The sequence below is a fragment of the Macrotis lagotis genome, chromosome 6 (assembly GCF_037893015.1).
Source record: "Macrotis lagotis isolate mMagLag1 chromosome 6, bilby.v1.9.chrom.fasta, whole genome shotgun sequence".
Lineage (NCBI taxonomy): Eukaryota > Metazoa > Chordata > Mammalia > Peramelemorphia > Peramelidae > Macrotis > Macrotis lagotis.
Genome location: NC_133663.1, coordinates 59,318,049 through 59,390,137, shown reverse-complemented (window position 1 = coordinate 59,390,137; position 72,089 = coordinate 59,318,049). Strand labels below are relative to the sequence as shown.

Here is a 72,089-nt window from a genome sequence, read left to right as displayed (position 1 = left end):
ATTCAGAATCCTTAGGATTTGGTTTTCAAATTCTCACTTCACCTTCACCTTTAGGTTAAAAATAAAGACATGATTTTTTTAAGTCTTAGAAATGCAATTAAGTACATTAGAAAAATTACTCTGGTCTGGAGAAATCCTGGTTTTAACCCAACATTAAAAAAAATCTTTATTTTCTTAAATGTAATGAAGGAATTGGGCAAGTCAGATCTCATAAATGAAATTTTCCTTAATGAGTTGATAGAAGTATAGTTGTTGGGGGATAAAATGAGACCTGGTTCTAATATAACTGGGTTTTGCATCCAAACTCTAATATTTACCAGCTCTTTTATCTACATCACATGACTTCTCTGGGTCTCAGTTTCACCATCTCAAAAATTATGGGATAGAAAAGATGAATTCCAAGTGTCTTTGAACTTAAAGTCCCTCTATCTTTTTTTGTCTTTTCTTTATTTTTATTTTTACTTATATTTATCAAAGACATGTAATTGGATTGCTACAGTAATTTAATTTGCATATCTAACTTGAGGAAACTCAGAACCTTGACAGATTTCCATTTTCACCTAAAAACCTCTGTGTTTTATTGGGGACTTGTCAACAATAGTAATTCTTTCATTGTGGCCTATTTCAGCACTTCAAATGGCCCACAATTCATTCAACTGAGTCCTAATATTCTAAATGTTAGGGAAGTAGCAGTTAAGATTTTTGTCATCTTGCTGAAAGCAATAAGGAGTTATAAAAACTTTTTGAATGAAAGAAATCAGTATTGGGTCCATTCTCAAGGCACATTAAATTGTCAGTTATATACACTGTTGAGAAGACATGTTGGAGTCCAAAAAGACTTTTGAAAATTGTGTAAGAATTGAGAAAGACTGAAACTTAAGTGATGGCCATGGAAATGGAGAAAAGGGGATGGGCATGAGAGCTTCTGGGAAGGTATGGGAGAATGGAAAAAGACTAGAGAAATGAATATGTAATACAGATGGCTAGTTGAGGAGTTCAAGTAAACAGCCTATTATAAATTCAAATTAGCAAACCTGGGAGACTCAACAGAAACAGGGAAGTTTGAAGAGAGGTAGTTTTAGGGGGGAAATTGTACTTAATAAGTTTGATATGTCTATGGAACATTCAGGTAAGGATACTGATGATATAGGACTAAAGATTAGGAGATTTTAAGAGCATGAGGGAGATTTGTGAATCATTTGAACAGAGATAATAAAATTGAATGCATAGGATCTGTTAGAAGGAAATCACCTAGATCAATCACCAAAAAGGTAAATGTAGAGAAGAGGGACTGAAGACAATGCCATGAGATACAATAACACAGCACTGGACTATGTTTCACTATCCTACTAAAGAAACTAAGCAAGAATAGTCATCTATGTAGGAGAACCAAAAGGAAGACAAAAACATAGGGAGGAGAGAGGGCCCAGTAAGAAGAAATGGTCAATGATATCAATGTTCCAGCGCACTCAAAAGGATGAGGATTGAAAAATATTGAATCTAGAGACAAAGAGTTCCTTTTCAACCTTGGAAAGAGAAGTTTGAATTTTATTGGCCAGAAAACTAGATTACAAGGAAGAGAGAAATAAGTACAGTAATTGAAAATGGTAAAAATAAGGGTAGACAGTCTATTATGGAATTTTGTTTTTAGATCAGAGGAGAGATATAGAATGAAAGGTCAAGGGGTGAGATCAGGTAAAAGATTATGGCAGAGTCAAATGGGAAGTCAAAGAATGGGAAAACGTCAGTCAGCCCAATAGAAATTAAATGAAATTGAATTAAATAGGTCATTTTTCCTATAATGTTGAGTAGGGTAGGAGAAATGGATGAAGGTAGCAAACCACTGCTATTAAGTGCTTACCATGGACCAGGCAGCTAGTGCTTTGGACTTGGAATCAGGAACACCTGGTTTAAAATCCTACCATTGAGATCACTAGATATGTGACTATGGGCAAACCATCTTGATAAATTCTAGGCAACTCTCTAACATTTCAGACTCTATAAGGTTTAGACAAGTCTTTATACAGTGATATAGCAGATCCTTTACTGGACATGGAAAAATAATGGAGGAATGGTGCATATAGTAAGATTTGCCTCAGGCCATTCTTGTTCCTTGGTCAGTACAAATGTGGGACATGAAAAATTTCCACATGTTTATTATTAATCATAAGGGATGGGCAGAGGGACAAGTGTCTCTTACCACACAATTTTAATTAATGTGTGGCAATTTAGAATTTTCATTTTGCATCTCTAAGCATATTCCATAAATTGGTAACATTTTCTCCATCTTTTATTATAACTCTCTTGCAGATGAGAATTGTCTAAGAAAAACATTAATGCTCCTTTCATAAAAGCTTCATTTATCTTTGAAATAAAGATTTTCCTGTACATTAATCAATCACTCAATAGGCAATTATTAAATGTCTACAGTGTAGACTCAAGCAATTGAAAGACAAAAGTGAATTTGACCTTGCCCTGAAGGAACTTATGTGTCAACTGATGGTAATGCTTTACAGTGAGATAATATTTGGAAAGCCCTTACTATATCACCTGCACATAGTAAATACTTAATAAATGGTTATTCTCTTCTCCTTCACTCCGTCTAATGCCATGTTCTAATCTTAAACTTCATCTTACTTGGAAAATTGTCTTATTTTCTAGAATCATTAAATACAAAGTACAAATCTGTCTGGTATCTGAAATCTAAGTTAAATTTCTTACTTTGGAAGAAAGCATAGCTTAACATTTCCATGATCATTTCTAAATCAACAACACCTCAATGATTTGGCATTTCAGTTGATTGGGCTATTCTTCATAATGTGATTTTACACATAACTGAATTTTTCAAATTTAAATAAATTTTCAATAAATAAACTTTTCAAATTACATCTCTCTACCTCCTCCTTCCAAAAAGGTAGAGAGTTTTAACCTAAAAGGTATTGACAGCAACAAATGGTTAGATATCATTAGGAAAACCTCTCCAAACCCCCAGACCTCCTGAAAACTCACCCCCTGTTCCTCAGATCATCTCCTAGCTTCGCAAGTTGTCTCTCTCCACAGAGAAGAGTCTAGGCTTTGTGGCAATGATTGCTTAAGACAGCCCCATCCCATTTTCATTTTGGGAGGGTCAAAGAATATGAAGGTTTGAATGGGTTGCAATATGTATCAGAGAACAATTTTTTTCATCTCCCCCCATCCCACAAAAACATTTCTCTTTTCAGGTTCCCAGTTACTGTCACAATTCAGGACTCCACTCGAAAGTTTAGGAATAGATGGAGTTTTCCTTAAAATAATAAATAGTATCTATTTAAAACCATCAACAAATATATGTAATGGGGATAAACTTGGAGTATTTCCAATAAGATTAGGGGTGAAACAAGGATGCCTATTAGTACCATTGCTATTCAACATAGTATTAGAAATGCTAGATTTAGCAATAAGCTAAGGAAAAGAAATTGAAGGAATCAGAATTGGCAATGAGAATGCAAAGTTTTCACTCTTTGCAGATGATATGATGGTGTACTTAGGGAACCGAAGAAAAGCATCTAAAAACTCCTTGAAACAATGAACAAATTCAGTAGAGTAACAGGATATAAAATAAACCCACATAAATCATCAGCATTTCCTTTTATGAACAAAATTCGAGAGCAAGAGATAGAAAGAGAAATTCTATTTAAAGTAACTGGAAGGAGCAGCTAGGTGGAGCAGTGAATAGAGCACCCAGTCCTGGAATCAGGAGTACCTGAGTTCAAATCCGACCTCAGACACTTAATAATTACCTAACTGTGTGACATTGGGCAAATCACTTAACCCCATTGCCTTGCAAAAACATAAAAAAAAATAAAGTAACTAGAGACAACATTAAATTCTTGGGAACCTACCTCCCAAGACAAACCCCAAAACTGTATGTACACAATTTTAAAGCACTTCTCACCCAAATAATGTCAGATCTAAACAAATGGAAAAATGTCAGTTGGACAAGGTTAGGTCAAGGCAATATAACAAAAATGACAATTCTACCCAAATTAAATTACATATTCAGTGCCTTACCAATCAAACTACCAAATAATCATTTTACCAAGCTAGGAAAAATACTAACAAAATTCATCTGGAGCAACAAAAAGTCAAGAATAGCAAGGGAACTGATGAAAAAAATGTAAAGGAAGGTGATCTAGCTCTTCCAGATCTAAAACTATACTATTAAGCAGCAGTCACCAAAAATACCTGATACTGGTTAAGAAACAGAGTAATGGATCAGTCGATTAGAATAGTTTCAAAAGAAAGAGTAGTAAATGATTACAATAATATATTGTTTGACAAACCCAAAGACATCAGCTTCTGAGATAAAAACTCACTATTTGTCAAAAATTGTTGGAAAAATTGAAAAATAGTAAGGCAAAAACAAGGTATAGATCTACATCTCACACCCCATACCAAAATAAGTATAGGTATAAGATTTAAACATAAAGGGAAACACCATGGATAAATTAATAGACCTATCTATCAGATCTGTGGAAAAGGGACAGATTTATGACCAAACAAGAAATAGATGACATCATAAACTGAAAAATGAATGATTTCAGTTATATTAAATTAAAAAGATTTTGTACTAATGCTGCCAAAATTATAAGGAAATCAGAAAGCTGGGTAATAATCTCTACAACTAGGAGTTCTGTTAAAATCTCATTTACAAAATATATAGAGAATTATATCAAATTTATAAGGTTACAAGTCATTCTCAGTTGATACTCAAAAGATATATATATATATAAACAGTTTTCAAATGAAGAAATTAAAGTTTTATATATATATATATATATATATATATATATAAAATCATAATAAAAATGCCCCAAATTATTTTTCACTAGAAAATGCAAATTGAAACAACTCTAAGATGCTACCTCACACCTATCAGATTGACTAAGATGACAAAAAAGGGAAAATGATCAATGTTGGAGAGGTTGTGGGAGTGTGGGAGAATTGGAATATTAATGCATTGCTGGTGGAGTTGTGAACTGTTCTAACCATTCTGGAGAGTAATATAGAACTAAGTCCAGAGAGCAATAAAACTGTTCATACCAGTTTGACCCAGCAATTCCAATTCTAGGCCTATATCCAGAAGAAATAATAAAAATGGGAAAAGTCCCATATGTTCCAAAATATTCATAGCAGCTCTTTTTGTAGTGGCAAAGAATTGGAAACTGAGGGGATGCCCATCAACTGGGGAATGGTTAAACAAGTTATGCTACATGAATACTATGGAATGCTATTGCTTTATAAGAAACCAGAAATGGTTGGATTCTAGAGATGCATGGAATGAATTACAGGAGCTGATGCTGAGCGAAGGGAGCAGAACCAAGCATAATATATATATTAACAGCAACATTGTGAGATAATCAGCCTTGAAGGCTGAAGCTCCTCTCAGCAGTTCGGAGAGCTGGGATAACCCTATTAGACTGGGAAAAACAAACAAAAAGAAAACCCCTTCAGAATCTGATGAACACTACACTCACTTTTTTTAAATTTTTAATTTTTTTTTACTACACTCACTTTAAAAAATATATATATCTTATGTATTTCTATCCTGAAAATGACTAATCTGTCCATGTGTTTAACACAAATGAGTATATACAATATTAACCTGACTGAGGGGAGGGAAGTGAAAATGAGAATGGAAGGAAATTTTGTAACTTAAAAATATACATATACATATAGATGAATATTGAAAAACTTTTATAACATGGATTTGGAAAAATAAAATATCAATTAAAAAGAGCTCTGTGAATTAATTTGTACCTTTTTACAATTAAATTTATTAATTAAAATTTGTCTTTTCTTTTTTAAAAAAGGGAGTTTTTTAATTGTGTTTTGCAAGGTAATGGGATTAAGTGACTTGCCCAAGGTCACCAGCTAAGTAAGTATTGTATCTGAGACTGGATTTGAACTCAGATCCTCCTGACTCCAGGGCTTGTGCCCTATGCACTGCACCATCTAGCTGCCCCATTTGTGCAAATTTTAAAAAATATAAAATTATTAACACTGGTACATGCATAATTAACAAATAACTAAATATAATCATAGTAAGGTATATGCACAAAATCATTTCTACTGAAAGACATGTGGGATCAAAAAGTAATGGCAATTGCTCAAGAGGAATCAGTGTTCAAATGCTATTTCCATGACCTTGAGCATATTATGTCCCTTCAGAGACTCAATTTCCTCATTTGTAAAACAAATTTTCTGCTTTGAAAGGGAATACAATTTACTTAATATTTCCATGATAATCTCTAAACATAAATCTCAACAGCACCTCATATAAACTTACTAATGCCCAAAGGTCTTTTTCAGATGTAAATTCTATTCTCATATTGATCCTTAATTACTGCTGTTATAAGGAAATGGAAAAGAAAGGGTCTTTCCTCCTTTACCCGAATCGTTGACTTTCAGTATACACTTCTATCTAATTCACTTGCAAATCAAGACAAATCCCTTGTGATGTTATTGGTCCTCTTCCAAGATGAAGGATGAACTACAAATGTCCTATTAAAAGTCTTACTGCATCTAATCATCTGTTCTGTAAGAATATATACAAATCCAAATATCCAGATGTCCAAATGATATCAAACAGTGATTAGAACAATGTCTAAACTATGATCAATAAATCTGTAATGCATACCTGAAGACTTCCCATAAAGTATATTAATATTTAATACTATGTTGTCTTTTGCTTCCCTTGAAGATTGTATTCCCTGAAGTTTGAGATTGTTAGACATCTGATTTCTGGATAAGCTAAGGTGTTACTGTGGTCGATTGGCAGCTTCAGCTGACATTTAAAATTCAGCAATATATGTTTTCTAAAACTAGAAGGTAGAATTTCTTTTTCCTGCATTAGCCTGCTTATACACTGTACAAGTTCGCAGATTTATTTTTCTACAGGTGGAAAAAAAAAGCATCATTGACTTATCTGTAATTCTATGAGATGCACCAAGATAAATGTAATAGTTTGACAAACCAGCTCTGTTATTCCTAATGTGAGTTTTTCTGGCTGTCTTAGGCATCCAGAAGAAATTGTTTATTTTCCTGGCTCTTGAAATACTGTATGTTGTTTATTTTCTTTCCTGAAAGTACTTTAAAGTATTTAAAATTGCAATTATACTTTAAAGAGTTCTGTTAATTACATGCTAATTGAATTTTCTGATTAGACTCTCCCTCCTTTACTTTCTCCCCCTCCCCCCAAAAAGGTACCTTGTGAATTTGGCAGATTTTGTTTTTATGCACTGTGTTCATTTTTCTATGGTAAAACACTTAGCTCTGGATGGCAGCAGCTGGATGGGGAGCCTGTGGAATCTGAAGTCCAGATGACTTTTAGTTAGGTGATGGAGGAAAAACAAAAATCATTTTTTTACTGATTGAGCACCATATTTTTCTGATAAATTCCAAATGGCAGATTTGGGATTTTCTGAAATGGTAAGGGTGGCTTAGGACAAATCACTCAAAGCCTCATCAAATCCCTACTGGGCATCATAATTCATTTCTTGGCATTGCCACTAAACTAACAGGAAGGAAAGAAAAGTCCTTACAACCAAAACTGAACAAATCCGTTAAATCAAGTTAGGGAAAATACAACACAAGATTAGAGATATGGCATGTCGCTCAAAATCAGAATTAGAAATTTATAAAGTTTCTTCTCCCCCCCTACCTTTTTCTTTGAATAAGCCATTTTATCTTGGAAATTTGGCAAAATAATTATTTTTCCCAACATAGACAAGTTTCAAATCTGTGGATTTCTTTTGAATTTCTTTTTTATTTTATTTTATTTATATGAGGTGGTTTCCCTGTGAGAACACAATCTCCAAAGGGATAAAAATTAGGGATAAGACATGTACCTTCATATTATAGTGATCCAGTTGCCAACAAAATTTTGAAATCTGTATATGTGTGTATGTATGTATGGTTGCATGCATATTTGTATTTGTGTATATATGTATTAGACTCCTTCATTTAGCTAAGTACTTAGCTCAACTCTAAGAGAGATAGAAAAAGAAACAAAGTCTGATCTTTGTTTTCATGAAATGTACAATTTGTAGTAGAGCTGAACCTATGCACAAGAAACTCTGAAAAAATTAGATCCTACAAAAAAAAATCATAATTGGTCTTACTTTAGAGGTCACCTGGTCCAATTCATTTGTTTTACGGATAAGGGCACTGGCCAGAGCCCATAGGAGGGAAAATTATTCATCCATGTCCACAAAGATAAGGCATTAAAGTCCATGGGAGGGAAAATGACTAATTCAATTCCACAAAGATAGGGCATTGAAGTCCATAGAAGGGAAAATGATTTATCTAAGTTTACCAAGATTGGGCCCCTGGGAGGGGAAATGACTTATCCAAATCTAAAAAGTTAGTTTCAAGTTAGATCCAGTATTTTTCTCAAAATATAATTTTAAAGCACTCAAATGCAGCCTCTGAAAGTGATTATTAAATATTTATTCCCTCCCTTATCCTTCTTATCAGACCTTTACTACAAATTTGGTACTCTCTCCCAGAGTAATTTCTAAGATGGAGTGATCAGCCCTCAACTCAAGTACTAAAATTTAGAGAGCCTTGATAACATTTATAATCTTCATGAATTGTAGAACTGTTTAATTTTATCACTTAATAAGAACAATTATTTAAAATGGTAAGCTTAGAGGTAGCTGCCCCACCCCAACTAAAGATGTCCCTGAAGGGGACCCCCATCAAAAGAAGACCAGGTCTTCAGGGTATGCCTACCCTAGGCATCTTTTTCTTTTCTTTTGCAGTGCAAAAAATTGCTAACTATGGCTCTATTCTTTCCCCAACATCATGACATGTTGAGTCATTTTTCAGTCAGGTAGATTCTTCATGACCCTATTTGCAGTTTTCTTGGCAAAGATCTTGGAATGGTTTGCCATTTCCTTCTTCAAATCATTTTATAAGTAAGGAAACTGAGATAAAAAGTGTTAAGTGATTTGCCCCACCAGGGTCACAGACCAAGTAGTTATCTGGGGCTGAACTCGAACTCAAAAAAGGTGTTTCTTAGACCCTAAACCCTGTACTCTATCTAGTGTGCCACCTGATAGGGGCCTTAGAGATTACCTAATCCAACCCCTTTAATTTACACACGAAGTAACAGGTTCAAAAGGAAAAGTAACCCTCCCAAGGTTATTCAGGTTGTCAATTCAAACTCAGGTTCTCTTAATTTAAATTCTATATTCTTTCCAACCAGTCTTTTCAAGCTTATGTTTAACAGCACTAAACTATGAGAGCCTCCGGAGACTTGCTTCTCTGTAGCCCTAATAGCATCAAAGATGCTACCAAGTACATTATGAGTACTGGAAAGGACCATAGAATCATCTAGTCTACATCCCTTAATTTACAAAGAAAGAAGCAGTGACCCAAGGAGATCTAATTTCACAATGGTAGAAAGTATAAAAGTCTTATCTTCTCAAAGGCACTGGATTCTTAGAAGATAAGACTTCTATAAAATGGAGAAGGCAACAATGGTGCACTGGAAAGAAGACTACATTTGGAGTTGGAGATATTGGTTTCTAATCTTGACTCTGCTGCTCATTCTCTGTGTGACCCTGGACAAGTCATTTAAGTTAATGAATTTCAAATTTTGAAAAACAACACAAAAAAACTTCTTTTCGTACTGCAACCATATTTTAATTTTATCAGTGTGGGGTCCTCCCTCCATCAATGTAAATCATTCCTGATCCTTTTAGATAGTCAGAGGCAGATTTCATAAGTTTCAAGAGTCCAAAATATATCATTTCCCCTGGTGTCCAACCCTCTGGCACCAAGACTCTATGAACTTAATGGAAATGCTCCTCAAGCATCAGACACACAAGGAGTCTGTGCTGAAAGTCTTTCCAGCTTGGTAAGACCCATAAGAGTTTGGCACAGCTCTCCAGAAGCAAGGATCAACCCCACCCCATGTGATGAGAAAAACTTTCATGGAGGAAAAGAAAAGAAATGACGTGGCAAGAAAATGTTACTCCTGGGACTTTAGAAGTTGTCCCTCTGCACTTATCCAAGAAAGTGCAGCATAACCTTCAAAGCACTAGATATAAATATGACTTATTGCTATTAAATTAATATCACACTGCCTCTAATATCCAAGGATTTTGAGTGAATGACCTTCCACTTCATTATCACAGATAAGATTCTGAACTTTGAAAAAAATCAATTAGGGGATGATTCACAAAATAATTTCTCTGGTCAAACTCCAAGCTGTCCTTTTCTTCAATGCTCCTGCCAAAAGCACTAGAAAAAGTCAAATTTCAAGAGGAAAGGTCACTATGATCTGAAATCTATACTCAGTGAGGAGTCACAAAACTAAGTATCTCACTAACATTTCCAGGGCTTCTACAATCCAGGGGGAGATATGGAACCAAGACTAAGGAAGACATCACTCAAAGAAAGTGAAAAAGAGAATGTGGCTAGATAGCCCAGGAGCAGCCTGTTTACAAATGGAATGATAATAATGAGGAAAGCTGGTCATCCAGTCCAATTCCTCTTATTATGTTGGGAATTTGAGATCCAAATAAGTTAAATGACTTGTTCAGGGTCACACAGAGAGTGAGCAGCAGAGTCAAGATTAGAAACCAATATCTCCAACTCCAGATATAGTGTTCTTTCCACTGTACCATTGCTGCCCTCCTCCATTTTATAGACAATATATCTTGATGAGAAATGCACTGGATTTTGAGAAGATAAGTCTTCTAAACTTTCTACCATTGTGGAATTAGATCACTTTGGGTCACTCTTTCTCTGTAAATTAAGGGAGGTAGACTAGATGACACTCTGATTCTTTCCAGTTCTAATATTTCATCATAATTAGTTGGAATTTTATATCCTTGGAAGAGCCTAAAGGAAGGGTCGTGCTTTATTAAAAACAAAATTTGGTGTGGGAGTCACTGGTAGTGTTGAAAGGCCTTCAAAGGAGTCTATAGGATAATTTCTCATGATATTAGTCATTAATATTGATAATATGGCAATGCTTAACTTTAATTTCAGACATGAATTAATAATATAATTATGACATTTAATAAAAACCAGATGCCAGCTCATTGGTGTTTCATCAAAAATAGTAATTGCTTATGCAAATAATGCTAATAACAAGTATTTAATTACTGTAATAGCTGCTTCAGGCAGTTATCTTAAGACTAAAAGTTGCAAAGCAATTACTAGATCTTCATGGGATGAAGAAACTCTTTCAATAGGAATTCTCTAAGCCAGAAAAAAATCACATGTCCAGTAAAAATAGCAATAATGATGTCTGATCAAAAATGAAATAATAATAATAATAAAATAACAATAAATTCTTATTGAATAAAGTCAAATGAACAGAGATACTAAATGCAACCCTTCTTAGGGGGTTTTTGTAAAATGTAAACATAAAAGATCATAGACTTATATCTAGAAAGTTCTTCAGAAGCTATCCAATTAAAATCCTCTCATTTTACAGATGAAGAAACTGAGGCCCAGGAAAACAATTTGGTCAATTTCTTGCAGGTATTGAATGCCACACTCCACCCTCATAAAGCTTAGTGGATGATTTGTCCTACCTATAAAGCTGAAAAACCCTTTATCCAAAGATCTCAACTAAGAACTTGCCCTGACCTCTAGATAGAATAGTAGGAACTGTTCTATCCTTGTGGTTCAAAAGAAAACTTGGGAATGGATTCAGTCTTAACAATGTGGATTCACTGTATTTGGCTTATCACCAGTATTCCTTTCTTTTGGAAAGCTGTGTCCCTGTCCCCTTTGAAAAATAACTTTCTAAGAATAGTTGCAACTTATGGTTGCTATCTACTAAGTCTGTCTTCATACGTAAAGATGGCATATAAACTTCAGTTTATCAGACACTGAATGACTCAGTTTGTAGTGTGGCAGGCACAAACTGGGCCTCGATGATTCTTCAAGCTAAGAACATTAACATACCAGCCAAAGGCATTTTTCCAAGAAGATTAGATACTGACTAAGAAGAGTGTTTGTTTATTTTACTGAGAAAATTTAGCTTTTTACTTCTCTGATGCTTATATAAACCATCAGGAACATTTATCATCAACAAGGACATCAAATTGCACTTTGTAACTGGTAGAAACTTGAACATTAACTTAGAGAGATTAGCAAATTGGAGGACAGCGGTTGCCATAAGGTCAAAGTTATTAAAGAATTATTTTTTTCTAAACTACCAAGTTTAACAAAATATTATTTACTTCTATAAGTAGTATTTTTTAAAGTAATAAATAAATATTGATCAACCTCCAACCATGCGTATTACTGGACTAGATCCTGGGAATATAAAGATGAAATAAGGCACAGTTCCTGCTCTCAACATGCTTCTAGTCTAGTATTTAGAGAGAGGGATATTATAAAAGGAATATATAAATAGCTATGGTGTAATAAGTATTATGCAACCATGTATTAGGATGTATACATTGGAAAAGTTCAACTAAATTGGTCAGAGAAATTTAAGAAAAGAAATCACTTGGAGTTGATGAGGGATGCAGAGACTGGTAGTTCAGTAGTTCTGTTTGACCAAAAACATGGAGTATTCATTAGGGTAGCATAGGATTAGTTTTATGATTCTCTCCCTCCCACCTCACTCCACTAAAAAGTAAACTCCTTTAGAAGTGGTTCAACATTTTGATTTGTCTTTACATTGTCAACATCTGGTACAGTGCCTTCCTTGCACATTGTTTTGCCATGTCTTAAAGACTCCATAGACCAGCTATCCATGGACTCCACGGATCAGTAGTTTGGCATTTCCAGTAGTTTGGCAGTTTAAGAAAATAGATAAGAATCAGCATGACTGGAGATGACATGCATCTGTAGTGGTTTGGCATTTCCAGTTTTCTGTAGGCAGGAGTTAAGTGACTTGCCTAGAGTCACACAACTAGTTAGTGTCAGGACAGGTTTGAATTTTGGTCTTTCTGACTACAGGTTCTGACTACAGCACTACCCTTTGCTTGCATCTAGTGGGTACAATTTAATAAATCCTTATTAGAATGGATTGGTTTAGACTGAAAGCATACTCCACTACTCCAGTGGGTTTCTTATTTTATCAAAGTAGACAAGTATTCTTTCCAACAACATAGGCTGTATTCCATCCATACCTACCCATCCTTTGTGACTCTTATCCATGATCTTCCATGAACTCAAACTGAGGTAGGGTTTCTGAAGACCCAGCATGCTAGAGGCCTTCTGTGAACTCTCTTGACATCACAGTGATACCTGTAATACTCTTTTATAATCACTTTCTTTGACAATATCCTCTATACTACTTCTATAAAATTTCTAGTTTCTAATGTGTTGAGCATCCTTTTATCCATATGTTCTATAACTTTCAACTATCCAACAGCTGTGATGAAATGTCAGTATTAAAATGGTGGATCTTTCAGGGAGAAGTTTGAAGTAATTAAAACAACTGAATAGTTTCTCCAAAATAATCTCTCATTGTCTTCTTCAACTCTGGGACCAATGCATTACTCAAATGTAATTTGTGTGTGTTTGTGTGTGTGTGTGTGTGTGTGTATGTATGCTAATGTGTGCATTATGTAAACACATAGGCTAATAGACAATCTTACTGATTTGTTACAACTAAATGTCATAGTTTTGACAATCAACTTTCTTTATCCACTTTGTTTTTTTCTGTGTATATAGTCTAAAGACATTGCTAAGAGATGCAGTACTAGAGATCTGAGCTACAAGTCAGCAAGATCTGAATTTAAATCTAGCCTCAGACACTTGCTAGTTGTGTGACCCTGGGCAAGTCCCTTGACCCTGGAAAGGGAAATGCCAAAGCTCCAGGAGCTTTGCCAAGAAAATGTGACCTAGATGAGGTCACAAAGAATCAGACATGATGAAACAAAAACAAAATTTAGTTCAAACGTATTTGAATAATTATTTATTTCATTTTGGACTTGGACATCCTACAGTGCTTAGTAATATTTTACACTACAAAGTTCATTCCAAGAACTAAATAGTTTTCCACAGGTTCCAGCCTCCTCTTAGTTCAATTTTAGAACCAATGCATTGTCCATTTTCAATATTCTTTATATATGTGTGTGTATATATATATAATATATATTCACATACACATATGTATGTAGGTATATAACTTAGTGCATTGTGTTCATAGGAAGATGATTTTTGTCCTTTATTCTGGAAGAAGACAATGAGATCAGGGAGGTGATGCATATGCAAATTGGGTGAGTGGGTGGGGGGTGTTGGGCTAAGTCACTAGTCTCACTTACTCTTCCAGAGTTATCTGGGTCCAGAAAACAGATAAGAATCAGGATGACTGAAGTTATCCCTGGATGCAAAGCAATCAGGATTAAGTGACTTGCCCAAGGTTACACATAATCTGGGACTGGATTTGAACTCAGGTCCTCCTGACTTTAGGGTTGACACTCTATCCACTGTGCCATCTAGCTGCCCTATACATATACACATATAATACTTGTATACAAATGCATATTCACACAGGTATAATGCAGACAGATATAGGCAATATAAATAGTTATTATATAGAAATGACCAAGCTCCATGGGTCAATTATCCAACTACATATCCACAGACTTAAAAATAAACTTTGTTCATCTACTTTGTTTGTCCGATGCACATAGGCAAAACTCTTCTAAGTGATTATAGGCCTCATTTTGGAAGTGCCACAAGATTTTGGGACTTGATGAAATCAATGATCTCAACATATGAAAAGAGGAGTAGCAGGAGAACCATACTATTTAAGGGAATTCCTCTTTATTTTGGACTTTTTAGAGGCACTCCTCAATAGCAAATATCTTTAAAAATCAAATGTCTCCCTGTTTAATTCTTCACATGATATCAGTAATTGAAGAACCATTAAACAAGATCATCTTTGTTATTATATCTTTCAAAGAATCTTAAATAATTTTTCATATATGTGCGAGACATCTGATTGGAAAAGAGTTTTTATATGGCATTTATTTTTCCTACTGAGTGAAATGTTGGTCCATTTTGTTTTTAATGGTATCTGAGCTCAGTGGACTTATATCCTCTATGTTCTTCCATCAAGTGTATATTGGTAAAGGTAAGGTCTACTATAAACTATCACTTATGAAATCCTGCTTATTCCCACCTAAAATCTGCATCAACAATATGGGTCTATATAGAGAGATTATTTTCATCAAAATTTCATTTGAAATAAAAAAGCAGGCATATTGGTAATTATCTCCTAAGAGATGGCAAGAAGTTTAAGGACATCTCCATTGCCCAACTCTATCAAGGTAAAAGGAATAGATTGTCCTGTGACAATCACAGGGGTAGTTCTCTCTTAGTCATTGCTGGTAAAATTCTTGCCAGAATTCTTCTTAATAGACTGATTCCTCACCTGGAAGATGGTCACCTCACTGAGAGCCAGTGTGGCTTCAGAAAGGGTTGAGGAACAGTCGATATGGTGTTTACTGCTCAACAACTCCAGGAAAAAATGCCAGAAACAGAACAGTGGTCTGTATACAATATTTATAGATCTGACCAAAGCCTTTGATACCATCAGTCATGAAGGTTTATGGAAAATTATGTCAAAATATGGTTGTCCAAAGAAGCTAATCAGTATTGTACATCACTCTCATGCCCAGGTTCTGAATAGTGGATGATGACCTGGAGATTTTCCAATCACCAATGGAGTAAACCAAGGCTGTGTCCTTGCTCCCAGGCTTTTTAGCATGATGTTTTCAGTCACATGAACTGTCACCTTCACTGAGAATGAACAGGATATCAAGGACAGCTATTGCACTATTGATACAATCTTCAACCTGAAAAGACTACCAGCCAACACCAAAGTGGAGGGAGTGTTGGTACATGATCTTCTGTTTGCAGATGACTGTGCCCTCAATGCAGCCTCTGAAGCTGAGATGCAGCAAAGTATGGATCAATCCTCTGTTGCTTGTGCTAACTTTGATCTAACAATTAACATCAAGAAAACCCAGGTGCTCCATCAGCCAGTAGCACACTATCCATATGTGGAACCATCAGTAAAGGAGAACCAACAGTAAATGAAGAAGTTTTGAATGCTGTGGATCAGTTCATTTCTCTTGGCAGTCCTTTCCAGGGAGGTACACATTGACAATGAGATTGACACATGCATTTCCAGAGTTAGCTTAATATATGGGAGGCTCCAAAAAGTGTGGAAGAGAAGAGGTATTAGACTGACAACCAAACTGAAGGTTTACAGAGCTATTGTACTAACTTCATTTCTGTATGCATGTGAAACCTGAACAGTCTACCAGTGTCATGTCAGGAATCTGAATCGCTTCCATGTAAATTGGCTTCTGAAGATTCTGAAGATCACCTAGCACAAGAAGAAACCAGATACCAATGTCCTTTCTCAATCTAAACTGCCTAGCATTCCAACATTACTACAGACATCACAACTATGATGGTCACATTGTTCAATTCCTAAATGTATGATTGTGAAAAAGACTATTTTAGGGAAAAATCAGACAGGATAAGCACTCACAGTGGACTTAGAAGAAGTGATACAGAAACACCCTGAAGATATCTCTTAAAAACTTTACAATTGGTGTTACAGCATGGGACATACTAATATAGAGCTGTTTAGCATGACAGTTTCTCATCAGAGAGGGTGTTGCGCTCTATGAGCAAGACAGAATGAAAGCAGTTCAAAGGAAACATGAGATGTGTAAGTTGAGTATAATCACACCAGGTGTTCACATGGGTCCAACCTGTCATTGAGCTGGTACTGGTCTGATCAGCCACCTTCAGAAACACTGTTCTTGGCTCTAAACTAGTAATGTCATTTTGGTCTTTTCTGATAATGAAATAAAAAGAATTAACCAAGCAATCAACAAATCAAGGAGATAGTGGAGTGCAATGGAAAGAGAGCTGTCTATATAGTTAGGATATCTGATTTCAGATATTGGTTCTGGAATTGGTGAGCTTTATGACTTTGGGCAAATTATTTAACCTCTCTGGACATCAGTTTCCTCTCCTGTGAAAGTAAGAAATTGCATTAAAAATCCCTTCTGGGGCAGCTAGATGGCACAGTGGATAGAGCACCGGCCCTGGAGGCAGGAGTACCTGAATTCAAATCCGGCCTCAGTTACTTAATAATTACCTAGCTGTGTGACCTTGAGCAAGTCATTTAAGCCCACTGCTTTGCAAAAACTAAAAAAAAAATCCCTTCTAGCTCTGATTCCATATCCTGTTATCATATAAGCTCTTTTTTCCATATTTCCAGAATATTCCTTTCCCTTTTTCTAGTTTAGATATTTCTCCCATCTTTGTTTTCTTCAGTACTACTTTATCTTCCTTATGAAACACATTTATGATTATATTGCTAAAATCCAAATATAATGACTCCCCTGTCCTTGATGATGAAAAAATTATACTATAAAAAATCTTTAAACATCTTTTATATGTCATACATTTTGGTCCTCCTTCCAAATTCATCTTCAAATGCTCTCAAAATGTCTATAATTGATTTGTCCTCTTAGCAAATTTTATTCAAACTTGCTTTTATTTCTACTAGTTCTCTCATTTGTAAGTCAATAATCTATATTTTCTCCATGGGACTATATAAATGTGTTTACCTTCTAAATTGGTGTTACCATATTTTTTCCATTTGGTGAGTAGGTGGAGATTTTGTTAAATTTATTCGGCTCTTTTGCTTTTTTTCTAGCAATTAAGATATTGTCTAAAAGGTCTGCATGAGATTATAATTAATGCAATCTCCTCTTTGACATGCATTTCCATCTTTTTGCTTTCAATAATATTTTTAATGAATTGGGTTAGAAAAGTTTTATTACATGGCTTACCTTTTTCTCTCATTTGTTGTCCTTCTATTAATTTTCACCTTTAACTAATTCAATGATATGACACTACAATGATAAGATAGCTGATTCAGGAATGATCACCATACCCATTGCTTGTCATTCACTGTTTATTAAAATATAATCATCTTTGTAATATTATTTGGTAATTACATCTCCATTATCTCCTAAATATTTTTCTTAAAGAAAATATATATGCTGTATAGTGAAAAAAGCTCTGATATTTGATATCTCTCTTTTCTTATTCCTGATTCAAATCTTTTAGTATATTCTTTCCCAGCATAGCTACCTTTGTATGCAAGTCCACAAGGCTCACTGTTCATGTTTATTTAATTTGTAGGATCCTATCCAGTTCTTCAAATATCCTTCATAATCTGCAATGATCACTGACACTTAAACTGCATTTGTTTTCATAGTTTCATTTTTGCAAATACTTATATTCACAAGACAATCAAATGTCCCCTGAAAAAATGAGGATCTTTGTGTTTAAAATAAAACCAATTCCTCTGGCTTCTTTCTTTCTCTCTCCAAGAAGAACCAATGAGCCATCCACCCATTTAGCTCCAATCTTCTTTTATATTGATTTCTTATGTATCAAAAAGTCAGGTTTGGCATTATTCAATTCATACAATAGTACTGTTATATCTACTTGTGTGTCATTAGACAAGATCTCACATTTAAAGTACAACTAAGGTCATGTTTATAGACTAAAGCCAATTGCTTAATACCAATTACAATGAATAGGGCCAGTTTTAAAAAAAAAAAACATGCTCTATAGTCCTGTGATTCTCCTACCTTCTGTACTTACTTCTTTCACTCCAGTAACATTGCCACTGCAGAAGCAGGAGAAGGCCAAAAAAAGTCAGGTACCATTTTATATTTTTCTTTGTTTTGTGGAATGTCATAGACAAAACCATCATCACAAATTCATGGTGATAAGCCTTCCAATATTTAGCTGGGCTAATCCTTGAAAAGCATATTCAGGCTGTTGCCTGAATTATATAGTGCCTTGAACTTAATAAATTTTTGTTGGTCTGGTTTGCATTACTCAGTGAAATAATTATTTGAAGAGTTCTTCAATCCTGTAAAGAAAGATAAATAAGGCAAATGAAGAGGAATCTATTGCCATTAAATTTTCCTCCTCATTGTTTCCTTTTCCCCCATTTTGAGGGAAGAAATGCATGAGAATTTTTTTCTTTTGCATTTTCTTGCTGATTTTTTGTTGTGGTTATAAGTAGTAGCATTTAAAATAATAATAATAATAATAAATAGCATGCATATAGTACTTTAAATGCCTCCTGCCTCTAAGTTCCTAATCAATTTTACTTGCTACACCCTTTTGACCCTGTGATGAAGCCAATGGACCCATTCCCAGAATAAATGTCTTTAAATGCATATACTAAAAATATATAACTTTGCAAATAAACTTGATTGAATTTAAAAATAGCTTTCAACACATTAAAAGCAAACTTTTAGGGACCCTAAGTTAAGAAAACCTGTTTTAGGCAGGATGGATCAGTTGACAGTCTTTAGAATGCAAGCTACTTGAGGGCATGTGTTAATATAGTGTCTTGTTTTGGTTTCCCCTACCTCCCCTGACCCTTCTAGTTAGTATAGTAAATAAATTTATAAGTAGCCAGCCTAAAAGGGGAATAGCAGGAAATAAGACTTCAGAAGGGAAGCTGGAAGTCACACACAAACATTCTAAAGATCAGAAGATCATAATTTATAATTTTGCATAATCTGTTTGGCATGAATTATTTCATTTAATCCTCATAACAATTCTAAAAAGTAACTGATAAAAGAAGTTGAGAATCCTCTCTCAATTCGTCTAGAATAATTCTGATGTGACAGACACATAATCCATCCCTAGGCTCACGATCAATTACTTTTCAGCTTTGATTGATTTGACCGAACCCACAATGCCTTCAAGAACCTAGAACCACAAAGTTTTCCAGAATCATGCTTGGATGAGACTCTGAAGAACTTCAGTGAAAAATGTGGATATGTTATACAACAACGAAAACAACAAAAAAGGTAGGGAGGAAGGATTGTGCTGGCAATAAAACATTTCTTAACTAAATGTACTTCCTTCAGAATTCAGAAGTTTCCTGTCAGAGAAAACACATGAGAAGAAATAGAGGAGGTAGGTTCAAAAGGCAAAGCACAAAGTCTAAGGTCCTAAATGTAAAACCTTCTTCTGACAACTTTATGTGTTTAGTTTGAGCAAGTTAATAGAACCTTCCAAATTGCATTTCACCACCCAAGTGAGAAGCACTCATCTGACAAAGGACCAATCTGAAGCACAACTGAGGGTTAGTATTTCTAAACCACTTCATAGATAAAGGGTTCTAGCTGCTATTATCCTCTATTTCTTTGTTGTTTTAAGTTGACTTCTAAACCTAGAAACAATGAAGTTTGACTCTCAACCATTGATGCAATAGCAAACTAACCTAGGGACAAAAATTCTGTTCAGGTTCTCCATTGTTTAGCTGCTGAACTCAAAGTGAATAGTGCTCAAATTGTAGGGAGTAGCTAGCGCTTCATTGTCTTTCTCCCCTGGAAAGTGAATGACTATTTCCATTTGTGAGTTAACTCTCTGTCAAATGGCCAAAGATCAGGTTATAAGACCCAAAGCATCCACTGTAAACATCTTTCCATAGCTATCAAACTCAACTTGTCTGTTTTAGGTTTGGGGAATAAACTATGTAGCCTGCAGCTGCATCCCTTCCTCTGAACATTTCTTTGGCACATGAAGACTAAATGCCTTTAGGCTTAGCTTCTGTGACATCTCCCATGCTACGGGAAAGCAGCTGTGGTACACTAGAAATGTGCTCTTAATTTAGAAGACAAAGGAATGGGCTGAAGTTTGACTCTCTGGATGGTCTTGAACAAGTCATCTCATCTTACGAAGCCTCAAGTTCATCATATATGTTACGAAGATGATAATTCTTATATCGCCTACATGTTGTGAGAATGAAATTCATCAATCAAACATTTATCAAACATTTAAGCTGCATCAAGAACTATCCTAGGTAGGGGCAGCTAGGTGGTTTAGTGGATAGAGCACCGGCCCTGGAGTCAGGAGTGCCTGGGTTCAAATCCAGTTTCAGACACTTAATAATTACCTAGCTGTGGGGCCTTGGGCAAACCACTTAACCCCGTTTGCCTTGCAAAAACCTAAAAAAAATTTTAAAAAACTATCCTAGGTGCTGGGCACATACATAGACAAAAAAGAAATAGTTCTTTCCCTGAAAGAGCTTACATTCTATTGGATTAAATAATAGTATATGTATTAAAATAATAATTATATAAACCACTGAGTAAATAATTATCATTACTACTGATAAAAATTTGCAGATAAGAAATGAGTTTCTAATATGTGCTTCTCTGTCAAATATCGAAAAGGAGTTTGCCACCACAAACTCTTATTGAAGGATTTTGGCAAAGCAAGAATTTTATTAAGCCCCATGACCTTATCACCACTGTCTTCTTACCCTCATTCTTTCTTCCTCCTCTTACAGAGACAGAAAAGTTTCCTTTTCCTAAGAGGACAAACACTTTTGGCTCCACAGAAACATTATCCATTCCCCTCATTTCTCTCACTGTTTGGCAAAGAATGGACGTTGTTTTTCAAACATTCGCCTAAAGGATGGGCAGACATTCTCCCCTCCCTGTCACCATGCTGCTCTGTAAGCCACCAATCTCATGGATAAGGCTCTGAATAAACAGCACAAGGCGTCAGCTTTCCCTTTGGCCTTTCAACTACTTCTCTCATCCACTGTGATATGTTGGCTCCAGTTCCTCAGTGTCCTGAGCAGCTCCATTGGTGAAAACCACCTCTAGTTAATTAGAAAACTGGCAAAAGTTTCCTAACTAATAGCCAAGAAGAAAACACTGTCACTTTAAAGGAGAATTTCTTTCTACAACTGTAACCACATAATCAGACACACTAATTTCCATTTAACTACTGTGTCTCAAATCCTCTTATACTCTCCCAATTATCTCCATGGCCCAACTGAGTGAATTGAATTTCAGATCATCTTTTGCTTTATCATTTAGCTCTTGGCTACTCTTAGTTCAATGCCTCAAAAGATCAAGGGACTTCATCTCCAAGTCCTCAATTGGTCTCTTGTCCATGGAACTATTTACCCCATGCTCTGTTTGGAGTCACCTTGCTTCACCTGAAAAATAACTTCTCTGGAACAAATTACACAATTGCTTCAGTAGTAAAGAAAAAGTAATGTGAAAAATGACATACTTCCTGACTCTAAGTCAAAGCTCCTAACCAGTTTTGCTTGCTGCACTCTTTTGACCCTATGATGAAGCCAATGGACCCATTCCCAGAATAATGTCTTTAATGCATACACTAAAATACATAACATTGCAAATGAACAAGACTGAATTTAAAAGCACCTTTCAGCACATTAAAAGCAAACTTTTAGAGAGACCCTACGTTAAGAAACTCTGTTCTACGCAGAATGGATCTGTTGTCACTCATTAGAATGCAAGCTACTTGAGGGCATGTATTAATATAGTATCTTGTTTTTGTTTCTCCCACCTCCCCTGATCCTTCTAGTTAGTATAGAAAATAAATTTATAAGTAGCCAGCCTAAAAGGGGAATAGCAGAAAATAAAATTTCAGAAGGGAATCTGGAAGTCACAAATAAACTGTTCTAAAGGTCAAAGGATCATAATTTGCAAATTGTTTCATGTATCATATATATAACATATATTATATCATATCATATCATATCATATCATATTATATTATATTATATTATATTATATTATATTATATTATATTATATTATATTATATTATATTATATTATATTATATTATTTTCCTATATTAACCAAAATTCACAGCCCAGTAATATGGGCTGAATCATCAGAAGAAATCTAGCCTGGGCTTGTCAGGGTTCTGGTCCCATGATATGTCAATCCCAGACAGATTCCAGATAGTTTCAAATCAGCAGAATAGGAAAAGGTGCTGATTAAGTCTGAGATGGCATGGACATGTTAACTTTGAAGTGTTTCTGATAACTGAGATGATTTGGATATGTTAATGAACTAACCCCAACATTGCACAGATAAGAATAAGTCTTTACTCCTCAAAATCCTATAAAAAGGAGACCTTAAACTCCTGTTCCCCAGCAGATCCCTGCTGCTTGATTCCAATTCTAGATTATGAGATATCTTTATCTCTCCCTGCTTACCATCCTCTTTCCCATGTTATCAAATTCTCTTCATCATCTCATGCCATCTGCCTCTATTCTCCTTTCTCTGCTTATCTTTGTATACTCTGTTTCTTATTAAAAGTGTGATGGAAATCCCACTTCCTATTGCCCTCATGGGCTTTCCTACATGGGCTTGCCTACCTCATTTCATAATTTATAAATGTATTATCAAAGGGAAGAAAATTTCCTATCTTTGTCTTTGACTCCCCAGTTACCAAGATCATTTCTGGCACATAGCAGATGCTAAATAAAAGTTTGTTGATTGATTAATACATTGATTGTTTTGCTTAATTGTACATCTTTGTTACAAGTAAAGATTACACTGGTGGAGTGTGAGTCACTAGATGCCAAAAAATATTTTTCCCCAAAAGAACTCACCCCCCAGCCCCAGTCTAAGCATACTACTATATTTGATGATGTCTGTGCTAAGTCATAGAGAATGACATACCTGACTTTTCAGGTCAGGAGGGGCCCAAGGTTAGGAATCAGGTCAAACCAAGGAGGAATAGTACATAATATAAAATAGAGAAAAGAATTGACAGTAAGATTTGCACACAGAGGGCAAAACCTTAGCCCCAAATCCAGGTTTAAGTCAAAGGAATAGGAACAGAGCAAATAGAGAACCCAAGCAAGGTAAATTGATTCATCAAAAGACCAAACAAGGCAGAAACAGAAGTGATTTATAGGTAGGGGACAAGGTCCAAGGTTTGAACAACCTCTAAGGAACAGAAGAGAAATGGAGAACAGAATATGGGATGGGAAAACCTCCTGGAATCTAGTATAGATGAAGTCCAAACAGCAATATACAGGATGAATGACTATTAATCACAGTTAGGATCTATTTGCTTTTTGCACATAAATATGTGGTGAAGCTAAAGGAGGGTCATGCAGCTTTGTATTTCTCTCCCAGATAAGGAGGAACTCCACAGGCCTTTGTGGTCAATGCTTGACCTACCCATGATATACACATACTGCTCACCCACTCCCTCCCTTTTAATTTTTAGCCATAAGGACCAACACATCTGAATGCACAAGTGGATGCCTAGGTCTTCTGGAGCATCCAAACAGTCTCCATGGACATTGAGTGTGTCATGACTCCTCAAATGCTATTTCACTGGAAAATGATGTTTCCATGTGGCATTCATTATCTTCACTTTAGGAACATTCACATTCCATTTGAAAAGTAAGTTTATTTATTCAGATTTTCCTGTAGAACTCACATGACTTCTGGTCCAATTCAGTCATGATCAAATAGACCCAGTCTTACAAGTTAAGGGTCAGAAATGGCTGCCCTTTGTGTGGATTATTTGGATCTCTGGATTGTTCTTTCCTTCTGTGTCAGCACTTTACCCTTAGTCATTTTATTATTCAAATCCCCTTCACCCAAGGTTGAGGGAAAAAAAGAGGAGGAAAAATTGCCCTCTCCAATTTCCAGGTCCAATAACTAATCAATTGGGAATTAAGCTTATAAAATTTTAGAGATGGAAGGTATATCATAGATCATTTAATCAATTCCCCTCATTTCTTAAATGAGACTCAGAGAGTTGACCAACTGCAATGCTTTTGTAGTCTTCTTTCCTAGAATAGGTTAACTAATAGTTATCAGACCATTCATCTCACACACACACACACACACACACACACACACACATACACCATGGCAAAGCTAATAAGTATTTATTGTTCCCAGACTACTTGCCCCACAAACATCCTGAAACATTTTATATTTTTTTATAGATAAGGAATCCAAGACTCAGAGAGGAAAACAATATATCCAATATTACAACTAGTAACCATAAAATTTCAAACAAAAATGGAACTTCTTCTTGGTGCACTCTAGGATGCTCTGAGTACCATGATTATGTTCTGAAGTACAACTTTCTTTAGGAGAAGACAGATCTAGGTACAATGTCTCTAATTAACAAATTTCTTTAAACAAATTTTTATTCTTTAGTCAAATACTGGAACGATTTATCATTTCCTTGTCCGATTAATCTTACAGATACAGAAACTAAGACAAAAAAGGGTTGAGTGACTTGCCCAGGATCACATAGCTACACAGTCTGAGGATTTGAATTCAGCTCTTCCTGTCTCCCCTGTACCACCTAATTGCCCTGTACATGCCTTTTAAGAACTAAGGTGACTTAAGGTTATGCTTAACATATGAGTTGGGGATTGAGTCTGACCCACATGAAGCTGTCAGAGTAGAAAGATTAACTGAAATTTAAACAGAAGCCCAATGCCAACACATCCCATTCAAGTTTTAATAATAAGCAATAATAATGCAGCTAGATGACTTGATGGCTGGTACAACAGTACTGGAGTCAGGAAGACTTGAGTTCAAAGTTGGCCTCAGACACTTACTAGCTAGAGAAAGAAATGGCAAGCTATTCCAGTGACTTTGCCAAGAAAATCCCAAATGGGGTCACAAAGAATCAGACATGACTGAAATGACTTAACAAAGTCTCTACTAACCACTTTGGCCATTTAAATTTAGCAAAGTTATTTGTAATTGCAAAATTAATTATAATATATTACATATAACATAGCATATAATCACATATATATGTGATAGCTTTATATCCTTATGTATATCTATATATATATATGCATAGATAAGGTATGCATATAATAATTTGATCCTAATAAAGAATATTATTATTATTATCCCCATTTTACAAATAAGGAAATTGAACCTGGAAGATGGGAACTGAGACCTACCCCAAGTCCCCAACCAGGGATTGAATTCTGGTGTTCCTGACTCCCGTCTATCCTTCTCTCCAGCTGCTCCATATTCATCCTCTCCCTCATCTCTCATTCTATCTTCCTTTTCATCAGGAGAATTCACTTTTTTCTGAGATCTGCTTGTTATCTCCTGCTTCTATCCATCCCCACATCCCTGTAATATGTTTCCCTCCTCATTGCTGCCCTTCAAAAAGGTATTCTTCCTTCAAGGCTCTTTCTTCCGATGACATTTACACCTCTTCTGTGATGCTTTCCTTGATCCCTTTGGATGGTGTCTTGCTCATAGGAGCCAAGTCATCAATCTTTGGTGGACTGAATTGAATTGAATACTGGTTATGAACTTGAGTGCAGTATTTAAATTCTCTACTACCTTTCAACCATTCATAGAACGAGAATGGTAATGGAGGCTGCTCTGCCTGTTGTAGTGATCAAATAAGATGGTAATGTGAAAAGGTTTAATAATCAATAAACCAACCAACCAATATTGGACAGAGCTCTAAACTTGAAATCAGGAAGATTTTGATTCAAATCCCTCTTAAAACATTTAATCTCTTGGTCATCATGTAATCTCCCAGGGTCTCTGTCAAATTAAGGAGGTAGGCTCAATAATCTTTAAGATCTCTTCTAAATCTAAATCTACAATCCCATGATTGTATTAAGCATCTATTATGAAGAAGGCTGTTATTCCAAACCTGTTGCTCTTCTCTTATAAACTAAAAGTTACATGCTCTAGTCTACAATGCATATTATCTCACCACCTAGGCAGTTAAGTGGCACAATGAACAGAACATTTAACCTGGAGGCAGGAAGAACTAAGTTAAAATCTTTCCCCCAGATACCTAACAAGCTGTATGATCCTAGGCAAACCTACTTCAGTTTTCTCAACTGTAAAATGGGAATAATAATATTACTTATCTCCCAAGGTTGTTTTAAGGATGAAATGAGATAATAATTATAAAACTCCTTGCCAAGTGATACATAAATACTAGCTAGATCACCTATTTTATTAGGAAAAAACCAAAGCACTATATCAAGAGGTCTCTGTTCTTCCCCTACTCCCTAACTAAAACTGAGTGTGGTTTTTCTTCCCCTGAAGCATCTTTAGAAGTCACATTTGCATTCTACAATGTTATTGAATCATTTTTCTGCATTAGAGGACATTTCTTCTACAAAAAAAAAATATGATCAAAAAGACATTACAACAATATAATTGCCTTAGAACAAAATAATTATCTGTAATTATGTGTCTTCTTTAACTGGACATTGAAAAGAGGAATCCTGGAAATAAAACCACAAAAAAACTTAAAGTCGCCTGGGTACATATCCCTGGAGTTTACAGTGTAACAATGGGGTATATTTTGACACTAACTCCTCATTCTATCATGGATCCCCAAAGTGTGAATGATCAGTGGAGAAGAAGAATCTGTGAAGTTTTGGCCTGAGCTTCAAGGCAGTCTCAGAATATAATATCCGAAATAAAGGACAGCTTCAGTTGCTGCATAGGTCTGTACTAACCACTTTGGCACCCAGTCACTGCCTGTCTGAATATGCACAAGATGGGTTGTGTGTGTGTAATTTGTTTTATGATCTACATATTGTACAGTGGCTCAAAAGAAAGGGAACAAAAGATTCATCAATAGAAGTTGTCTATATTTAAAATGCTTATTGGTTCGTCATCTCTCTCTGCTAATCTGGCAGACTGACCAAGGTGGAAGAGCAAGATAACGTGATTGCCCTTGCTAGACATGTTGGGCTCTTCCTGCCTGGTTGCCTCATTGGATTCACTGGGATCTTGTCCAACTGACATTACTATATCCATTGGGCTCCATTAATCGCAAAGTGACACAGAGCATAAATAGGTCTCCTTGCTGACCCACTTCTGTGCCTGTATAGCTTTTAGAAGTTACTGTAAACTATCTGCATTTCCACAATTTTATAGCACTCTCCTATGAATGCTGACCCATGAGGGAAACCTTACCTCTAACCCTCTACAGAGAGCAGTAGCACTTCAATGCTTTCAAAACATTGTCACTTTTTTTACCCCATTGGAGTCTTACAACCATCCTGTAAGGATGGTCTTATAATTGTTATCATCCCCATTTTACAGATGAGGCAAATGAGACTCAGAGTTCAAGTCACTTGCTCTGGATGACATAGTTGATTCATTTCTCTGGTGGGATTCAAATTCAGGTTTTCCTGACCCAAGTCCAATACTGTAGCTATTATGACAGCTAGTTTTATTCAAATATTCAGATTTAACTAGAGAGGGTTAATAAAGGGCAATGTTCCTATGTTATTAAAAAAATGAGTAAACTGAGTAATAAGTAACACTTTTTTCCTATGATGTTCATTTGATGACTTCATGGGAGGAAAGAAGGAGGGAAGACCAAATTTTAATTCATTTTCCTTTTATGTTCATATATCTATATATAATAAGTATACAATGTCACCTTTGACATATAAGCAATGTGTGACCCCTGGACAAGTTTGTTCTCACTAATCCTACGTTTCACAACATGTGCTGATTTGCTTTGGTAAAATTTTCCTCACTGAGAACTCCCCAAAACAGCCAGATACAGTCAACCTTTGTTCCCTTTACCCCTATACACATAAAATGGAATAGAACGGAATGATAGATACAGATAGATAGATGTAAAGACAGTGATATACAGATAGATAATAGATAGAAATAAACAGAGACAGACAGACAGATACCTATAAAATAGAAAAATAAAAGATGATACACATAATAGAAAGATAAATAGACAACAAATGATAGATTAATAGATGGATGACAGATACATAATGGATAGATATAGGTAATATAATGAATAAACGAATTAACAAATAAATCAATGGAATTCACAGGTCTGAGTAAAATGGGCAACAAATAAGTAAAATGGGCTACAAATAGACGCAAACTAATCTCAGGCAGCCCAGTCATAGTGGTAGATTGCACCTAAAAACTGGAAAGGCAAATTTAAATATCACCTCTTCTACTAACTAGCTGTGTGACCCTGGACAGTCTCTTGACTACTCTGAACATCATTTTCTTTATCTGTAAAATAATAATTCCTCTAGCACCTATCTACAAAGGTTGTAAGATGAGTCAAATCAGCAATATTTTGTTATGCACCTTCTAAGGGGTAGTCACGGGACTCTCAAAGAACTCATCAATTGACTAATGAGGGAGATAATATGCATGCACCTATATATAGAAAATAAATGAGAAATAATCTCTATCAGGAAAGATATCCTTCAGAAGGTGGGATTTAACTGGAGACCATAGGAAGCCAGGGAAGTCAGGAAAGGAAGGTGAAAAAGGAGGGTATTCCAGATATGAAAACAGACAGAGAGAATGCTTAAAACTAGGAGATGGCAAAACTTGGATGAGGAATAGCAGAGGAGCCAATGTCACTGGGTGGAGAGAAACTATGAGAGACAATATAGTCAAGTACTATATAAATGACTGGCATCATTCCTGGGTTTTTAATAGCCTAGCTACTGTTGGTCACTCTACATACCATATGTGAAGAGAATATTCAGACATTTCTTACCTCAGATTAATCACAAAAAATGAGTCTGAAATATTTGAGTAGTCATTCAAATAATGGAATTTCAGGGAGAGCACAAAAGGTTAAAACCTCTATTTCCAGCATTCATCAGTGTTCTTCCATGACATTCCTGGATCACTGGAAGAACTGTAATATTTAGTCTCACATAGAATTAGGTCCTGAAAACAGCCTCAGGACATGAATGGAGGTATTGTTTCTATACATGAAATTCCTGCAGCATGTGTATCTTTTTCTTTTTGCATTTTTTCCAAGCTCATCAACATTCCACACCCCAGAACATATCCATAGCCTGGCTCCAATGTCAGATACTGAGCTATGTTCACCTCTTGGTTGCTAGTGGCGTGAAGCACAGTGTCATAGTTAGACATAAAACAACAGCTGAGTTCAAGGAGATTCTGGTAACATGGTAAGAGGGAAGCTGCACAACATTTAAATAAAGAGCCAGGCATTCAGTAATTCTGAGATTTCATAGGATCCTATGTTTGGAGCTCAAAGAGACATTTGAAGACCCTGAGTCCAACTCCATTTTCAAATGAGAAAATTAAGGGGGAATTAAATTATTTAACCAGATAATAAATGACTAAGATTGGATTTGAACTCAGGTCTTATAGACTCCAAGTCCAGGGTATAAATCATAAGATCATAGATTTCAAAGTAAAAGAACTATTCTCAGGAAGCTGAATCAGAGAGCTTAAATGCTTTGGCAAACAGCTAATAAAAATCTAATGAATTTTTGATCTCAGGTTCAGATAATCAAGCCTGGAGTCAGGAAGACCTGAGTTAAAATCTAGCCTCTAATACTTACTAGCTATGTCACACTCTTACCCTCTTTGTGCCTCAGTTCTTCATTCTTTTCCTCTTTTCTTTTTATCTTCTTTCTTTTCCTCCTGTTCTCCTATCTAATTTCTTTTTTACCCTTCTTCCTTCCTTTTTTCTTCTTTTTCTTCCTTACTTCATTTCTTCCTTCCTTTGTTTTGTGCTTTCCATACTTCTTTCTTTTCCTCCTTCTTTTACCTTCCTTCTTTTTTTCTCCTTTTTCTTTCCTTTTTCTTTTTCCCTTCTCTTTTTTCTTTCCTTCCTTCCTTCTTTCTTTCTTTTTTTCTTCCTTCCTTTTTTCCCCTTCAGTCCTTCTTTTATTATATGAAGTTCTCTTTCAATGTTTTCTTTTCACTTCTCTAAAAAGAATGAAGAGCCATTTTCTTTGTGCTCATTTCTTGGAGTTCTGAATGATTTTGCTCAAATTGCCTTGGGGCTTCTCTATGATCCTGTTTGGAACCTGGGAGCCCTAGGTTGTGAGAATGTTAATTATCCAAAGGGGTCCTACCAGATGATCTCATCCAGACCCTAAATTTCCTGGGTAGTCTTGATAAGTGATTTAGCTGGGCACATGAGTAACAGAACAAAATTCAAACTCTGTTCCTAGGATTTCCAATCTATTCCCCTGCCCCCTCACATCCAAGGCCAGGCAGAGAGCAGTAAAATAGCCACTTTTGAGTTGAAGAAACTGATAGAAAAGGTCCCAAAGGGGCAATTTTTAAGCCCTGGTTCTACCAACACCTGATTCTTTCAGTCTTGCAAACAAACATAGTAATAAAGGTCCATAAAAATTTCATAAGCTTTTCTCCAAACCTCCCATAGGAGTAACTCATCAAAAACACATGACATTGGGGCAGCTAGGTGGCAAAGTAGATAGAGCACCAGCCCTGGAGTGAGGAGGACCTGCACTGAAATGTGACCTCAGACACTTAATAATTACCTAGCTGTGTGACCTTGGGCAAGTCACTTAACCCTACTGCCTTGCCAAAAAAAAAAAAAGCAAAACACACATGACCTTTTTTTAATTCCCATTTTGGGGGCAAAAACTATTTTCAAGGTAACATCGACATGACAAATTCAGTTGGAGAGGGGATTATGTAGGACCTTAAATGAAATAAAATAAATGAAAAGGAATAAAATGAAAAAGAATACAGCTAATAGTCTACAGTGGGATGAATCCACCATAATACTCGATGATTAGTTCCTTTCCTCCCTCTTCCAGTAAAGTTCTAGCCTCATTTAGATGGAGGCACTTGATATGCAAAGGAAATTGCCCTGTCTTCCAGGTTCTGTACTCCATACCTTGAACCTCAATTCCTATCTTTGGGTCCTGGTTGCATCTCTTCCAAATGCATGCTATCCAAAGGCTAGTACCTCCACCTATTGTCTAGAAATTCAAATCCACCAGAGGTTTGGTGGGGGTGATCAATCTTTTTCCTATTAATATGAAAATATTAAGAAACTAATGTGTTCCTCAGCATGTCATCCTTGCTTCTTGCCCAGGTTTGATCCCATCTTCTACAAGAAGCCTTTTGCAATCTAGCTCCACCAGCCTCCAGTGTCCTTCCTCTGAGATGATCTAACTTTATATTATATATGTAGAAGTATGTATTACTTATCATAGTATATAATGATAATCAATTTGCATGTTATATATAATATCTCATTATATATGTATTTGTATCCATCCATGCATGTACATATGTATATTTATATGTATAGTATAAATAGAAGGCAATTTTTCTACATCTATATAATATCCATGTTATCTCTCTATATAATATAGAGATATATTACCTGTATACAATTATACAGCTTCATACATGTTATCTCCACCATTATAAAGTAGCAATGACTTGATAGCAAAGACTGGGTTTTTTTTGCCTTTCTTTTTATCCTCAGCACATATCATAGTATCAAGCACATAATAGGTACTTCATAAATACTTGTTGGATGACCTTGTATTTTCATCCCATGTCTATTTTCCTACAGTCTTCCTTTGAAATCTAACCGCAAACTTGTGTCCCATTTCTAATAACTGATGAAGGAATGAATCTCACTCCTTGCCCAATCAGTACATCTCTCTGAATTGATCCCTGCCTGGTTTTTCCAGGAACTTTGGACCAAACCCTGAATCTTAGTCTCCACAGTCTGGTCTTTGCCAGCATTCCCCTTACCGGCCTTCTTGAACTTCCCTCTACTCCCTGATTATTGTACCTCCTGAAGCTTCTATTTGATGCCTATGTCTATCTCATTGATGTTGACAGCCCATCTTCCCAGATCTTAGTCATCTCCAGTTTAATCAAGCCCACTGCTTGCTTAACCTAAGGTATAATTTTCAGAGCATTTGCAAAGTCATCCACTTGGAGTGTGAGGTATTTAATTTAACATGTCAACTATGAAAGGTCCAACCTTTAAATTGAAGATGTATTCACATTTGGGATGAATGTTTTGGGAATATTGAGGTTTATACTAGCTATTCATCTTTAGACACCACTCTTGAATAATTTTATAACTTTTGGCATCACTAAACATATATATTCAAAGTCAAAAGACTTATGGAGTCATTATGTCATTAGTATATTTAATATATAGGAACAGATCTCAACCCATCTATTCCTTCCCATTCTAGATGGTCTTTTTTTCTTGCTTTCTCACTTATTCTCCATAGGAGATTACAAAAATGACCCCATTTATCTGGAACTAGCAATTATTGCCATCAATCTGGATGATAAAGGCTTTAATCCATTAAATATTTTTATTTCATACTTTAGAAAGATATCTTTAAAAAACATATTGTATATTCTATCTTGTTAAGCAAAGTATCTCAGCATGATTAAAAATTTTTTTGATGATTTAGTAACATCATTATGAGCATTGTTATGGATTAGAGGATTGTTTGTTGACCCATAGCCCTATTCTTTTTGAGTTGTTGTATTTCATTATGAGAGGCAATCTTCCCTTGCTTTCAATCAGACTGCCATTTCTCTTTGCTACCAATATGCCTGCCTTGAGCCTTTCATAGCCTCACTTTTAATTTGATGAAACCAGATGAGCAAACTCTTAAAAATTGTTTGTGAAATACAAAAAAAATAGACTTGAGTAAGGATTTACAGTCTTCTCCTCTGAATGAGTAAAGAATTTATCTAAGATTTAATGCATGAGCATTGTGGAATTTATTTTGACTCAATCACAAGTGTTTTCTGTTGCCTTCCTGTTTCTTGGCTCCTATAGAAAAAAGTAACTTTACTGAAAAACTAAATTCCATAATTACGTAACTTTAAAATTTCTCCAAGTGAGAAGTTCATAATATATCATATTTACTCCTGAAATCAGAAGACTGGAGGTCCATTTCTTATCTTACCAATTCTTGACTTTGAGACTATAATTCAATTAACTAAACATTTATTAAGTGATAGGTATAATCTGAATCAAATTGCTTGCCTTCTCAGGAAGTGGAGGGAGGGAGAGAATCTGGACTTTTAAGAGATGTTGATAAAAACTTCCTGTGGAAGAAAAGATTTTAGTTAGAACCTAAACAAAACCAGGTTGGTCAGTTAATTGGAGTGGAGGAGGGAGAGCATTCTAGAAATGGGGAAATGGTAGTCAAAAAGTGCCCAGGACTGAGGGATGGAGTATTTCATTGGTAGAACAGCCAGGAGGCCAGTGTCACTGAATCAGATAGTTTCCTTGTAAATGGAAATCATACCTGCCCCACTTATTTCATAGGGTTGTTGTGAAAATCTAATCTGATTGTGTATACAAAAGTGTTTTGTAAATATTAAAGCATTATATAAGTATAGGGCATGATTATAATGATGAAGCCAAGACCTTTAAAATGAGGAGACTGACTTGAAAAAAAAATCAAAATCTGAAGGTAGAAGAAACAGAACCATTAGACTTAGTGTGTGTCACTGTCCAATATATACTGAAACTCTGAGTACCCCTGTTACCATCCTCATAGTTCAGATCAGTTCTGACCCTCAATGATAGTTGAACTAGATGAACATATAAATTACAGCTCTACTCTAAGAGCTTCTACAGTAGATTCTTTCTTTTCCTAGACATTTTTGGGATATTTTGTTGGTTGATCTGCTTCCCAAAGAAGGAAAAAGAAGAAATATATTTTCTGATAGGAGAGAACTAGAGGAACCTAGCTGAAGCCCCAGATCTTTCCCAAGGTCTGAACTGTAAGGGTTGCCCCAGAACTTATCTTTCTTTTTTGTGTTTGATCTTGTCTCCTACAATATTAGACTGAGATCCTTCTCATTCCCCAATAGAGTTGACTTTATGCATTGATAGAGAAGAAAAATCCCTAATGGGTAGAAGGCATTGACTCACTAGACTTGAGTCAGGAAGACCTGATAATGTAATTCTGCTTCAGACATTGATTAGCTGTGGGATCTCAGAAGTCAGAGATCCAGAGGACTAGAACCTGAGTCTCAGTTTCCCCATATACAATGTTTTTACTCTTGATCTATCTAGTCTTTCGGTCTATGAGCTGTGATCCTATAATCTATGGTATGTAGTGTGATTTTTTTTTAGATCCTTCTAAAAAAAAAGAAGTTCTCCCACCCTGCTGCTCACTGAAGTTTCAAATCCCTTTAATGGAGGATGCAACTATGGGTTTCTCAGAAAGAGCTAATGTTTAAAATACAAATACTCCTAAGGAACAAAGAACTGATTCCTTATCTTTCCTGAGAATAGGTTATAATAAAAACACTGAGAGAGGAAAAAAATAAAGATTATACAGTCCTAAAATAGGGGAAAAGGGATTCTGTGGAGCAGAACAAAGAGATGGTGGGGGACCCTGGAGAAACTTCACTAAATATTGGTCACAGATATTCACCCCTCGTATCTTTGTACAGACAATAACTAAAACCCAGAGAAATGAAATTAGACACAGCATCACATAGTTAATAAGGGCCCAGTCTCCTCTCACTATAAATTTTTCATATCCCATCTCCCTTCTTCTATCACAGTTGTGACAAGGGAACAACTTCTTCCTCACTCGATGACCCCAGCACCAAGAGGTTGACACCAATTACCCTGCCAATCTAAACATTGGGAGAATGAGATAAAATGACACCTAAAAAGTCCAACTACTTGATCTTTCAGTAGCCTGTACACTCAAATTACAAACATTTCCACAACTCAATAACCCCTGACACACACAGAACTGGTATTTTCAGAGATTCTATGTTGAACCCGTAGAAATAAGAAAAAGCCCCTACAACTTCTCAAACCTATCCAGCCTAGAACATTCTGCCAGATCAACAGTTGCTTTTCATACAGAGCTCAACAAAGACATTTTTAAAAATAAATTAGGTTCATAAATGGGAACACCATACCCTCTAGTGAGGAGGGAGGAACCCTTTGGTGAAGATTTGCAGTAGGGTTCCTGTATTCTTTGATTTGAAGCTTCTCTAAGCTGAATGTATAGCCCAGAGTTAAAATTAGAAAATCAGTCCTGTTGTAAACATAATTAACTTCTTTTGATCTTAAGCCCCATAGTTGTTTACATTTATTTATGACAGGAATAAAATTAGCTTCTACTTTAAAAAAAAGTCACAAGCTTTCCAAATGTGTTTCACCACTTATTATCCTTATTTCACAGATCAAGCACAATCTAATTTTACCATTCAGAGGGCAAACGGAGGGCAAGGAACTTATTTCCAACCATATTTTCTTGCCATGGAAAAGCTAACCTACTTGCATTGGGGATCACTTGTGGGGAGAAGGATGTTTCTTTAATCCCTTTCCCTCTAAGAACTGTGCTTCCCAGTATCATTCACCAACAGGAGATCCAACATGGATCCATATTTTTTCTCCAGGTCTTTTTTTTTTTGATGAGCATACAATGTTTGAAAAGGGGTTATTGGAGTCCACCACACACAAGATAATAAATCTAAGTATCCGTGTCTAAGGGTGTAAACATACGTAAGGAACAATAATAAATCAGTGTCAGGGTTTCTGACGATGCATAATGTAATACCACACATAAAGTGGGTTTCTATCTTGAGCTACTTGGACCCCACAAGGAAATGCCAGTCGTGTGTTCTAAATCATAAGTTTCCACTATGCCGGCTGACTTGCAAGACTGTGTGGAAAGAGAGTGAGAGAGGAGGAGGGGGGGGGAGAGAGAGAGAGAGAGAGAGAGAGAGAGAGAGAGAGAGAGAGAGAGAGCGAGCACATATGTACACTAATTCCTTTCTTAGAGGAAGCTGTGTGTTCTGTATCAAATCAGGAATGGAAGTTGCTGCCAAGGAAGAAGAAATGGAGAAAGCTTATCCTTCCCTGCTGGCAATGCCAATTAAAACTATCTTTGTTTCATGACAGCTCTATAAAGAAGTTGGTAGGATAGGCATTATATGAGGAAGCTCAAATGAATGCTCTCTTTTGGTGTGGACATCTCAGGCTACATCCTTGAGATGGTTCAGACCTCACTATCCCAAGGAACATTAAGTAAAATAACTTGGGGGGCAGCAATTTTATGACCAGGGTGAAAATAAAGAAATGACTTCTTTGATGCCAAATGTGAATGAAAAACTAAAAATTCTGAATTGCTTGGTGCTAATGTTGGCTTAAAAGGGAAGCTACCTACTGATCTCCTTCCTCTAGGGGGATGAGGCAGCTTTTCCATGACAAGTTTGTAGTATCCTGTTATCTCTGCCTCCTGCCACAGAGTGATGTCCTCCCCCAAAATGAGGCTGTCTTTCATACTGTTGACCTGGGTACGGTTTGTGGTATTACCTTAAGACACAAAACTTCTCCATGTTAGAAGCTTAGCATTTCCATTAATCTGTATGATCTGCCTTAGTTACCTTAACTCTAAAAATACCTCTTAGGAGCTTCCCAGATCTAGAACGATGGTCCTATAATCCTATATTCAACTGTCCATCTGGGAAAGGGGACATCTGCATGACCCCCAGTCTCCCACTTTTTTTAAAGTTTTGCAAGCCAATGGGGTTAAGTGACTTGCCCAAGGTCAAACAACTAGGTAATTATTAAGTGTCTGAAGCTGGATTTGAACTTAAATCCTCCTGACTCCAGGTTCGGTGCTCTATGCACTGTACTACCTAGCTGGCTCCTAGTCTCCCACTTCTTAATGTGGTCACTATCGCATAAAAACATTTGGGATCCAAAGTAGATTGTGGGTGAAGGAGCACAGTATTCCTTCAGGAGAGGGTACTTCCCTGGGATGAAACCGCCAGACTCATCTTCTTGGCAAATTTAGGATTAGGGAATTTGTGCATCAGCAGTTTAAATATGATATTTGCCACCTTAGATTGACTATCTATGATGGTTGGAAAAGGCTGGAGTTCATTCTAAGGATGGTCCTGACTATATATCTGGCATGAAATCTGAGGCTGAAAGACCCAGGGCCATGGAGAGACCAGTTAAAGAAAGAAGCAGATATAGGGAAGTCTATAATGAGAAATGAGAAGCATCTTCATGCTCTAGGTGAAGGAGATTCAAAACAATTGACCCCATTGCCACCCCTAATCCTCTCCTACCTGGCCATTAAACTTCCTTTCAATTCTTTTCTCCACTTGGCTTTTTGACATTGAATTAATCTAGAAGCAAAAGACAAACACATACATACATACATATATACATGCACATATAGATTGCATATATATGCATTTATACACATTCATAGTGTCCATATATGATGGCTGTGTACTTTTCTTCATAGTTCAAGAACAATTCGATATGCAAATTTAGAGACTAAATGGATTTAAAATCCCATTACTAGTATCTTTATGAAAAGCTTCTGATGTTCTTTAGGCAATATGATACAGTAAGTAGAAAATTGGACTTGTTGAAAGGAAGACCTGGGTTCAGGTTTCACCTCTAATACTTGCTATATGGCCATGGGAAAGTTACCTGATCATTTTGGGTCTCAGTTTCCCCATTTAGAAAAAATAACTCCTGTTCCACCTCCCCTATAGCTGGATATGAAGATAACATGAGAAAATGTGTGTAAGAGCAATTTGACATACCTATGCTACTTTAAGGGTTATTGCAGCAGCATTTCAATTACTCAAAGTCAGACATCTCCTTCAGATGTGTATCGAGTACCCACCACATTGAAAATTGCATGCTTGGTGAGATACTTTTGCAGCTGAGAACCAAACTTGATATTACCATCTCTGAGGTTATAGGTATAGGCAGAGAAATAGAAAAAGAGAGAGAGAGAGAGAGAGGAGAGAGAGAGAGAGAGAGAGAGAGAGAGAGAGAGGAGATGAATAAAAGAAGTTAGAAGAAGAAGAAGAGGAGAAGGAGGAGGAGGAGAGGAAGAAGGAGGAGGAGGAGGAAAGAGGAGGGAAAGGAGGAAGAGTGAGAGGGGAAAGGCAAAGAGAGACAAAGAGGCATACAGAGATAGATAAAGAGAAAGATAAATAAAGAGAAAACAATAGAGAGGAGGAGAGGGCAGGAAGGAAGATGAAGGGGGAAAACTGAGGGAGAAAGAGGGAAAAAGAGAAAGACAGATTGAGAGAAACAGAAAAATTCAAAGTCAGGGGGAGACAGAAAGGGAGGGAGGGAAGGAGAGGGTTAAGGGGAGAGGGAGAGGGAGAGAGAGAGAGAGAGAGAGAGAGAGAGAGAGAGAGAGAGAGAGAGAGAGAGAAAGAGAAAGAGAGAGAGAGAGAGAGCTGTCCCCTTTTGTTGAGACTCAGAAATTAAAGAGAACACCTAAAGAGTTGATTTACCTCGAGGTTTGAACCCAATCTCAAATCGGGGAGCTTTCTGATCCCAAGATACCATGAGCATGAAGTTCTGGCCTCCCATTTGCACTGTGATGCTGGTGCCAAGGGAAAGCCTAGGCCACCAGTAGAGATCAAAGCCAGCAGGTGTGGGTCTTCTGAGATAGAATGGACAAGACAGCTGCTGCAGCCTGGGCGGTCTGCAAAGGTGGGTTTTAGTTCTCAAGCCTAAGCCAGGCCTTTGGATAGCAGGGTTTCCCCTAGCTGTTCTTGGCCAGTCTAACTCACATTTGCCAAGAGGACAAAAGCACTTCTCTTTATACTGGTGAGAATTAGAGCTACTTGTAAATCCTCACAGGGGAGATTCCATCTCCCCTTCCCATGCCTCCAGCCTCTTCCCCAGGCCTGGAATAGTCTCCTTTCTCTCTCCTACATTTTAACTTCCCAAGTTGCCTTCCTTCTAGATTTTGCTCAAACTTCATCTTCATCAAGAAGCCTGTGTACAGTGTTGCCTCGATTCTCAATAACTGTCCCTGCCCCACACCAGAGTCTAATGCCTTCTCCTCTATATTTTTCATTCTTCTCTATGGATCTTAAACAAACCTAACCATGTACATGTTATCTCATCCATTCTAATGCGAGCTCCTTGAGGAAAAGGACTATTTTTTCTTTTTCATTATATCCTCAGAGCTTAGCATATAATAATTGCTTAGTAAAATCTTGGTTGATCGAAGCAATACTAATAATATAGTCCACTGTCTGACATGGTAGAAATAATACCTAAAATTTATGTAGTCATATCTCTTTACAAGCTCACAAAATAATCATGTGAGATAGATGTCATTAATGGTACTAAATCTGGAGCAGAAAACCTGAATTTTAATATCACCTCTGCTACAAACTATAGGCCACCTTAGATAAGTCATTATATTTCTTTAGACCTCTTGTTTCCTTATTTATAAAATAAGGAGTTTGATCTCCTAGCCCCTTCTAGTTCAGATTTATGAACTAACCTAACATCCCTTGAAAGATGCCACAGAGAGCTCTGTTTTGCATATCTGGAAACCACAGAATGAGAGGTTAACACAGAAAAATAAAGAGTTTGGGGTCAAACCCGAACCCAGACCCTTGTAACTCCAAAGCCAGAAAGCTTTCTTTTTTTGTTGTTTTCCTTCCGTCCTTCTGTCTTTCTTTCTGTCTTTCTTTCTTACTTTCTTTCTTTTTGAAAACACACAGGATAAAAGGCTACAGGGCTAGGAAATTGGTTGTGAAATGAATGTTGGAAATATTAGGAAAGCTGTATTATTCAAATTATCTAGAAATCCCAACTGACTGATATTAATCAATGTTTCAGCTATTTCAGTACACGAGAGGAAATGAATGTCTGAAACAGACAAATGACAAGGGGCTGGGGTTGACTGTTAAGGCCAGTTCTCTGAAAGGGAGGAACCTACTTCAGCTCCTTTCTCAAAGATAAAAATAAATAAATAAATAAAACCAATGCCAGATGTTTCTTTCCAGTCGTAGAATCAAATGCATTCAAAAGATTCAACTGCTCCATTTCACCAGGGTGTATTTAAACTCCCTCTTTAGCAGCACCACAGTGGATCCTATTTACCTGTTGCTTCCTAGTCTATGAAGTCAGATTAAACCCAGACCCATTCCTCCCCAAAACTGGTCAATTTAATGCTCCTTGCTTTCCTGCTTTCTTCCTTCCTTCCTTCCTTTCTTTTTTTCTTTCTTTCATTCTTTCTTATGTACTTAATAGCCATCAACAAGTCTAGATGTCTCATCATTAAAAAAAAAAACCTAAGAGGTTAGGACGAGAAACCACAAACTTTTGACATGTACAGCTTATTTTAAATATATCATATATGTGCTTCTATATAATATATACTTTAATAGGGGAGTAATAAAATTGCTTTTTAAGTGGGTGTCCTCTTATCTACTTTTTTCTTTTTTGTGCTTACTATCAGAATAATAGTTTGCATCAATCATGTGCTTATTATTAATATTATTTACTGTTTATCAAGGTTTTTCTTAACAACATCCCTGTCAGATTCCTGCTGTTTTAAGCTCATATCTTTCCTTTCTTCCTTCCTTCTTTCCTTCCTATATTACCTACAACTAAACTGATAAGTAAAATGATTTTTTTCAAGAAAGAAAACTAAAATGTGTCAGAGACCAGGCTCATATCTAGATTTTCTTACTCCAAATCCAATATCCAAGTTATCTATCATGAGTGTATTATATTGGATATTAACCAAGGTAAGAATTGGGGGAATTATTTTTATCAGATGCTAAAAATTTATTTAATATTCTGTAGACAAAACCCAGCCAAACAAGGGGCAGCTAAGTGGTGCAGTGGATAGAGCATCAGCCCTGGAGTCAGGAGGACCTGAGTTCAAATTTGAGCTCAGACACTTAATAATTACCTAGTTGTCAGACCTTGGGCAAGTAACTTAAACCCCTTGCCTTGCAAAAAAAATAACTAAACAAAACCAGTCTTAGAGAGTGGTGTCACTTTTCCTATGATACAAGCACTGACCAAATAAAAAGTTAACCTGTTGGTCAGTTCAGACAAAATTGTGAAATCAGTGTAGACCTAAGACAGGTGAGTATTCTACGGAATAAACATTTATTTATTTATTTATTAGTTTGCTTTTGTTTATTTGACTTTGAGAAAACAATGAATCCAATAATGCTTTCTAAATGATTGCTCCTCTCTGCATCTGCTTCCCTATCTGGTCTCAACTCTGCACAACAAGATGCTCCTCCCAGTAAGAGTTCATTACTCCTCTATTCATCACCATGTTGCTAACTCCAGGCTTGATGGACACTATCTCTCTCAGCTTCCTCTTCCTTCTGGTTTGAAATCCGGAGGTCAGAGTCCCAAATTCCTCCCAAATTCCATTCTTTATAAAGGACAGAAACTCTCCCTTCATTCTATTCTGTATCTGCTGCCATTCCTGATTTCAATACCATGGAACAAGATGCTTCCTTGTCTTGCATTTGTCTTTCCCTTTTCTTTTCTCCATTGTTGGGTTGTCTCCTATTAGGTTGTAAGCTCCTTGAGGACAGGTACTGCCTTTCTTTTTATTAACTATATATCCCCAACACTTTAGCACAGTGCTCAACACCTAGAAGAATCTTAATGATTATTGGATTTGGAGAATCACAGGATGTCAGTATTGGAAGGAACCTTAAGAACCTTCTAGTCTAACCTATTATAATCTTTTTTTTATCAGCTTCTGCTTGAAGGACCTCCGTTAAGGCCCATCCAGTCACTTCTCAAAGTTTCATTTACAGTCAGCTCAGATTACTAGAACTTTGTCCTTGTATCTAGCTTGCATCTCTCACTTCCATCTGTTGCTCCAGATTTTGTCTTCCGGTGCCCAACAGGACAAATCTAACCCACATGACAGCTCTCCATTTACCTGAAGACAGCTCCCCTCTCTTCTGAAAATTCTTTTACTCAATTTTTATATCTTTTCCTCTTACATCTTATTCATGCCATTCTGGACTCTTTGTCTAAGTCCTTCCTAAAATGCCACTCCTTGGAAATATAAACAGTACTCTAGACATGCCCTGACCAAAACAGAGTACTATAGGACCATTGCCTTCATTAGTCTGAAAATGCAGGTTACAGTAAATGAAATTCTCAATAATAACAATGACTTTTTTTTATTTCTGGCTGCCATGTCACATTGAGTTTGTAGTACACTAATATTCCAAATCATTTTCATAAAAGTCATTGTATTAATCATTAATCATACATTCTGTACTTTTGAAATTTACTATGAATGTTATGCCCTATAAAGGTTGTAACTCAGAAGAAACATCTAATGCTACTAGGAAAATTGAGAATTTTCTTTCCCAAAGAAGCTATAAATTTCATTTTTATGCTCATTTCCCTCAGCTCTAGTCAGCAAGCAAGGCTTCCATGAATTGGCTTTGAGAGTCTCTTCTAACTCCAGAAACAATTCATTTTGGGTCTGGAAAAAAATCTGAAATAACTCATTGGCCTCATCCTTAACATCAGAATCAAGCATTCATTTATCACCTACTATTTATCAGTCAGCTAAGTGGTGCCATAGATAGAATGTTGGGACTGGAGTTAGGAAGACTCTTCTGACCTTGGATACTTTACTTAGTTGTGTGATTTGGGCAAATCCCTTATTTCCTAATGAGTTGGAGAAGCAAATGGCAAACCAGTCTAGTATCTTTGCCAAGAAAACTCCAAGTGGGGGGTCACAAAGAATTGGACATGACTGAAAAATGACTGGGTCACGACTGGTTTACCAGACACTGTGCTAAGCATCAAGATGGCCAATGTAATTGGAATGTAAGGTATTCAAAGCATGTAAAGCTTAAGACAAGTAGAAAGTTTTAAAAGGCCTTCAAAGTGGTGAAGGATTTTAAAATATAGAGAATTTTATATTTTATTCTGGAAGTAGGAGGGAGCCACTGGCATTTGATTTGGGGGGATTACCTGATCAGACCTGCTCTTCTAAGATCATTTTGGTAACTGAATGGAGGCTGTGCAGGAGAAAGGAGAGACATGGCAAGGTGACTGATCAGAAGGCATCTGCAATAGTCTTAGAATGAGATAAGACCCTTTATAAAGGTAGAGGCCATGTAAGTGGAAAAAAGAGATTATATGTGTGTACATAGATGTAGATGTAGAGGATGTATATGTATGAAAGCTGTTGTAAAGGCAGAAACAATAGTATGGTGTGGAATCAAGAGCCCTGAGATCAACTACCAGCTCCTCATTACTTAATTGCCCTTAGGTTCTTTATTTGTCTTCACTAAGCTTCAGATTCTTCCTCTGTAAAATGGATCCTTGTCCTCTCTGGGGCTGGTCATTCTTCTACAGCCAGTTCAGCAGACACATGAAGAATGGAAGGATCATTTTCTCCAAGCAAGCTGCCATGCAAAAGAAGCACACCTGATTGCTTCCACTCAGCTTAGGAGTAATTCTGTCATCATGGTTGGGGGGAACAGCCTCTATTTAATTAATGGTAACCTGATAGCCTTCCCACTCAGTCAGTTTGTGACTGTCATTCAATCCACTTAACAAGTCCATGTGGATCACAACTGATAGTTGGTACTAAAGGAACTAATGAAAATTATTTTCATGTTCTTAATAGAGTGGAAGTAATTCCTTACCACTGTGTTCAGCTATGATTCCTTTACCAATCAGTAAAATAAACGCATAGATACAATGCCTTTTGCCTCAAGATTATGTAAACAGATGACAAAGTTAAACTATGTTTCTGCTGCCAGTCCAATCTTTTAAATGGGTATTAATTTTATCCATTAATCTTCATCATCTCTAGCACTAACAGGTTATCTCTTAACTAGAAAAGTCCATGCAGTATTGACTTAATATAGATCCAGAAAGCCCACTGGAGCTGACATTCTGGCCATTTGCAAATTTACTTGTAACTCCATAGTACTTGACCTTAGTCAAGGGCTCAGTGCCGTCCATCTCACCCACTCCCCCGCTAAGAGAAAGAGTGAATATATTTTGAGAAGAGCACAGGCACCAATTACCTTAGTAACCAAAGGACTCCCAACCTTTCTGATATAATTTATCCTTGACTCTAGCTTCAGTGACTTTAATCAATTCACAAATTCCATCTGCTAGAATTCTAAATGGCAACATCAATCCCATTAGGGAACTAGTGTTTGGTAGGGTGTGGGGGAGATTCTCTTGCAACCTAAATGGGATTTTTTTTTTACACATTGCAATTTTTTCCAGGTGTGAAATGAATATGGCTTCTACCACATTTGGAGAGAAAACAGTAGGGTTGGGAGATGGAAAGAAGGAAGAGGGGGTGGGGGAGGGAGGAGGGGTAGAAGGAAAGAGAAGGGAAAGGAGAGAATGAAAAAGAGAATGAGTGAAGTGGGGAGATCAAGAGTAAAAAGGATGGAAAGAGAAGAATGAAAGAGAAAAAACACTTCTGTTTTGAATCAAGTTTGAGTACCTGACACAGTCTCCCTTAGACTCTGACCTTTGGTTCTAAATGTTAACTACATTTGCATTAACAAGTCAGTATAATGTTGCTGATCCCATCATTAATTCTTCATGAAAGCAAGTGGCCATTTTAGCAGACTGTTTTTGTTTTGACAACTTCAAGGAAAAATCCAGTTTAAAAGAGAAAAAATGGAATTAGTAAAACTTGAGTAGGTGATTGCATGGCTGGAAGATTAAAGGTCATCCAGATTTCATAACTCCAAGAAAGAGATTACCAAAAAAAGGAGACTTCCCTTTTGGCTTCTACTGAGAGTTTTCTTGGGTTTAATTTATTAACTTTAAAAAATAATTCTCGCTGCTGTGATTCAGGTGCATTTTCAATATGTACATAGCCTATAAAAGCTCTGCATTATTCTCTAAAATCCCATTCTCACAGAAGAATCTTAATTCTTGATGCAAAGTTCTAGCTTCCTCTCATATTTTTAGGAGTTAACACTAAAAGTCACAAGTCAAGGCTAATTCTCTAATATCCTTGGCTTAAACTTCTACTTATATAATTGTTTCCAAGATTATCTCTTGAGAATCAATTTAGTCAGCCATCTTAGAAAAGTATAATTCCTAGGGCGGTACATTTAGAATAATTGATATGAAACATTCCCCCCAAAAGTGAATGACACCCATTCCTACAAGTCCAGATAGAGACAAGGGGGAGTTGATGACAATATAAGTGAGGTGCTAAGGCAAAGGGGCAACATACCCTTGTTGCTGGCATGTTTCAATGCTGGTTCTATCATTTACTGTCAATGTGACCATGGGCAAGTCATCTCCTCTCTCTTGGTCTCAGTTTCCCATTATGTAAAATGAGAGGGTTGAACTAGATAATCCATGAGGTACTTTTGTCCCATTTGTGGGATTCTAAAGACATTCTTAGATCATTTTCTTTGCCAGACTCCCTGTGGAGTCATAAATTTATATTGTTTGTCCTTGACGTTGATTATAGATACTGTCATCAGCTGAACTGGCATACTCATAGGAAGATGGAAGTCTGCCATAGTCTAGAAGACCCTTCAAATATGCCAAGATTCTCCCCTAATCAAAGGTGGCAAGGATAGGACTGAGACCTAATTCAAATGACTGACTGAAGTCTGTCCACTCTGAAAATATTCCTTCTCAGGTGGTTAAGCCAGAACACCATGCTCCCTCCAATTTTTTTTTGGAATGACTCTGGTTCTAACTAGCTTGATAATTTATACATGACTCGGGAGGTATCACCAAATCTCCCTATGGTCTCTCCAAACATGAACCTTATGCTCTTATTAGAAGAACTTTTGGCATTCGTGCTTATGTTTGATTGATTGAAATGTGTTATCACTTCCTTAAGGTAGCAAGGCTAAAATAACTGGTGTGGCCCCCCATCCTGACATTCATTCATCATTCTTCAAATATAATTAAAATCATAGGTTCATGGATTTGAAGCTGAATCAGACCTTAGAGGCCATAGAATCCAACTTTTTAGTTTTACAGATGAGTAAACTGAGGAACAGAGAGGTTAAAGGATTTGTTTAAGATCCTACAGTTAGTAAAACCCTGAGGTGTGGCAATATTAAACTGGTCAAATTAAGATTAAAATTGACAGGAAATGATGTGAGCGAGAAACTCAACCCAAGCTGACCCAGAATGGTAAACTAACACTAGCCTTGATCAGCCTGCTCATAGAAACTTTTTCATAATTTGATTATTTACTGAAACAAAAAAATATATATAGTGAAAGAACAAGGTCACCTGCCACAGAAGTTTCTCTTATGGAAAAATTACCCAAAATCCTTTCAGTTGACTTTCTTGCTTTTATTTATTTAAATTGAATTAGGTTTCAAATTCAGTTGTAGTAGGGCAGGAAAGGAGCGATATCTTAGGGGTGATTTTGTCTAATCTCTCCATTTTACAGATGGAGCCACTAAGGCCCGGTTCCTCCATCTATTATGACTTATGCAAGGTCACAACAGGTGACCCACATCAGAGATAGTATTGGAACTAGAGACGGTGTTCTCTTCCTCTGGATTATAGTGAATTTAAATCATAACTCTGCAACTAATTCCCCATGTGACCTTAAACAAATTATCTTGATTGAATGGAATGAGCATGGAATTTGGAGTCATGGTATCCAGATTTCAATCCTGGTTCCATCATTTACTGTCCTGGGCAAGTCATCTCATCTCTCTTGGCCTCACATTCCCCTTTTGTAAAATGAGAGGGTTGGACTAGATAAGCTATGAAGTAAGTACCTCCTGGCTCTGATTCTCCATCTATATATATTTACCTTCTCTAGGTCTTGTTTTCCTCAACCATAAAATGAGGGGACTGGATAAGATGAGCTCTAAGACACCTTCCATCTCTATGTTAGTATTTATCCTCTACTTATGTTCAGAATAGCCCAAATAGGTTTCTTTGTCAAATACCTCACCAGGTCAAAAGTGACACTCAAAATAAATTCTCTGTGATTTTATATTTTGGGGAGTAGCCTCAAAATCTTATTAGAACCATTCTTTGCTACATCATTGTGGCCTGGAGGTGATCCTGAACTCTCAGAGGTTGTGTTGGTGGAGTGCAAGCTCACCAGGCCGTGAACCGTTTGTTCATTATTTGAGGAGCAGCATATTCTGGTGAAGAGTCTCATCACCAGAAGAGTTTCACCAAGCGATGGATTTCTTCATCCATAGAAACACATTAAACTTTATAAAAGGAGGCATAGAGGGCTTGTAATGAAGAAAGTTCACCAAAATTCACCAAAGAAAACTGGAATATGGAAGGACTTTCCAAGCAATGATAGCATTCATGATTTGGGGGGCAGAAAAAATGCCATTTTAATTACCAACAATCCTCAATCATTAAATCCCTGAACCAGAAAACTGCCGAATCAGCTGAGATTTCAGAAGCCATGTAAGCCAGCCTCACTCAAAGCCTCAAAAACAACCCCAACAAGTAAACAACCAGTTTCTGTTTTATAAAACCTCAAGTGACGAGACTTTCCTCCAATACATCCCAATTCACTTTGGGGCATTTGTAATCAGTGGGAAAATTTGCCTAATGTTGTACTAAAGTGTGGTTCTGTTGACTATTCCTTTGGTTCTAGTCTTGTACACTGGGAACAAGAAGAATGAATTTCTTCCATATGAAAACTTTTCAGATATTGGGAGCTAGCTATTATGCCAACCCAAGTTCCCTGTCACCAGATCTTTTCTTTTCTAGGCTAAATATTCCTTCATTTCCTATAACAGTAAGGATCCAAATTCTCTCCTCCGTCATCATCCTGGTCCTCCTCCTCTGGATTTATTCCAGGTTGTCAATATCCTTTCTAAAAATATGGCATCCAGAATTGGACACAATACTCCAGATATGGTCTGAACAGAGCAGAGCACCGCAGGACTATCACGTTTCTCATTCTGGACACCGAGTGTCTATTAATTGAAGCCTAAGATCACCTTAGCTTTTTTGGCTGCTATATCACATGGCTGACTCATACTGAGCTTTCAGTATACTCAATTCCCAAGATCATTTTTAAACAATCCACTTCCTAACTACCCTCTCCCCCCGCTTTACTTGGTCAGCAACATTTTGTAGCCAAGTGCCAACCAGTTTTTACATTTTGCCCCTATTAAATACCACCTCATTAGCTTCCAGCCAACATATTAGCATACTTAGATCTTTTGGGAGTCTGATCTTCTTATGATGTTGGGCAGTCAGTGTGTATCATCTTCACATTTAATAGGCATTTCAACTCTGCCTGCACGTAGAACACTAAAAAAAATATTGAACAGAATGAGACACCAAATATCCTGTTCTGGACAGAGAGCAAAAAAAAATGTTTAAATATGTATCTATACACATAGATATGACTGTAGAAAGGAAGATGTCAGCAGATATAGATGTAAATTGAAAGATATAGGTATACACATACAGATATGATGTTGATAGAGTTAAAGTAGAGATTATACATGGATATACATTTATATCTACAAATGTATATGCATCTGCACATATGCATCTATACAATAAGAAGTCAAAAGAATAAAAAATGAAAAGAATTTAGAATTTAATTCAATGTGAAAATGAAAAGGACCATCAAGAAATGGATATAGTCTAATCAGTGTAAATAGCATTAAAGACAATGGATTATCTATTTTACCCCTCTAACCTAATAACATGGGACTTTCCAACTGACTTATAGGGGAAACCACCTAAATGTATTATCTACCACTTCCCTCCCAAAGTCCCATAGTACATTAAAATTTGTTGACAGAAAAAAACTGTCTGGTTTGTTGGCGTCAGAATCATTGAGAGAACCAGAATCTCAAATGATTACATAGGAAATATACAGTACAATGAGTTCTGAGAAAATCCTTTTGAGATCTTAATGTGATAGAAGGTTCTTAACCCTTTCTTCATTTTCACTTCTTCAGAAGTGAAATTTTGTCATCCTCAGAACTTTTCTAGAAACAGTAATAGCACTTGAAGAACATTTAATGCTTACAACAACTTGGAGGTAAGTGCTACTATCCCCATTTTATAGATTAGGAAATTGAGGTAGACAGAAGTTATGGGTCTTGCTTAGGATCATACAGATTATTAGTGTGTAAAGTCAAATTTAATTGTCTTCTTGACTCCAAATCCTGTGTTCTGTACACTGTATCACTTAGCTGCCTCTATAATTTGTTTAATCAATGCTGGTAGAGTAAGAGACAGATAGAAACAAAGACAGACAGACGAGAGAGAGAGAGAGAGAGAGAGAGAGAGAGAGAGAGAGAGAGAGAGAGAGAGAGAGAGAAATTCACAGTCCATTGTGAAAATATGAAAGTACATCTTCCTGCAAATGGCCAGACCATCTTTTCACAAATTTTTAAAAATCATTTGGTTTTATTTTAAGCCAACCAAAATATCAAGACACTTTTAAAAGTATTTACAATGCAAATGTCAAATTGCTGCTCATTTATGAAGATGTTATAAGGAATTTATAAATTATTCAGGTTTTAAGAACCTGAATTGATGAGCCTAGTCTCCTAATTCCAAGTCAAAAAATATCCCAATAGTTTTGAATTGTCATGAATCATTCTCCATTTTGGATCAATGATCTCTTCAATCTAGTATTCCCTTAAAAAGAATCTCCAAACCATGCATACTTTCTCATCCTATGAGACACTTACCCATGTCATCCTCTATATAATGTTCTCCCCTAAATCCTAAACTCCACATGCTTGGGAGGAGGAGGGAGAAGAATTCTCCTGCTATATTTTTTTGGATCAGACCAGTGATTTCATAAGTCTGTGGAATTTCTGGTGAGAACTTGTCCTCCAGTGATGCAGATTAACAAGTCATCTGTAACACACAGTCTTAGTGATTTACCTAAGACACTAAGTATATGTTACTTGTCCATCAATCCATCCAAAACTCATTTATGTCAGAGGCATAATTTCAACTCAGGTCTTCAGTTTCCTATGTGAACCTTTCATTTATATCAGGAATATCTTGCCACTAATTCTGAAAAGTCCCCCTTGCCCTTTATCCCCACTTAGAATAGTATCCTCTAGGCCAGATATGTTCAGTCCCTCCCTGGGAAAATCAATCCATTAAACCTTGGAACTGCACCCTGGGACTGTGTTAACCTGTTTGGTGAGTGGTGGACAAGTCATGTGTTAGTGTGTGTGCTTGTGTGTGTGTGTGTGTATGTGTGTGTGTGTGTGTGAACTCAACCCTAGGGTAAAGTTTCATATATGTATATGCATATGACTGGGATATGTATATTTATAAAAAAACATGAGAACTCACCTAACACATATGAGGTGTAAAATATCTATGTCTACATCTATCTCTGTCTCTATCTCTATAACTAGTCCCAGATCATATGTCCATGCAATTGTCCTGTGAAGAGTCCAGACTTACACTGACCTGCTATTGAGTTGATGTTGCTCTTTTAACCCATCCTTCTTTCTATTAACTTTCCCCTGGGACAGAGAACAATTAAGTATCAGCATGATCACTAGAAAGGACCTGATTCAACTATGATTCCATTCATCATTCATGTGATTTCCCCCCCTAGAGACTTAGACCAAAGTTCCATTGCATGTCTCTAGACATTGTCTCCTGATATTAGTATTTCAGCCTCTTGAGGGCATGGACAGTCCTATTAATGAGGCTAGCTAATGCCTAGCTCCAGTTACGAAGGTGTTTGATAAAATCTTTCACTCATTCATTCATGTGCTTTGCCAAGTTATCTCTCCTCAACACATTCATAATTAAAATGAATGACATTATTATCACAGGTTCCCATGTTTTATGAAAACTTAGCTGCTATGGCCAATATCTATTTTAGGATTTTCTTTGGGGCCCTTTCCTTTGACTAGCAAGTTCCTACCAGAGACCTATTTCAGGAAGCATCCAGGTCATCTACGCTCACTCTCACTCCAGTTCCACTCCCAATTCTGGGCTTTCCACTTTATCCCAGATTTGGTACTCTTACCCCATCCCAATATGTCATCTTCTACATTAAAATTTAACTTAATCTTTACTAGAGAGCAGAGGAGTCTTTTCTTTTACATTCCTGTGTTTATATTTCTAGGCCTTAACAGAGTATCTGTCATATAGTAAATGCTTAATAAATTATTTAGCCATCTAGCTATCTATCCATCCATCCATTCAAATTAAAGCCAATAACTGCTGCCTCTCTCCTAGTTTTGAAAAAAAATACTTTTGAGACTTTTTTTGCATCTGGAACAATTTAGCAAAAAAATTAAATTTCATACTATGTTTTACCCTAAATAATAGTACAACACAGAAGTCCTGTTATTCTTATGCCTCATTTTGGCTGAAAAATGACTAAAAGTAAACATTTATATAACACATATTATGCAAAGTGCTTTATAAATATTTTCTCATTTGTTTCTCACAATAACCCTGCTATGTAGCTGCTATTGTGATTATAATTTTGCAGTTGAGAAAACTGAGGAAAATAGAGGTTATAAGATTTGCACAGGATCCCACAGCTAGTAGGTCTCTGAGACAAGATTTGAATTCAGGCCCTCCAGACTCCAGGTCCAGAGCATTATGCACTGGGCCACATAGGTGCCTCATGAATAAATCAGTGAATCAACGTGGATTTTCAAAGGCTGTGCTACAAGACCACAAACTCTTCAACATCCAAACAAATTGGGAAGGCCATGGGAAATAATGTATTATCATATGGTAATCAAACTAGCTAAGCATGGAGAAGATCATTTGCATAACCAGTAAGATTATGGAGATAGAGGTCCTTTTTCATGTTTGCTTTTACCTTTTGTTTTTTGTCATGATAATTTAGGAAATCTATCTATCAAATTGTGTTATCAAATTTATAAAATATGTTGGTGGAGGGAGTTTTTACATGAAAGAAATTGTGGAGCTTTCGAAATATTGATAAAATAGTAGAGTGAAGGACCCAAAGTCCTTTGTTATCCAAGGAAGAATGGGAAATTGATAATCCATCAGTATCTTCGATAACATCTACCCAGTTTTAAAATCCTGAGACCATAAGAATGTGGTTTTAGGATTAACAGGGGTTCAGAATGCATTTAGTCTAAATCCCTTCCCCTTTTTATCTATAAAGTAACCAAATTCCAAAGTGGCAATTTAACTTTCCAAGGTGATACACATAATATGTGACAAAGCAAGGAGTCAACCTTATGCCTCCTAGCTCCAAGTCAACCACCTTCACTGCCACGGATTAGCAATATCCCTTTGAAAATGAGGCACCCAGATTTTAAAGTAGAAATTGAGGACATAGCTATATAACTGGTGAATTGAGCTTAAAATAGTTAATTGATGTCTGAGTCACTGCAGCTTATCCATACAGCTGACCTGAGTTGTGATGACTAAGAACCATTAGTTTCTAGTGAATGAGAGGAAATAGATTTGGGGGGCTCCAGTCCAATTCACACAGCTATACAGATGCACATTCAAGGTTTAGGAGTTCTCACTCCAGATGCTCTGTTGTAGACATTTAGCACGTCTTCCCAAGGAAAGTGCTACAAAACACTAAGAATTAGTCATTGGCAGAAATAGCAAGAATTCTATTGAACAGCTTTTCAAAGAAAAATATAACAAGCACAATTATTAAAATAGGCCTTCACTATTTATGTAAATTAGCTATTTTGCATGTGTAAAATGGAGTTTGCATGAATGTTTTCATTTCCTTCTTACATTTCAATGAGTATAATTCTTGAGATTTAGCTGCTAAACATATAGCATCAAATTTTTAACAGTTGCTTGTTCTAATTTTAAGAATGTTCCATCAATCATCCATTCCAATGGTTCTCCATTGCTTATCAAATAAATTATAAGCATCTCTGTGTGTAATTCAAAATCCCTCATAATCTGCTTCTAAATGACCCATCCAGATATTTCATTCTATTGTCCTTTACATGGTCTATATTCTAATTAAACTGAAGTATTCTTTTTTCTTCATCCTTTATACAATTTTCTGCATCAGATAGTAGGAGAACTAATATGACAATTGTGTCTTCCTTCCTGCAGCTTGCAGTCTAGTAGAACTGAAAATCCAAATAAACAATAAATAAACTACAAACTAGACTGTGATCACTGTCTGAGAGGAGCTCATGCATGTCCGTGAGATGCCTCTTTGATACTTCAAGATTCAGTATGACCTATGCCAATGCAATGCCTGTTCAGAACATAGCAGATCATTTTTTGAGAGTTGCTGCGACTGAAAAAAAATTAATCTCCCTGTGACCAACTTGGCAGGAAAAACTCTCAGATCAAACTAGGCTGGTCCTTGGATGACAGATTTATAGTCTGTCAAAAGTTGCACTTAATAAATGATTGTTGATATTATGGTGCTTGAATGTAATATAATATTACTAAATATTAAAAAATAAATATGAAGTCAGAGAAACATGGAAAGACTTGTATGAACAGATGCAGGCTGAAAAAAAGAGAAACAGGAAAATAATATACATAGTGATATACATAGTAATTACAGCAATGTATATAGAAAGAACAAATACCCAACCCAAAAATAAAAACTATAACTATAATGACCAAGTAGCCTGGTCAAAAAGAAAAGATGAGAAAACACGACTTATTTTCTCTTTTGCAGAAATGGGAGACCACAACTTTGCCCTGACCAATCTCAGTAACAAATGACTGAGATGAATCATGCAAGGGAGCAGAATAAGGCCCATATTTTTGGACTTGACCAGTATGGAAATGTTTTATTTGACTGAATATATCTTCAAAAATTTGTTTTTATTTTTTCCAATGGAAAGAGAGGGGGTATTTCAATTGGAAGTTGAAATAAGTTTAATTTATTTTTAAAAAGAAGCATTGTATGTGGAGAGAATATTGCATATTTGCTAAAACTTAATTGATGTTTTGAATTTGTTGGGGTTTTTTTTTTCTTCCTTTTCTCTCCTTTTTAAAACTTTTTATTACAAAGTAAAATTTGCTGAAGAGGAGATAGAAATGAATGTATCCATAAATAAAGATGATATAAAAATCAATAATATAAACAAAAAAATGTTAAATTACATAAAATACAATTAATGTAATGCAATAAATCAGTCAGCAAACAGTGAACAAAAAATTAACTGTCTTGCTCATATTGTCATATATACCCAATACCCATATATATATATATATACCCAATACCCTAGAGCAGTATGGGTCATGATGTCAGACACTCAGAGATAATCATGGACACCCACACACATATCACAATGAAAATAAATAGAAGGGAAGCAATACCAACAAAAGACACTACTCCTGCCCGACTCATCCTAGCCTAAACAGGTCTCCCTGAAGGACACATTTTTCTGACTCCATACCAAGAATACACTGTACCAAGAATACAGTGGGTCAAACTGAGGGTTTTTGTTCAGCCTCACACCCTTAAATATCCCTGAGGCAGAATGGTTATACTAACTGCCAGTTGATTCAGACATCTCCCACATCCATGGAACTTCAAGAGTATTCCAGAGAAAAGCAGTGTAACATCTAGTTGTAGCTTGTGGGTCTCTTCTGACTTTGTACTCACAATATTGCTTTCTCCCTGCTATACAGACACGTTTATAAGTATCCGTAAGCAAGAACATTTTAAAGACACTGTGGCTAGAGACTCTAAGTGTTGCTTAGGTGAGGAGTCCATCATCTTTGTTTTATTACATTATGTTATGGAACTGTTTATTTTATTCCATAAATTAAAAATTAAATAAAAAATGTCTGTATACATGTGGCTAATATAACTAAGCTGGATCAAGTTCCAGGTCAATCTAAAGGTCTTCATAGGCATGACTAACTATAAATATCACATCTGGGTCTGAACATCCACTAGTATCCCTTGTAAATCTAAGATTAAAAAGTGAAGCCAGATTATCAATAACCCTTGGGCTAAGCTCCTGAACATAGCCAATGTGCCAGTTCTAAGGAAAGCTTAATTCCAACTGCGCTGGACTGATGACGCATAACAGTATGACACCCAAGCAGTTGCTCCATAGGGTCAAAAGGAGAAATGTACTAAGGTCAAACCAAAGCCCAGTCTCAAGCAACATGGCATAGTTGGAGAATCTGGAGGAACATCGACAGACAGCTACCTGTCTACGTTCATCTTTTCTTGCACCCTAACTCTCAATCTTCTTTCCAGCCAATTCAACTTAGTATAAAATCTCATACAACTAATGCAAGTTTTCTCATTTATAACAATGATAATAAAGTTTACAAAGCTCTTTCCTTGCAGCATATATTTGAGGTAAGTATTGTGATGATTGTCATTTCCATTTTGCAAAAGAGAGAAGGCTTAGAAAAGACGTCTGCCTATCTATGTTCCCAAGATCAATAAGTGCCAGTCAGAACTCAAATATGGGTTTTCTCAACCTCATTTCCAGTGCTCTTTTCCTTTTGTGCAAAGGGTCCCAAGAATATGATTGAACCTTCTAACACTCTATAGTCTGGTTTCCTGAACTTATCATTAAAATGAAACAACTCTCTCCAAAGTTACCAATGATCTCTGAGTTATCTCTCCAGTCCTTTCTTATTCACATCTTTCTTGACCTTTCTGCAAACTGTTGTTCACCTTCTAGTTACTTTCTCCTCTCTGTATTCCTATAGCATTTCTCTCCCCTGGTTTTCCTCCCCTTTGTCTGAGATCTCCCTTCTTCTTTACTAGATTTTCGTACATTTTCATCGTTCCCCTTGGTATCTCCCCCAAGACATTCATTCCAGGACTCTGTCTCTTTTGACTCTATATTATCTCCCTTCATAATACTATTAGATCATGTGAAATCAAATATAGTCTCCATGCACATGATTTCCAGATTTGTATATGCAGTCCTAGTCTCTCTACTGAACTCCAGGTCTTTAGCACCAATGTCCTCTAGGATATTGGAAACTAGATGTCCTATAGACATATCAAGCTCAACATGTCCAAAGCAAACTTTGTCTTTTTTTTCTAACCCCTTCCAAACTTCTCCCCATACTAAAACTCACAATCCTGATGTCATACTCAATTCCTGCTCTCCCTCACCTCACACAGTACCTCTGCTGTCACATCCTGCTGCTTCTACCTTCTCAACATCTCTCATACATACCCCCTTCTTTTCAATCCCACAGCCACAGTCCTGGTTCGTGACCTCTTATATGGTACACTGCAATAATCTTCTAACTAGTCTCCCTATTCCAATATACCTTTCACTTAGTTGCCAAGGTGATTTCTCTAAACTATTGATCTGACAATTTCATCCCCCTGATCGTTGAGCTCCAATGGTTTCCTATCACTTCTAGAATCAAATATAAATGCCTTTTCTGACCTACAAAGATCTTTAAAACTTGTTCCTTTGTATTTTTCCATTATTCTTACATCACTCTCCTCCATGTGCTCAATAATCCAATAACACTGCTTCCTTGTTATTCCTTACTCAGGACGCTTCTCTCCCACCTACTCCTCTTTTCCCATTTCCTCCTCTCTAAGGCTTCTCCTAGCTTCCCTCTTACATAGCTCAAATCTTATCTTCTTCAGGTTATGTTTCTCATTCTCCACATCTGCTAAAGTATTTCCATGTACTCTGTATGCATCTTGTATGAGGCTCAGGACATTCATATTGATGCTTCGATTACAGGTGTGTCCAACCCATGGCTCTCAAAACCCATTTATGCAGTATTAGAACATTTTATTATCTAATACTCATTGGTAATACAAGCTATATTGTAGTCATAAATAAAAATTAAATTCTATACGTGACCTTTGACAAGTTGTGGTTGGGCAATGCGATTCAGAAGAGCTTTAAAGATTAGACATTCATGCTTTATTAGAAAGTGACTATTTGTTCATACTTGTATTCCTAGAGGTTAGCATAATATCTGGCATACGGTAATCATTTAATTGCTTTTGTCTATAAATTGCAAAGGCCTTACCTTACAAGAAGTAGTGCAAGTATTTGACCTTTCCTCACCTGGAACTGTTTTCATCAGTGTAGAGAAGTACCAAGATAAAAACACCATGTATAAAGAGGAAACAGTACAACTCCTCTGCCACCTTAAGCCTTAGAGTTATTCCCAGGGCAATGAGAGTGACCTGCCCAATGAATAGAGGAGCTTCCTCTCGCACATGCCAGACTGTCCTTCAAATATGTCTTTTTTTTCTTATTTATTTTCCAATGACATGCAGAGATAGATTTTAACATTCAGCCCTTTGCAAGATTTTTCAGTTCCACATTTTCCTACCATCCTCCCTTCCCCCCCTCCCCACTATGGCAGCAAACAATCTGATATAACCTGTAAAATAGCCCTTAATACATTTCTACATTTGTCAAGCTATGAATGAGGAACTAGACCTGGTGGTGGGGGAAAAGAGAGAAAGAAAGAAAGAAAAAATATTTAAAATGTAGAAAGAAAAAAACATAAAAAGAAGTCTGTACCCATTTTACAGATTAGGACCCTGAGGTTCACAGAAAAAAAATTGTAGGATGCCAGTTTACCTCACCACCATCCCACATGCAATCAACTGCCAAAGTTTTGTCATTTTTACCGCCACAAAATATTTTATTTCTATTCCCTTGTCTCCACCACACATTCAGTCCCTCGTTTCTCACTGTAATATTCCCCTAACTGTTCACTTTGTCTAAAGTCTATTCATGATCCATTCCAAACATCTACCAAAGTGATTTTCTAAATCATAGCTCTGACCAGTCACTCTCCCTCCTCCACAGACTCCAGTGGTTCCCTCTTGCCTCTCAGTTAAACTACAAACTCTTCTGTTTAGCATTTAAAGCCCTGCCTAATCTGGCTCCAACCTACTTTTCCAGACTTGCTGCATGCTATTTCACTTCACGCACTTATTTGTTCCAGTCAAACAGCCCTACTTACTGTTCCCCATATTTAATGTCTCAGCTCCTCTCCCCATACCTTTGTACAGCATGTCCCCCATAGAATGTGTTCCCTCCTTACCTCAAAGTCTTAGAATCTTTGGCCTTTAATGTGTGAGCACTCGTTCCTGCACAAGCTCAAGCTAATAATAGCTCAAGTTGGTAAGTATATCACACACCAGAAATTATTTTGTATTTATCTTGTAAATATTTTGGATTTTATTGGGTGCATACATGCTAGTTCCCCCATTGGAATATGATCTCCTTGATTCCAGTGATTATTTCATTGCCTGACCCAAAGTAGGGCCTATTGAATGGATAATCAAATAGATATATGGGGAAAATTGTTCCAAAAGGTTAAGGAATTCTGTGAGAGATGCAGTAGGAAAATACTATCAGAACATCCACCAAGAACCAGGAACTCAATACCTCTCTTTGTTTTCTTTACTCCTCCTCTTGAGCCCAGCTAGAGACATTTTCATGACTAACGTTATAGGCTTGCAACCAAAGATTAAAAACCAAATATTATTTGACAAGTTTTTATATGACAACATAAAGAGGGGCCTAGTGGCTAAGTGTTGATTCAGACATTTCTGCCAAATTTGATCCCCTGCCAAAATATAGCTTCAATAACCAACATAAATTTTATTTTTAATAAATAACCACAAAATGATTACATAAACAGAATCAACTGTGGGTAACTGTAGCTTGTAATGAATATGTGTTATAGTTTCAGTAAACAGAAGTCACACAGATTTAAGTTGGCACTCCCTATCACCAGCTTATGGGTAGATGGCAAAGTAACTGGTGTTGGAACACACGAGTGGTTTCCTTGGTCGGAAGCCTACATCCTAACAGCATCAGCTCCGAACCTCCTGCAGGCCTCCTCCTGTTCTGTTCAAGCTTACAGACATTTGGTTTTGGAGCCTTGACCATTTAAAAGGATAGCTGAGGTCTCCCCACAATGACCCAGAAACTGTCTTTGTGGTTTAAAAAAAAAAAGGTCCCTGTGCTCTAGCCAATACATAGACCTCTATCATGGTTATATATAAATAAATAGAAATGTGGGGAGGGGGATAGGAGGAAAAGTAGTGATGTGAAGAGAAGGACCAGTAAAAATAAGATGTTCATTCTAATTAGTTTTTTCTAGAACTTTACTTTCAGTATACTTAAAGATTCATTTTGGAGTAGGTCTGGGATCTAGACAATATTGGCAAGCATTCATGCCCCCCCCCCCCAGTAAATCAAGTAGTTCTTTTAGGAAAGCCTTCTTGGTGATAATTCCCCCCCACACACATCAACCACTTTCAATTTTAGGCTTCCTCAGCCATATATAGATACATTCTTAGATAAACTTTTATTTCCCACCTATGCAAAACACATTATGTTTTTCTTAAGTACTGACATATTTATGCCTCTAATTTCTCCAAAATGTCATTCACTTCAGATTGATACTGAGCAGCAGAGGGAGGAAAAGTCCACGGGAGAAAAATGTAAAGTATTTGGAGCTTCCTTTTTAAGACAAGGAAAGAAGGGCTTATCTCTAGTAAAAACAGACCCTTTTGATGAAAGATGGAGTGACGACTGATCAAACACGGTCCAGGATTCCAGGAATGCCTAGATACGGTGATGTTAAATGGGAGAGATATGACACAAAGACCCTGTGAGGTGAGGAAATAAATAAATTGGCCATGTAACCATTATCTACATCTTGACTTGTTCTCTAATTCCCTACATTTCTAAAACTTCCACCTGCGATCATTGACTATGGTAACCTTTACTCTCATTTTGGTTTATCAGTTGATCTTCATTGTCAGGCATGTGTAATCCTGTCTAAATATATAAAATTCTGATGTTAAGGCAAAAACTACTTAAAGTTCTCTTGTGTTTCCCATCACTGTCAATGCCAAGGGTACAATTCTTGACTTCAAAGCCACCGAACTATTTTGCCAGCCCTTTTTCTGCCTCCTCAAATCAAATTGTAAAGTGCTTCTCACAGGATCTTGTACAATGTAGGAGTTTAATATATGCTCCCTCCCCCTTCATATATGTTCCCTTCCCCTCTCCCTCCCTTCAGTCATAAATATCCACTCAGTGCCATATTTTTGTGGGCAGCCCCACATCCTGTTCTTGACTCCACTCCTTATGAACAGCAAACTTCCAGCTACACATTCCACCTCTCCTTCCTATTATTTATCACTGCAAACAAAGAAATGAGTTTTTAAAAATATAAGTAGTTACAGGTGATAAGAGCTAAAATACTAAGTTTTGAATCATTAGTCTTATTTTTTCCACAGGTCCACAGATTTCACAGGTTTGTCAGATTCCCAAGATGGCAAGGAGCTCCTGAAAATACAAGGCTGAAGTAATTCATAAGAGGGTGCAATATCAAATGCTAACCCGAGTCTTTATAAACCTCCCGAAACACTCCCAGCCCTTCAAGAATTCTTTTTGAGTTAGTCAGGATAACCCTCTAGTTCCCCAACCCTACCAAGATAGCACAGAAGTGGTGATGATTCTCATGCCAAAATTAGGGATGTCAAGGAGAGGTTGACTGGTTGTCTCCCTGAAATCTCAAAGACAAGTGTGTACTGATCATGTTGCCTCTGGAGAGCATATTTTCCAGTCAAAGTCCTGCAATGAGTCATCTCTCCATTGTGACTGAAGCACACAGCAGGACTGCTATGGTGTGTAATTCAATATTTGTGTAAGCTGATTTGAGGCTTCAACTTTCTGGGTCATGGAGGGGATTTTGTCCAATATTTTACTCCTGTAGGTTTGAAGTCAGAGACTCAAAGTCAACTTCCTAAGAAATCTGACTTCTAAGACTCCTTATAGTTATTCTTAGGAACATCCTTTTTTCAATTACAAGAGAACCCTGTTACAGCATGGCTCATTATCATATAGATTCATATTATAACATCTGAACCAAAATATGGCTCCTGAATCACAATGAGTATAAGGAGAAAATCCATAGTATAGAACAGTAAGGTAGATTCCGAGCTTGCCCTCTAGCACTTAAAAAGTGAAGGTTATATAGATGTATCACAGAGAAGAAAAGGCTCAGTTTTCCAGACCTGGTTGGTGGTTCTTCATGTGAGAGGCAAGTTTAGCAAATGCATTCCTCTGAGGAAAATAAACAACATTCTCATCATTGTCATTGCCATTAGAATCAAAAGCATTTATAATTTTTTTTTTAAATTTTGCAAATCTCCACATATACTTCTCATTTAATTAACTTGGATCCTTTTTCTATAAGAGGAAAACAATTACGATTTTTCAATATTGTAACAGGATACCTTGGGAGCCATATCAAAGGGGCTGAAGATCATAATGTGAACAATCATCAGATAGCTGGTTTTTGGTTAATTCATCCATTACAATTCTACAATTCTTGGACAAAGTAAAAAGATATAAAGCAAAAGAAGACAAATGGGTTCTCGATAATATCTCTGATAAAAGATTCATTGAGAAAAGAGCTCGAAGCACTTTGTTGTTTTGAAATATGGGAAATATCTCTGGGCGTACAAGTTCTGTTCACACAGATAATCACAACTAGTCTATAGAGAATATGATTCTCTGATAGCCTTAAAAGAGAGGACTGCTTTTCTTCCAACTATGAGAATTCAGGTGCAGACATGTCTGAAGGCAGGAAGATGAATTATATGACCTCTCAGAATTCCTGTGGGAGAGACCATGCTATGATCCCATAATTCTATATACCTCTTGGGAGTTCCATAATATATAGAATCTCAGAAATGTCATGAAAGTTGTGTTATTTTTCTCTTTATCTGCCAATAAATTATACATGAATGTGATAATACCAGAACCATGCTTTACTTAAAATGATTAATTTTAACATTGAGAAATTTCTAATTTTAATCTAATTTTTCAGAACTTCTCTTGTAACATACAATGGGGATTCTCAATGATTAATAACCTCAGTGGCTTGTCTTTCCCTCAACCAAGTAATTCTGGGAACTTCTGAAGTTGGCACATAATCTGGGATATTCAGTTCCACGTCTGCTAGCAAACCCAGACCACCATGAGGTTTAGAAACAGATAGCATTTATTCAGACCATAAATGAACAATAAAACAACAGAAAATAAGAGCCATAGATTTAGAGCTGCCCTTATTCGGGACCTGAATGAACAACAGAAACTAGGGGTCATAGATTTAGAGTTAAAGCTGTTTTAGAGGTCATCCGGGGAAACTCCCTCATTTTACAGTAGTGGAAATTAAGTCCAAGTTGGCTGAATAATCTTGGTTAGATGACCATTTACCTAGTAAACATCTAAGACAGTATTTGAGACATCTTCAAAAGGCCAGGTCTCAAGTCTTATGTATGATAGCGTGTTGCTTTTCTGAGTAATTATAGCCCACATTTTCCATGAATATAGTCTCATTCCCTTTGTCCCTAGAATTGTTTGGGTGTCAAGCACCCACTCACCCCTTTCTACCCATGCCTCAAAGAGGCTCCAATAGGGGAAAAACTTGACTAAGTCTTCTATCTAGGCAAGGTGCAAATTTCAGTAAAGGTCAGATTTACATTCAGAATGTTCCTTTGCTCTACTTGCAGCACTGATCCATTAGCCAAAGTCTTTGTGGCTGACTTTGTTGTTAAAATGGCCTGCCCTTCCTATCTCATGGCAGCCTTCCTCTTCCTGGCAATTTCTTTCTCTCACCTATCTTTGTCAACCCCTGGAAAGGACAGCCTCCTGGGAAAATGAACCCCTAAATTCCTCTGATCATACCTTGGATCCAGTCTTCTTTCCCATAACCAGAACCTGCTTTAAATCAGAAAGATCTCCATTTACATCCTGCCTCACTTCTTTAGCCATGTGACTCTGGGCAAGTCAACTCAAACTCAATCTCCTCATCATTAAAATGGGGACAATAATGAATCTATCTGATAGGATTGTTGTGAGAATTAGATGAATTCTGCTCATATATAAGCATAAAAGGTAACATAAAGTATTTTTCACTTTAAAGTGGGGTAAATCTTAGCTCTCAGGATTATGAACCTCTGACTCCCCTCCATCCCTCTCCCTCTCCCCCCACCCCAGTTTCTGTGCAATGAGACAAGAAGGGAGATGGAAAAAAAAAGGCAGGTCTGTTTCCCATTCTGTCCGCTGCTAGTTCTTTAAAAACTTCAGCCAAAATGAGTTGAATTTTATAGTTTCTGGAGAGAAAACTATTTGTAACAAAACTTTGTTAGAAAGTAGTATTTCCTTTTATGTCCTGTGCCATAAATTGCTTGGGTGGCACATGGGATTCTAATTACAAAACAGAAGAATGAGATAGAATGAAGATCAATAAAATCAGAGGCGTGTTTCTGTGCATATTGTTACAGGACTGACACTTGAAAAGTTTCCATTGTTTCACACCTATAATATGTGCATTATATGAGAAGGGGAAAAAATGAGGCCCAGAGTATCATTTCTGCATGGGTGTTATAGGCAGACAAAAGGTTTTTGAAGCCAATTTGGATTGCATTTGTGTGCTTTATAGGCATGAAATTATAGATGGATGGAAACCCTACTACCACATAAAAGTCTTTCCTTAATGATTTTCTCTTCATATAGTTTACATTTGGGTGTGATTATATTTAGTATTCACTTTAAATATCTCACTTCTCTTTTTTTATTTCTTTCCTAGTAGAAGAACCTTTCAAATAGCATTCAGGACCAGAGACCAAAAGAATAAGAAACAAAAAGGGCCATCCATCTCAATACAGCAGTAGTTACTAAAAAAAAAAAAATTAAAAACCTTTTCAACCTTATTTCTAAAAAAAATTCTACATTAATAGATTCTTTTTTTTAGAATTTTGCAAGGCAAATGGGGTTAAGTGGCTTGCCCAAGGCCACACAGCTAGGTAATTATCAAGTGTCTGAGACCAGATTTGAACCCAGGTACTCCTGACTCCAGGGCCAGTGTTCTATCCACTACACCACCTAACTGCCCCAATAGATTTTTTCTCTTAAAAAAAAGAAAGAAAATGTATCCATTTAGCTTGGAAGAGGAAAAGAATTTATTAAACACCTACCTAGTTCCCGGTCCTAATAGCTTTATAAATATTACCTCATTTGATCCATACAACCCTGTGAGGGAGGTTTGTGCCAGCTATTATTACGCCACTTTACAGTTGAGGAAACTCAGACAGAGGTTAAATGACTTTACAAAGGTCACATTGCTAGCTAGTAAAAAGTCTGAGACTAAATTTGAATTCAGATTTTTCCCCACGTCAAGTTTAGCACTTCATTTCACCATGCCTAGACATAGGGAAGGGTTTTCTACTCTGTTTCTTAGGACTGTTTCAAAGGATGGAAATTCCCAGTGATCTAGGGCATTTATAGTTTAAAAAGGAAAAAGTCAACCCCCCCCAAAGGATTACATCTAAGTCTTGATTATTGTAAATAATGAGACCTGTGAAGTAGCCATGTATATTTGAATCCATGCTATTCAAAGTTCTAGTTATAGGAAATAAGGTCATAGATTCCAACTCAATGGAAATATTCAGGATGAAATCTGCTAATCTGATCTCTTCACAGGATTTAGCCACACTAATTGAGACCTAGCTAAGATTTTTCTGTAGTCTTAAACCTAGCTCTAAATCGTTATCTACCTCTTTTTCATATAGAATTTGAGTTGACAGAAATTACAGAACTCATCCCTGACTGAACCATTTTGACAATGATTCTTCTCTGTTCTGTTTAGTAACAAGAATAGACTCAGGGGCTCAGGTGCCTAATTACCATCCCCCCCCCCAGTTCCTAGAAAAATAAGGCAGAAAGTGTTATAGCAGACTTCCTGAGACTGAAAAGCCATGCCAGCCCCAAGGAATCATAACTTTAAAATAAAAGAAGAGCCATTCTTTGGGATTTCTCACTATTGGGGGAACTGATTCAGTTTCAGGTTACCCTCCCCAGAGAAGTCCATTCACATTTAGTTCAGCCGGGATACAAAGCTTGGCCAATATAGTATGGGCTGTGGAACCAGAGGCAGGTCATAGAGGTTTCCAATTCTTTTCTAAATTGGGGGAATCAGATATTTCCTGGGTTACTTGAATGGGGACGGAAAGGTGGAAGTGGGGATGGGTTGGGATTTTTTCATCAGACCTTCAGTCCCTCCCCACCCTGTGTACATGGCAGGGGGCCCTGTCATTTAATCACAGACCCCAAGAGACACGCATTATGATTAAATCAAGTACTGGTTTAACAGGGTACACCTAATAGGCACCTCGACTCCTCAGATGATGCACAAGCAACATTCTTTCCTTGAGCAGCACATCCAATAGCTCCAATTCTGCTGAAACCCTAAATCTGGATCATGCAGGCCACCTCTTCACTACCTTTCCGGGTAAGGCAGGGCTGGCCAAACGATGTTCTGAGGCCTGTGGCCTCGTTCCATGTAGCTTCTATACTACCAGGAAAAGGAGCAATGTTTTCCACTGTCTGAACTCGCTCTGTGGCTTTATGGTGTACCACACTCCTGATGGCGTGTCTCTAAAAGTGCAGGGGGGGAAGCATGAGCATCAGAGAGCACGGCTTTGTCCAAACGTAGACTCCCTAATCCCCGGCCTCCCCCCTCCACCCTAAAGCCCTCTCTGTGCAGCATTCCAGTGGGACTTCAGAGAAAGCCAATGAGCAAGAACTGAAAGGGGTGGAGTTCCGGGGAAAAGATGCCATGAGAGCAAGAAATCTGGGCCTGGACTAAAGGGGCCTAGAGGAGAAATAGGGGAACCAGCTCAGGATGCAGTGAGTCAACACAACAGAAAAGAGGCGAAAGTAGGCCAGGACAGACCTGGGGAAGGCAGAGAGAGAGAGAGAGAGAGAGAGAGAGAGAGAGAGAGAGAGAGAGAGAGAGAGAGACAGGGAGACGGGGGGGGGGGGTGGAGAACAGAGACAGAGAGACAGAAGGAGGGAGCTGGAGAGTGAAAGAGGAGGAGAAGAGGAGAGAGAGAGAGACAGGGATAGGAAAAGGGAGCAGGAGAGAGGAGAAAGAGATGAAGACAGAGAGACAAAGATAGAGAAAAAATGAGGAAGAAAAGACAAGGGGGAGAGAGAAAGAAATGAAGAGAAACAGAAAGAATATAGCAACTTGGTTTATGGACATATTTAGAAGATATTATTTCCTTATAAGCACAAAAAATGAATAATGTTTTGTTTTGTATCTCTCTCCCTTCTCTGTCTCTCTGTCTGTCTGTTTGTGTCAGTCTCTCTGCCCTCCTTCTATTTGTCTCTGTCTCTATCTCTTTCAGTCTCTCCATCTCTCTGTCTCTCTCCCATTCTTTGTCTCTCTGACACTACCTCTCTCTGCCTCTCTTTCCCCTTCTCTCTCTCTCTCTCTCTCTCTCTCTCTCTCTCTCTCTCTCTCTCTCTCTCTCTCTCTCTTTCTCATTTCTCTCTCTCCCTCCCTCCCTCCCTTCTCTCCCTCCCTCCCTCCCTCCCTTTCCCCTCCCCCCCTCCCTCTCCCCTCTCTCTTTTACAAGAGGATATTTTAGTTTCTGTTAAATTGTCACTGTTTCCTTCTTTTCCTTTCCCTCACTGCCTCATTCTCATTGGAATTGGAGGCGGCCCCTCCGTGAATGGCTGTTATACCTTCTTGGGTTGAGGAATGTAGAGGAATCATGTCAAGAATTCAGAACAGTCGAGAAGTATCAGGCTTAGTCAGGATTGTTGTTTTTAGCAGAGAAAATGAGTGGGTCTACATGGAGGCTTAATACAGTCTCAGGCAATTTGTTCTGCATTAAAAGTTCCTATCTCCTACCCAGAAAGTCCAATGAGTACTGGGAAAGACTGGGATGCAATTAGCAGCTAAGGGTAAATTGCTTCCCAGGTTAGAATGTAAACTCCTTGAGAACAGGGACCATCTATCTCTCTTTTGTCTAGCGCAAGGTCTGGCACCGTGCAGACAACTGATGGGTCAGCTGATTCTCTTCTCTCTAACAGGGTATGTGTGTTATGGCCATATAGGTGAGAGCCTCTGTTTATACCTGAATGTTTACACCAAGATGTCTCTATGGGAATTCATTTTTGTTAGATTCATTTCAGTTGCCCGTGGTTCAGAGAGATCACCCATCTTCTGCGGAGCTCAAGTTTAGATTTTAGGTTCCTAAACTTAGAACTGCAAAGGACCCTCAGATGGCACCTAATTCAACATCCCTCATTTTACAGATCAGAATATGGTGACTCTAGACACAAAGGCAGAATGAGAACATGAACCTAGGTGCCTTGACTCCAAATATAGGATCCCAGAAAGCTAAAGATCATGGGTATGTGGGATTGAGCCTGGAATCATGGAGACAAAGTTTGAATTCTTTCTTCTTACTCTCTAATTACATGAACCAGGCAAGCCATGGATCCTCTCTTAGTTTCCTCATCTATAAATGGGGATACTAATAAGATCTACTTCAGAGGGTTGCTATGAGAAGCAAATGAGATAATACACATCAAACAGTTTGCAAACCTTGAGGTATTACTTAAATGTTTACTACTATCATTATTATCATCATTATTATTATTATCATTATCATTATTAGGAACACAACCAATTCTTATAGACTTCTCCTGTGCAGTCAACCTGGAAAGCACTGTTTGCTCAATTCTGATGTTTTGATAAATTTTTAATGCTTCTGTGGCTTCCATTGCTAGGGTAGAATGGGCAAGAAAAGTAAGATTTTGTCAGATTTGTAGACAAGTAAGTACAAATAATATTAAGTAAGTAAATGTGGCAGAAAGTAACAAAAAATCATCTATTATGATTTTATCATGCTATACCTTTTGAATGTAATTTTCTATGAATAAAATACAGTTTTATGAATAAAAACAATACTAGTAATACTACTGATTGACTCAGAAGTATTAAGTGAGCCCTTATTATATACCAGAGACTGTATTAAGTATCAGGGATATAAGGATAAAAGAAATACTCTCTGACCTCAAAGGGGAACAAATATAATGCATGTATAATATATATGATACATATATGCATCCATACATATATATGGATGGATGATTGTATATAAAAGCTGTATACAGAGTAGATGGAAGATAACCTTCAAAGGGAACCTGAGGGGTTAAGAAAAGGTCTTCTTCAGAAGATAGCCCTGAAGTGATTCCTAGAGGAAACTAGTCTTTCAGGAATGAGGAACAATTTGTTCAAAGTGATGGTATTGAAAGTCAGAGTCCCACGTGTGAGGAAATGTATGTAGACTGGAATGATTGAAAACCAATAATATGGAGAATTAATGGAAAGGAAAGAAAGGGCTGGGTTGTAGAGTTTAATTGACAAATGAGGAAGTATATAGTTGATCCTGGAGGTTAGAGGGGACCCAAAAGAGTTTACTATATAGATGGTGGGTAATGAAAACTTTAGGAAAATCACTTTGATTGGATTATTGGATTATTGAGTTATTAATTGGATTATTTGGAATGGGGAAATAGTAGAACTAGGGAGACTGATTGGAAAATTGTTACTCTAAGTCCAGGTGAGAGGTGATGAGGACCTTAAACAAGGATGGTTCCTGAATGAGTAGAAAAAAGGGAATGTATCCCCAGATACTATGTTAAAAGAAATGGCATGAGTAAGTTCCTGATTAGCTACATGAGGTGATAAAGTGGAATCAAGGAGACCAAGACTGTGAACCTGGGTGACTGGAAGAGTCCTGAAGATAACAGAAAAGCTCAGAAAAGGTGGGCTTGGGTGGAAAGATTGTATCTATCAGTACAACACATATAAAAATGATTCTATCGATACAATCAGTAATATATGTATTGAAAGATATCTATGAGTGTGGCCTTGTACAGCTCCACACTCTGTTGGCAAGGACTTCTTAAGAACAGAGATATACATTGTGACTTTTTCTCTTAACTAATTAACTTAATTAGTAAGTCTACAAATCTGTGATTATGGAACAGAACAAAGCTAACTGGTCCAACAGAGATCAAAAATAAAGATTTAAGTCTTTATTATTAAGACCCTGCTCTAACTCTGAGGTGTTAACTTCACTTGTCTGCTTTGTAGATTATCTACAGGGATTGGGAACTAATCCCTTCTCCCCATCAATCCATTTCCCTTGTTTACAAAATAATTCCAGGACAGTTTTTCCTCAATTCATCAAATTCACCCCCTGGTTTGGCTTCCCCCGAAAAACCCTGCCCAGGGAGGTAGGTCTGGGGGCCAAGGATAATAGTGTCACCTCAAAAGGGAATTTATACCAGATTTGGACAGAGTTGAGTGGACAGATAACTGACTGGGCTGGCAAAAATATGCATTTGGTTGTTTGATGGCCACATTTTCTAGATAATTCATCTGCAATTGATTGGTCTAAGAAGGAATAATCCAAAAAGATGAGTTGGTCAAAATAAACAAATTGTTACAAAGTCTAATTATTTCTATTGCATAGATACAGCCAGGTTATATGTGAACAGGATCAGTACAATACAAAATCAGTATAGATCACTGCTTCACAATATTTCCATCTTGGACTTGCCACGGTATTTAAAACACTCATCTTTAGAGTTGTCAGATGAGGTTAAGGCCTTATCTCTAGGATGTATTAAGTTAAAACATAAATCTCTTATTTGCAGCCCTTGGGACTATGGTAGGGAGCTGGAAAGCAGAAGAGCTCAGAAAATTAAGTGTTAATAGGAAGAGGTAGTACTGAAAGTCAAGGACATTAAGGAATAAATGAAAAAAATAGGTCTGAGTTGAAGAATTCCAATAGAAAGTGGTTGACTGGGAGCTCAATGATGGCATATGATAGCCTTAATAGAGGAAGGAAAGGAAGAGTATCAATCTATCTATAGCTTCCCACTAAGGTCTATTAAATAATTGATTTCTACAATCCATTCTTGATGTTTGATGATGAACTTTGTAGATTCAGCTTTCTCTCTGATCTGGGTCCTGGATCTCTTATTCTGTCTGCAGAGCTCAATTGGGTATTCTGCAGTAATTCAATGAACCCAATTTCCATTGACGTCAATGAACTTCCCTCTTTGAAACAAGTGTAGAATTTTCAATTGAGATCTTGGGTGAGAAAGGAAGGTGAGGATAAGGAAAAGCAGAGACACCTTCTCTGGAGCTAATCAACACTTTGAAGCTCTCCCAGGGAAACACAAACAGGAGCAAATAGCAAATCACACCCTGAATACATGCTAGCCATTTGTGTTCAAAGGCAAAACAACTTTAGTATGAATATTTCTGTCCTCCATGCCTGGAAACTCTCTCTCTCTCTCTCTCTCTCTCTCTCTCTCTCTCTCTCTCTCTCTCTCTCTCTCTCCCTTCCTTCCTTCCTTCAAAATCTCAACTAAACTGTCACCTTCTATTAGAATTCTTTCCCCTGTAACACTAGGGCCTTCCTCTTTTGATTATCCCAACTTGGACTTTCCCCTTAGACTTTGAGTTCCTTGAGAATAGAGATTGTCTTTTGTCTTTTTTTTTTTAAATCATCCTCAGGACTTAGGAGAGTGCTTGGTCCATAGTAAATACTAACTAAATGCTAACTGATTGACTTTCTATTTTCTTTTTTCCCTCTTTATTTGGTTTTTGCAAGGCAATGGGGTTAAGTTAACTGATTGACTTTCAACCCACTTTGAAAAGCTAAGTGCAATTTTAAATGTGTACAGGAAAAGGGACAATATATAAATAAGTGGTAAAGGCAAGATCACTTTTAGGCACCCTCCTCTATCTTTTTGGGTTAACTCTCCTACATGGCCTTTATGCTTTTTTCTAGCCTTCTCAGGGACATCATCTCTGTTTCAACATCCATCAAGAACCTGGCCTTCTCAAAAATGTCTCATAACTACGACCTATTCTGATCTCTACCTCTATAGCTACCCCCATCAAAATTTACTCATAATAAACATATCACATTTTGATGTTTACAAAATACTTTCTCTGGAATCCTGTCCTCATTGTTCTCCCCTGCTTTCATAAAAATGTGATAATGCAGGCATTCCAACACTGGACTTGGACTCAGGGAGACCTGAATTCATAGCCTGCTTCATATTTTCTTGTGTGATCCCAGATAAATCATTAAACTTCTCTCAGACTCATTTTGCTCACCTCTAAAATGGGGAAAATAATACCACTCTGCTATGGTTTCTGTGAGGATCAAATGAAATATAAAGTGCATTGAAAGTAAGGGCAGCTAGGTGATGCAGTGGATATACCACCGACCATGGAATCAGGAGGACCTGAGTTCAAATCTAGCCTCAGACACTTAATACTTGTTTAGCTGTGTGACCTTGAGTCACTGAATCCCATTGCCTTGCAAAAATCAAAAATAAAACTGCAAAGTGTTTTATATATTTATAATTTGTGTGACAATTAATGCAAAATCAATACATTACTCCTAACAAGCTACACTTCAACAGAAAACATGTATAAACAATGTGCCAACCCAAAATGATGCTGGGAGTCACAGTAAAAAGCCAGTGGGAACAAAATGTTAGGTCTTGAAGCCCATCAGATCTTATTATACAGAAAACTAAAGTTGGACTTCTCTCCAAGACCTGCCTGAAATGAAGTAATAGCATTAGCCTAAACCTTATCATTTCAATCAATTTATCCAAAGCAGATGAATTTTTTAAATTAATATAATCTGTTTACCTGAATGGATATTTGGCTATGAGATACTATGCTCACGGTCTCTAATTTGTCAGTAATGTGTTTTAAAGGCAGCTTCAATAAATGTGCCTGATAAAATGTTATCATTTCCATGGACAAATATTTGCCTGGCCCAAATATAAAG

General features: G+C 36.9%; 1 long non-coding RNA gene across 1 annotated transcript; it reads right to left on the bottom strand.

The window, feature by feature from the left end:
• Nucleotides 1-33,665: 33,665 nt before the first annotated feature.
• Nucleotides 33,666-60,918, bottom strand: LOC141491655 (uncharacterized). Its single transcript, XR_012469695.1, has 4 exons — nt 60,824-60,918; nt 48,628-48,727; nt 37,759-37,818; nt 33,666-33,747 (listed from the first exon to the last, which is right to left on the bottom strand). It is a non-coding gene; the product is annotated as an uncharacterized LOC141491655 (long non-coding RNA).
• Between the last annotated feature and the right edge of the window lie 11,171 nt (nt 60,919-72,089).